Source organism: Danio rerio, chromosome 9 (genome assembly GCF_049306965.1).
Source record: "Danio rerio strain Tuebingen ecotype United States chromosome 9, GRCz12tu, whole genome shotgun sequence".
Lineage (NCBI taxonomy): Eukaryota > Metazoa > Chordata > Actinopteri > Cypriniformes > Danionidae > Danio > Danio rerio.
This window is the reverse complement of record NC_133184.1, coordinates 26,937,394-27,009,482: the sequence shown is the minus strand read 5'-3', so window position 1 is coordinate 27,009,482 and position 72,089 is coordinate 26,937,394. Positions and strand designations below refer to the sequence as shown.

Below are 72,089 nucleotides of genomic sequence, written 5' to 3'. Positions count from 1 at the left end.
CTATCCCCCAAAGGAGTCTAGTCTATGACTAGAGGATATCAGCATGTGAATTGTGGGCTGACCGAACAGAAAAGATGCGTCGGGGATGGTGGTTGACTGCTCTTCTGACGGCTGGCTTCAGACATGCTGGATGATTGTCCTGTACTTGCGGTTGGAACAAATGCAGACCGTGCATTTTGCGCCGAATCTGGGCTTTATCTGGAGCCAGCTGCGTTTATGTATGTGTGTGTATATATGAACTATTACCACGGGCCGTATTGACGAACGGATTATAAGCTGACGACAAAAGAAGTTGTCGTTTTCTCTTCTCGGAGAAGCAACTTTCCCGTTCGAGGAGCAAGCGAGACTCGTCCTCCGCACAGCGCTCGTGTCATTTCAGTATAAAAAAGGGCAACGTCCATGTAAAAAAACAAAAAAAGAGACACATATTTAATGTGTTCATATGAATGACTATTGTAATGCCAATAAGAAACAGCTTTTTGAATGTGTAGTGTGACGCTGCTGTACAGATATCAACAGAAAGGGTGACGATACAACCCAAATCAACACGTGTTTCCTCTGAAAGCTTTCAGAGTTTCTGTCAGATAACCACCAACCTCTCGACAAGGTATACCTCAGTTTCTCATCCTAATAATACGTTTTTTTTGTAACACTATATGATATAAACGAAAGAGGCTTTTCGATGACCTCCATTTGGCACGGAAGCTTTTTAAATACGGGGAAAACTTTTTTTATATGACAGATTATGCCAAGAAATGATGGCCATTCATAAACCAGTGTTCTGCCTTCTTTCTTTTAGTTGTTCTCTGTGTTGCCCTGCTGTTTAAAATGTGATTTTCTTTTTTCTTTTCTTTTTAGCATTGTGACGGTTTTGTTGAAACCATTTTTGACCTTTATCGAGACCTGTTGAGAAGAAAGCAAATCCCTGAAAATATGAATTTTGTGAAAATAATACAGAAGCACTTACCAATATAGGTTTGCGGTGTCCTCACAACATTGACGTATGTGCATGCCTTGTGTTTTCTTTTCCTTCGTTTTTTTTTTTTTTTACCTCCATCATGTGGAGCTTGTGCATGAGATCCCATTAGCAGTCATGGACAACCCCCTTCATTATTTGTTAAGCTGAAGTATTTCCTGTATTCGGGGCGTCACTCTTTTTGTTTCATTTCCATTTCCATTTGGAATCGCCCAATCCTGGTCTTCTGCATTCTCTCTCTCTGCTTTTATTGTGCTGCGGGTAGAAGACCGGCCTCATGCGCTGCATTCAAACCAGCCTCCTCATGAAGCCTGACCTCGCAAGAGACACGTCACACTGGTTTCAAATCAGCAGCAAGGCCACCTTCTACACACTTCTACAAGAACTGTATCTCAGTATGTCTCAGGAAGCGTTTCCCTTTGCTTTGAGCCCTACGGTGCCATTCTGGTGACCCTTGTTGTATTATGTATGCAAGGGCCCTTGATATAACACCTTATTAGTGTGGTCATATTATGTGCAATAACATCATTAGCAGGGACTGTTTCACAGCTCACTGGCCACTTCCAGTGTGGTAAAAATACAAGCGCCTAGCAAGTTGCTTAAACCGTAATGTACATCACAAACTGAAGTCGACGTCAGGCTTACGACATGCTATGCATATGTTTGACGCCCAGTTTTCTGAGAGTATTAAGCTAATAATATGCTGTAACGGGGACCGAACACATGCAGTAACTTTCAAATCAAGAGTTTTTTTTCTGCTGCTGCTCTTTGTTCACACTGTATTTCAATCCGGTGTGATCTGTTGTGTTTCTGTCTTTGGGATCCACTGTCATTTGGGGAGAGTTTGTTCAGACAGTAGGGAGTCAGTATGAGTCATTACAAATCAGATCATTTTTAAAATAGGTTTGAAATCTGATCTGAGCGTTCACACTGAATCTGTTTTTAATCTGAATTCAAACCACATATTGATGTGATTTTTGAATGGGTTTTGCATTTGTTTCTTACAAGTTGACTTGCAAACAACTAAACTGGTTTGAATCTGATGTGAAGTTGTATTCACCGCTGCCTGTCTGAATGAATCCTGAAATAAGATTCAGTGGTTCATTTCGCTTTCAGTATTAGAGTCATATTATCATCATTAATGAGATCTGAATTCACAAATCTGATTTCAAACCACTTGTGTATTTCTGGATTTGTAATTTGCTGAGACTTCAACTAAACTCATTTGGATCCTAAACTGAATCAGCTTCATCCTGCCTGTCTGAACAAATATGATTCGCTTACTCTTATTTCCACTTGTTTTGCTTTTGATATTACAATCATGCATCATCCTGAATGGTGGAAAAATAAACTGAGATCTAATCTGACCCTTCAGACTCAACAAATGTATGTTTTTATTCTTTTTAAATCTGATCACATTCAGATCTGCTTTGAATCTAATTCATAAATCTGTTTGTTTTTTCATCCATTCAGACTATGACCATCTTAAACTGCTTTGAGTTCGATACAATGTTGGATTTCTGTTGCCTGTCTGAACAAATCCTGATTCAGTGGCTCGCCTGGATTCACTTTGCTTTCATGATGCCGCATGTGATGCATTTGACAATGTTCAGGTTCATACAACTGTATGCAATCAAGCCCTTTCAATGAAAGTTCTCTCTCTCTCTTTCTCCCTCTGTCTACTGTAGCATCTCTCTCTTTCAGCCAGCTCTTTCAGATTGATTTCATCTGACTAACACAAGGGCCTGCTCCACCTCTGGACTCTGTAGATGCGTAATACAAGGTCAGTCGGTTATACGACCAAGTTGGCAGATTGAGTCTGAGTGCGTTTTCCCTTTTGTCTGTAAACACTACACTAAATTGACTGCTGCTGGCCTGTCGAGTGTTTCACCAGGTGCTGTCCTGTTCCCCTGTCTGGTTTTCTTTCTGTTTTGTTTTTTAGCTGGGGAATTTGGAAAAAAGGTTGAATGAGATAAAAAGCCAAACTTTAAAAACAAAATAATCCCCGTGTTTAGTAGGTTTGAAAATGCACCGTATGTACATATGAATGTTGTTTTAGATTGTGAAAAGAGCATGATTTTTTTTTTATGTCTCAGAAAAAAATCCTTTATTGATATTATTATTATTATAAAATATTTTAATGTTAATTTTGTACATCTGTATTTTAGTTTTATTAATTTATATCACGGCCCAACTGGCGTTTTATTCCTCTTCTGGATAAATGAGAAGTGACGCTTCTTCTCGGCGAGATGAAACACTACAAAACGAATCAATGTTTTACCTCAGACTTCCACTTACAGCGTTCAAAAAAGTGTAGCACGACTGACAACATGGTGCGGCGTTACAACTACTGCTCCTGGGAATCGACCAGCAGCTTTTCGCTCTTCATCTTTTCTCTCAGACACACTTTCGACAGCGATTCTTTTCAACTCTCCGCCATCGAGTGAATGTCTCCACTTTACCAAAACACTCCATTTTGAGGTGCGAGGCGAGCAGCTGTATTACTGTTGTGCTGGACATGCCATTTTTCTGTCCACTTTTCTCTTGAGTATTTAACGCATTCAGGGCCTGATCAGACGTAATTGTTACATAATGTACAGATGAAATTTTATGCTACTACTCCCCCTCAAATAAAGTATAGTGACTGCTCTCAAAATTGCGTGGTGTGTGTGTCAATTACTCAATGAATTCCCAATGTCTCTTTTTTAAATCAGTATTTTTTAAACAGATGGTTGTCTTTTATTTAAATAACAAAAAAACATGCCGTATTATCAGACATTATTTACATTCAATTTTTGAAGTGCTGGGCAAAGATTTTTTGCATCCAAAAATAATAGTTGTTTCGAAATAATATATGTGTGTGTGTTATATATATTTATTATATGTTATACACATACATAAACAAAACTATATATGCAATTTTGTTACACGGATATAAAAGTTTATACACTATAGTCCTGGTTGTACATTACATTTTTAGATTGAATTAAATTAACCCTATGTACTTCATTCAATTATTCATTTTCTTTTGGTCTTATTCCCTTTAATAATGAAATTATCAAGTTTTATGCAGTGTGCCCTTCCAGCTGCAACCCATCACTTGGAAACACCCATACAAACTTATTCGCAAACATACTAATATAGCCAATTTTGCTTACTCGCCTTTAGCTTAGGTCTAGCAGGAGCACCCTGAAGAAACCCACGCCAACACGCGGAGAACATGCAAAATCCAACCAGAAATGCCAACTGACCAGCTGAGACTTGAACCAGCGACCTTCTTGTGAGGTGACATCGCTACCCATTGCGTCACTCCCATTGAACTCATATTAAAATTAAGTTGTATAAATTGATATTATAAATTTAAGTTAGAACATGATCAACTTTGTTTTAATAGGTTACAATGACCTAAAACATGCTGTCAGAACTTATTATAGGCTAATTTGTATCATAAATTTATTTATATCTAAATATATAGAAAATATATTTTTTTAAATATATGCATGATTGTGTTTATTTATACATGCATAATAAATATGGTGCATATATTATGTCAAAACAAACTTTTATTTTAGATGCGATTAATCGCGATTTATTTTTGCACAGGCCTGATTTTTATTTAACACATACCAACGTTTTAACTTCAGGAGAGATCATAAATCTACCTGTGGTGAAATAACCCTCATTTCCGAACACAACTAGAAACTGAAAGGTTTAAACAGCTATATATTTTAGAAAAATTTGGAAGAAATAATATTAGACAAAAGCACACATTAATATTTTACTCAAACTAAAACTTGATAGCTCCATAAGAAACAGAATTGCCCAATTGTCTCTTTATTTTGCAGTATATTTTAAGTTTTTCTGTCAGGTTTAAGTACAAACACATCGATGTTCTGGATCTGAGAAGTGTAAACATGATAAGTACTCCAAATTGACAGGCGTTTGATGAATTGTTATGTTTGATCACACCACTAGGTGTCAGCATTTAGATATGCATATTTTATGTGAATTTATTTTCCTGGTGCTTTAAAGGCTTTGGTAATAATATTTGTTGTTAATATTTCTTTATTTTTTCTAATAAACTAGTGCTGTAATTTAGCAAAAACAGTAGAGATATTTTTAATACTTTATATTTACCAATGGACCCTGAAACGCTTAGTATTCAGACACAAAAAGCAGGTAGCACAATAACTTAAAAAAATAACTTTTAGATAACTTTTCAATGAATCACTGAATAATTAGCATTTTAATATTCATAAAATCAATATAAATATTTTATTTTTAATAATATTTAAGTGTTGAGTATTCAAAAAAGCTTATGACCCTAGTTTTTTAAACAAAATATACATTTATTACTAGAGCACCGCACCAGCTAATAAAATTGAATGATATTATCAAAATGTTTGTTTGCAATTCTCCATAATCTAAATGTCAATTATTTTATTAATAATCATTTATAATTTTTGTTACATATTTAGCGTTTTATTTGTAATTATGCATCCTGGTTAAGCTTTTGTCATGTGCTATTGACATTATAGCAGCAGTAGTAAGTGACTCTCTAATATCTCTACAACTGAATCTGAGAATGACACACTTCTGTTATTTTAGAATGATTTTTAAAGGGTTTTTTGTGCTTTTATTTGTTCAAGTTTTATTTTGGTAGTTTAATTTTCATTTTTAGATATTACACATTTGTATTCATTTGTGCTTTTTTTTATATTATCAAGGTATTTATCTTACTAAAAAGGTTTGCTATGACATTTTTTTTCTAACATTTAAACATTAAGTTTTTTTTAAATAAATAAATAAATGATGGTGGCTCAGTAGTTAGCACTGTCGCCTCACAGCAAAAAGGTCGCTGGTTTGAGTCCCGGCCAGTTGGTATTCCTGTGTGGAGTTTGCATGTTTGTTTGGGTTTCCTCCGTGTGCTGCATTTTCCCCCACAGTCCAAAGACATGCGATATAGGTGAATTAGATTAACTAGATTGTCCATAGTGTATGGGTGTTTCCCAATACTGGGTTTGCAGCTGGAGGGGCATTCGCTGCGTAAAACATATGCTGGAATAGTTGGCGGTTCATTCTGCTGTGGTGACCTCTGAACTAGAGAATAAGCCTAAAGAAAATGAATAAATGAATAAATAAATTGTAATAAAATACCCATGTTCCTCCTTCCATCACTACTAAAGTCCAATGAAGTTTCTTGTTCAGAAATGAAAAACTGTTTTGGTGTCTCAGAATCACACACAGCTGTTTGTTTGTTTGCTTGTGGTATGTTTGTATTTTGACTGATTTGGTTAGTAAACCTGCCAAAGCATCTCTGTGAGTGAGTGAGTCAAACTGCCCTGTGAGACTGAAGACTGGTAATAACCTGATGAGAGAGAGACTTTATCCCTGAGGGAGAAAATTAACATCTACACTGAGCTCCTCTTGGGAAAAGCATGCGTCTCCAGAATAATTTGGCAGCTCCCCAAACACAGAAGTCACAATGCCAAAGCAAATGCCTCTGTGCACATCTGCCACCTGCTTCTCAATCATCGCCAGAGCCTTTCATTTGTTAGAAACACACAGACGCTGCCACAGTTAAAAAAAATTAATTGGCAAAATAAAAAAAAAAAATTTTTTTTTTTACAAAAATTCGTTTTTAGATATTCTGAAAAGTACTTGATTAATATCTGAAAAACATTTAAAATGATTAAATTATTTTAATAAATATAATCCATTTACATAATTAGTTTTTTCTTGACCCTGAAAAACATTGTGAAATATATTTTGGAACATAAAGATCAAAATTAAATGTCAAAAATATTTTACTGAGCTTTACAATTTAGGTTACGCAATTCACCTATAGCACATGTCTTTGGACTGTGAGGGAAACCGGAGCACCCGGAGGAAACCCACAAGAAGAAAGTGCAAACTTTACACAGAAATGCCAACTGACAAAGCCGGAACTCAAACCAGTGACCTTCTTGCTGTGAGGTGACAGTGCTAACCACCGAGCCACCGTGTCGCCCACATAACTCCATATTAACTTTATTGTTATCCTCAGCAGCAAAGTTTTTTCATTTAAAACTCTCCATTCACACGTAAAACTGATTTATTAGTCTTGGGCAGAGCAGATAGCTGTCTGAAAAGCCACAACATACTGGGCCTTTTGCAACCCTTCTGTCCAAACCACATTTAGAGATCTGGAAATTTCTGTATTAATGTGCATCCAAGTAATGACAGCATAAATGCATAATATGATCACAAAAAATTTAATTTAACAGATGCTTTAGTTTGGTCCTCTTATCAAATGTGCATCTTGTTTTGGTATTTGACGTCTTTAAGTACTGATAATCAATAAACTACCATCAAATATTTTGTCTTTGATCAAAACGACAGTTTAAAGGACAACAATGATGAAAATCAACCTTTGTAAGGTGTTTGGACAGAGTTGTGTGTATGTATACTGTCCACAGTCATATTGGAGTGATATAAACACAACCAGTCTTTTTTTTTTTCCTGTTGTTGAAATAGTACCCTAATTCCAGTGATTTTGAGGCCCACCACAACGTGGTCCCGCCCACCGATTTGATTTACAGGCACCATGTCTCCATAATAACATCTATACACATGTCAACAGAACATTTTTTTTGTTAATAAACTGGGATTAAAATATCTGTCCCAACTCTCTGTGATTTTTATAAGTTTTGAAGTTTTTAAAACAGAGCATGTTTGTAATAAAGGGAGTAAAATCGCGATGTAATCCTTAACCGCTATAATCACCACGGCCGCATGGTGTCAGTAAACGCGCACATGTGTGTGGACGTGTACTGCAAACGGCATTAGTGTGAGACTCGTCATTTGAGAAAGGCTTGAATAAACTCCATCACAAACACATGAAATAAACTTACTTGATATTTTTGCTGTATTTCAGCTCCATCCATGTCTGTCACTGTGCTGTTTATCTGATGTAACCCGTGATGAGAAGCAGACGCGCAGGCTAATTTTTATTTAAAGCCACAGACTACACAAACAGCTACCCTGTACTCAAACAGCAAAATGAGAAGATTCTGGAGGTTACAATAAATTATCTAATGGGTATTTTGAGCTGAAACTTTACAGACACATTCTGGAGACAGCAAGGCTTATCTTACATCTTGTAAAAGGGGTAAAATAGGTGCCCTTTAATAAAATCAGTCCACCGTTAATAAAATCAGTCCACCGTTGAATATGTCAACAGTCTCCAGTTTTTATGATGGAAATGTTACATCTATTCCAAAAGGCAAATCCCAGTATTTGTTGGAATGGTAAAACTGTCTCGCCTCTACAGGAAAAAAGGAAAATTATAACCACACTCATAAAAAATTTCAGTAGAGATTAATAAATAAAAAAGACATAAAAGTCAATATCATGACTTAATCTTCTCCCTTTACATGTTCAGACTGAAACATGTCCAAGACTATACACTCACAAAGGAATTTTGCTGCTTTTTTCATAATACTTATTTAAAATGTTGAAACAACACAATTCTTAAGTTTTTTGGCACAACTTAATTGTTTATGTTCAGTCCACTTAAATTTGTAAAAATAATTAGGTTAACTTAATCAATTTGTGTTGAGAGAGCATGAAGGATTTGTGTGGAACCCAGTATTTTAATAAACTGATTCGTTTTTACAAATTTAGGTGGATTGAACAAACGCCATGTAACAATTAAGTTGTCCCAATTTTTCATTTTAAATAAGTAATTTAAACAAACAGCAAACGTCATTTCACTTAAAAACTGATACTTAAAAACTTTCCACACTGAAAGCACATTCACACTTGAGTTGAGATGACATTGGGTCTAGTAAAGCCTGTGGCTCACATGGGACCACGTCACACGGGCCCCTGGGCCAATGGTTCCCCTCAACTGGTGCATAAACCTCATCATACATAATTCAGGTGGCGTTTAGGTCGCTGGCACGCAATGAGCACTCGCCGAGTTGCTAAAAAAAACACCAACTGCTGCTTATACCCTGGGGAATCTGCAGACCCCCCGAAATAAAGAGGGGACTGACTGAGCCTGACTGTCAGCAGTATAAACTTCTACTCGTTCAACAATGAGGGACATGTGGACACACTCCTCCTGTCACCATTATTTGCAGATGTGGAACAGCACATTCAGAACTGACAAAACTTACAGCAGAGCAGGTCTTGGACTCGGTGTACCCAGAGAACAGGACCCTGAGGGGGCAAACTGAACTGTACATGCGGGACAGTAATGAGGAAGCACAGAAACTATGCAACAACAGTCAATGCCCAGATATATACAAAGAAATTTTACTTCTAGAGTAATCAGATTACTTTTTCAAGTAGCTAGTAATCCAGTGGACACCTTGATGTGGAAATAACATCAAAGAACGTTAAAAATGCTAATCGATTTGAGGTCAGTTCACTGATTTCTAACATTGGTCTCAAAAAACACTTCAACAATACAAGAAGATCCATTTTGACATGTTTATTTTGACACCAATGTGTTTATTGTCAATGCTGACGTCAATGTACAAAAGTTTACATGCATTATAAGAAAATCCAGTGTCAATTTGTCATTTGGAGTTGACGCTTTCAAATGAATAAAACATTTATATTCTAAGAAATGTGTACAGATGTCAAATGGATGTCAAGGTTTTGACATCGATATGTTTTTAAACACGATATTTAATGTGTTTTTGATGTCGTTTTTGGGAATAAATTTCCAAGAAAGTATCAAAGTTGCCTTCTTAAATGTTATGCCGCTACTTTGTTTACCCCTGTTGTTGACTGATGTCTTGTTTTGATAGAAATTAGGAGTAAGTGCTAATACATGTGTACAGTATGCAAGCAAGATACGTCAGAACTTCAGCTATACAAATTTAGCTGCCTGAGGTTTATTCAATTCACATTCCCCTTTTTGTAGTCTATACTTTTTTTGTTTTTAAATTGTACATTTTTCAAATGCATCCTTCTAATTTCTGCCAACAGCAATCGTTTATAGTTATTTGTAAATAGATGGCGATCTTTCATTTATCATGTTTGTGTCATGTTTATACCTCAGAATTTTACATTAAGGGAGCATATTTGACATCAATGCTGACTAATATAATTATTTTAAATCTGGATTCATTTCCAATTTATTATTTTGTTTTGTTTTTATATATTATTATATTATTTTAAGTATATTTTCTGTAACTTTAGCTGAGTTAAATTCACATATTATAAATAAAAATATTTAAGGAAAAATACAGTACTCAGCATGTCACAAATCTTTCTTTAAAATTCATAGTTTTAATAGGAAGCTATACAATATTATATTTTGTGCATATACATTACATTAGTCAGTACTGAAGCCAAATCTTACTATAATGGTCCAAAAACGAGTACTCCCAAATTATTTTTTTAAATAAAAAAATGTTAAATACAAATTTAAAAAAGAGGAAAAATTCAAAGAAGCAAAAAAATGCATAGATTTATTTGAAATTTTGTAGGTTGTCATTTATTTTTGCAATGTTTTGCTTGAATTTAATTGTATTATATTTTAATTTCTAAATATGTCTGGTGACAAAAACATTATTTTAAAAAATATATTTATTTTAAAAAAATCTGTTTTGTTTACATTGCATATATTTACTGAGAAATAGATAAAAATATTCATTTTTAAAATTGAGTGTACTCAATCATGCTGAGCTCTGTAAATGAATAATTGCTTTACCCATACATTTTTGACCAAGTGTGTAAAAACCTATATAATTATATAAAAATGTTGTAGGCATTGACCATTTTGAGAAATTGGCTTAACTGCTTCATGACAGTCAGATTTGCAAGTTTACAAGATATAATCAAATTAAAATGTGACCAGAATCCAATATTCATTTGAATTTTGTAGTCACAATAGTCAGTATTTTGCACATATATAAATTGGAATATTGAAGTTTTTGTCTGCTTCTTTCAGAAGAGGAAAGCCCAGAGAGCTTAAACCAATCAGTCACTTTCCCAGCAACAACTCCTGCCTCTCCTAACATATGATTATAACATGAGGAAAACTCTTTTCAGGAATGCCAGGCAACTGCTTTAAATATTTTTATTGTGTATATAGCAATATTTATTTGAATTTAGTTTAATTGTATTTCTTACGGTATTACTATTAATAATAATGATAATATTAAAGATACTATAGAAAACTATTTAATAATCCGATGCTGGAAAAAATAGGCTACATGAAGCATCAAAAGAACAAAATAATTTTCTAAAGTTCAAGTTGCTCTGATATAGTTAGTAAATAATGAAGTAAGTATAAGGGAATATTATTAGTTCACTTTTTCAATTTTTTTAATTGTTTTTTTTTTAATCAATCTCAAACATCCCAAAAGAAAACAACAAACAATGCTTATATTCACCAACATGACCAGATTTCTGACATGGAAACCTGTGATTCGACATTTTTTCTTACATACTATAGGCCTATAACCAATTTTAACCACTGAGCTATTGTCAGAACATAATCTATGGTTCGATGTAAAAAAGCGTTCTGAATGCAATTTTATTTTGATTCATATAGGCCAAAGATGCCCAAACTAGGGCCTTCAGGCCAAAGTTGGCCCTCAGTAACCTTTGATTTGAAAATGATGGGGAATTTTGAGGGATTGCCTTTAACAGAGATTTTCATTTCTAATTCAACCTAACTTTTGTTTCTTAACTGTTGAGCTACAAACAAAAAAATAAATAAAAAATGGAATTACATGTTTCAATTATATGTTGTGAATGAATCAGATTTAAAAAATAAAAAGAGTCACTTGATGGATAGCGGACATTATAGAAGCCATCAGCAAGGCAAAGTGTAATTTTAGTGTTATAAATGGGATTGTTCATGTTTTTTATTGTAAGATGTTTATTACAATGTACAAAAATGTATAATTATTAAAACAATCAAAGTATTTTAAATGTAATAATTTATAGTATTAATTAAATGATATAATAAATTATAAATTGAATTATTATTCTAAATTTAGAAATTACAATGACAACTTTACAGCTTAGTATATCTACTCTCAGTCAAGTTTAGTTTTTTGGCCCTTCATAAGAAAAAGTTATATATATATATATATATATATATATATATATATATATATATATATATATATATATATATATATATATATATATATATATATATATATCCCTGATATAGGCAAAATTATTTTAATAAATATAATTAGGATATTTATTTAATAAAAAAACACTATAAAAACACGCCACTCGTGCTTATTTAATTATTCACTGCTAATATTAAAAATTGTTTACATTTAAATGAGCCTCGTCATTCGGTCACTACAGCAACTAGAGTTGATTTTTAAAAATCTACACAACTTGCTCTAAATTGATCGTCTCGCTACAAACTCTTCACAACTTTCGAAAAGTTTTATCAGTTTCTCTACTTTGGAAAGTTGTTTTTGGATTATCTTGATGGCGCTGCGTCGCTCGAGAAGAAGCAGGACTCTCCCCGCACACCTGAGGGACTTCAAGCTGGAGGGCGTCTCTCGCCAGGAGCTCGCAGCGGCGGTGAGGTTAGATCACACCTACAGCTGCATCTCTGACCCAGCGCTGGAGAAGCGACACCTGGAGAACGCGGCGGTCCTTCCTGCCATCCCTGTCCTTCGTCCTGCAGCATCAGTGTCCTCCTCAGTGGACGAGAGTCAGCAGGAGGAGCAGGTCTCCATCCACGGCTGGAGCGTGCAAGACTACCAGCAGATCTACGGCTCCGTCATGGAGAGGCATCGTGGTTCCTACAGCGTCAAGCGGGGCCTACAGATCAAGCAGCGGCTGTGGGAGAAGCTCCACCGGCCTTTACTGCTGGAGACCGAGCTCCCAGATGGACGAGTCTTGATCTCGGAGAGCAGGTCCAGCGGAAGCAGCAGCGCTCCTCAAATCCACGTGGACATCAGTGGAGAGCCACTGCCTAAGGAGGAGCCCCGAAGAAAGAGGCCCAGGCACTGAGACATCATAGTGTCCAATGGACGATCAAGGGCACGTATGTACATACTGTAAATAGTTATAGAGTAAGTCTTTACATTAAGTTTCCTTTTCAATCTACGTTTTTATCACTCTGCTGGAAGTTTTGGTGGTTTTCAGTGTTGCTGATGGGGCTCTTGGGTTCTGGTTGCCAGGTTGTTTTGGGAGGTTTTCTGTGTTTTTGACATGCGTTTGGCAGGTTTTTCTGAGCGGTCTCTCTGTGTTGTTGGTCAGTTGCTGGACTCCTCTAGGTTGGTTATTCACTATTACGATAGAGTAGGTTAGGTTAGGTTAGGTTAGGTTAGGTTAGGGTCCCTCACATGGTTTGCAGCTTGACGTGCTGTGAGGGCTTGTGTGCATCAGTGATGCTGAGAGCTTCACCACTGGTACTTCACAAGTACTGGCAGGGTCACCCATAGTGGACAGGTCTCAGCTGAGATGCCAGACAAAGACAAACCACCTGATTCCGGACAGAAGATTGGCCTGATGTCTCTGAGAGTTACAGCACAATTGCCTGAATGAGTGAGGAAAAACATAAACAGCCCCCCACCCCCAGTAATCATAAAACATGATTACTAGCTCTTCTTAAAATAATTTTCATGTCCTGCAAAAGAGATTCATACAGATTTAAATGACACAAAGGTGCATTAATGATGAACTATGCTTTTTTGTTAAAGAAATATTTTAAATAAATTTTTAATTAATAATTTAAAATGAAGTAGTTTAATGAAATGATTAGAGATTATGAAATGATTTCTAAATTAAAAAAAAAAATCTAAAACTGTCAGTGCGTGGCAGTTATGTCTTATGAGTCGCTTTAATTAGCCTAAGACTGAAAACAACTGAAACATGCAACAACGAGGTAAACAGCTGTTTGGATCCTTCAAAACCAAAGACTGTAAAAAAAAAAATAAAAAAAGTTATTCAGAAAGCTGATGCACAACAGTTCTTTTGTGGCTTTAAAGGTGTTTACTTACATTTCTCTTTTCTCTCTAGGTCAACAGTCTTTTCTAAACTTAACTCAGATCCTGCGCTCAAGGCTACTCTTTTAGACCAGAGCATTTCACTATCAGAACAAATGTGCACATCTTGGTTCAATAGAAATTGAGGTACTGATGATAACATGAGATTGTGTAAAATATATATCCCAGCTGAAACAAGTAACATAATGCCTTACTTTACTAAGTACACATTTATTTTTTATAAGTAACACAAGGATGCCATAATACTACTTTTAAAAATAACTTTCCCCAACATTGCATATCATAGTTATTTCTGTTTATTTTTTCCTTTTAAATTTCATTGTCATTGCATTGTTTCAATCCGTAAATGCTAGGTTATGCAATTACAGTAATTAATCTATACTCTAAACATGCCGGTTTGTTTCAATTCAAATTTGGGTTAAAACATCAACAAACCCAATAATTTAGATTTAATTTAAAACTGAACCAAATGCAAGCATTGTCCATATTTTACTTACATTTTGGCTGAAATATCTCAGCAATTTCTTAGAAGATCACTTAATTACCAATAAACAAGTTTTTACTGTAGTAGACATTTTCCGTAGCACAAAACCTTTTACTGTGTATGTCAACGAAAGAAAGAAACTTAAACAGGTTTGGACTAAGTTGAGTGAAGATAGGTAAACGAGAACAGAAGATTCTTTTTTTGTGTGAACTATCCCTTTAACTGCTGTGTTTTCTTTGTGCAGCACATATTTGCATTCATTTAATACAATGGTATATGGCTTTGACTTTATTCACCTTGGGTAAACTGATGTTCACTGTTTATTTTTGGAAATGCAAGTGGCATTTGTATTCAATGCAAAATTATTCATGCATTGATCAAATTAGGAATCAAATTGAAAATCAAATAAAAATGAGTGCTTATAAGTTAGAATCAAATCAGGGCATCTAAATTGATAGCCAAGAGGCCATGCCACTCAATTATTTGAATTTTCCTTTTGAGCTTCAGAAAAGAAAACAAATGAACTGCTTGAAGTTTATATAGGACTTTAAAGACCACATTCAGACATGAAGGGATACTCAAAAAATAATGTTTGCTATTTGGTCAAACTGCAAAATAAAATTCATTATATAATTATAGTAAAAAATGCAACACAATTCTTGATTTTTTGAGGGAAATTTAATTGTGTCATGTTTAATCTACTTAAATCTGCAAAAACTAATAACTTAATTCCTTCATATTGTCCCAACACATATCGATTGTGTGGAACCCAGCATTTTCCACAGTGAAGTTAAAGCTATTCAAGGTATTCAAAATAATGAAAGAAGACCATGAGAACGTGGGACAGCCATTATTGAAGGTGTTTTGGCATTTGCCAGCTAGCTTTTATCCTTATCCCTGCAGCCCCTTTACACTAATTCCCACCTGTGATCTCAGGTCAACAACTCTAGCCATTAACCAGTCATATGGCGTCATTGTTTTGACCTGAAAAGCAGGGGACTCGTCACCGTCACCATCATCAATTTGAGGTGAAATGCCTTAAACATCAGAAAATTACATTCAGTTGGGGAGGGGGGGGGGGAGGGGGGGAGGTAACAGTTCATCTTGATGGTCTCTTTTAGACATTTGTACATCAACCAAAAGTCTTTGCTGTATAGCATTAATGCCTGTTTAATATCTGCTAACACTGATGATCCACCAACAGACTTACTTTACAAGTATTAGTTTGTATAATCTTACTATTCTCATAAGAATTAGTTGACTTTGGGTTGGAAAGTTATACAGAATGTCTAAAGGGGAGCATCAAGCGGGCAGCAATGTCAATTTTATCAAAACAGCTCCAATAGTATCTGGAGGCAGCCTTCATGATGCAAGCGGAGACTGCATATCTCAGTGATGCAATGTCAGATACATTGCACTCAATGGACGTTGCTACTAGTGACGTCACTGTGAGGGTTAGGGTTAGAAGTGTTGTTAGGTGAGCGCATTAAAAAGCATTGGATGCAGCTCAGATTGCACTGCACCAGGTCTGCATCCAGATCCCTCTACCATGTCTTACTCAATTTCAGTTTAGCATTGAACTAGAGGACCAAGAATAATCAGAGACTTTTTTAATGAATATACTTGAAAAAAATATAGGAAATTTAAATGTTGGGAAACTTTACCATTTAAAATATTTGTCTATATATGCAATTGAAGTCAGAATTATTAGTATATTATATATATGTGTGTGTGTGTGTGTATGTGTGTGTGTGTGTGTGTGTGCATTTGTTAAAGCTGATTTTACACAACTCCAGTCATATTCCCTCTGAAATAATCATATGCTTAACAAGCAAGCAACCATTATTATCATCAGCAATTTTTAAAAATGTATTTTTTTTATGTAGAAAAGTATATTTTTGGGATTTTAAAATAAAAGTTTAAACAACATTTTTTTGGTAATAGCACTTATGTAACTTTTAATAGCCAACTTAAATCATTCCTGCCTAATAGAGATAAACATTTTTCTTAAAGTCCATTACTACATTAATGAATTAATTCCTCTTACTGAGTCAATAACTAAATGAAACAATTAATTCATCTTACTGACCCCAAACCTTATGAAAAATATATTGTAGCCTACAACATTGAGGGGAAAAAAATCAAATCCCAAGCAGAAATGGAAACATTCTCCCCTGCAGACTCTCCACTTATCTATTGCACATTCGCCACCATTTTATAGGATTGCCTGTGCCTCTAAGTTCTGCTTGTTCCGCTCATTAAAAATGATTTGTGTCTTAGCAGGTAACTTTTCCAAGCACCTCCCTGTGCTACTTTCCTCCCTGCAGGCTGGCCATTCAGCTCACTTCTGCTGATAGAAGACTGCACATAGATCTCAGTTCAAAAATCAGAAATGGTGAAGGACGTACGTTATTGACACACGCTGTGATTTATGTTAGGGTAAATCACTGCTATAGTGACCACATCCTCAGAAACAAAGTTATAAACTAACATGCGTATACTGTAGGCTACTGTTTAAAATGTACATTTTTGTACTTTGAAGTACTCATGCGTACATTTCAAGTACCAATGTGTACTTTTAAGCCACCAATATGGAGTCACAACAAGGCCAAGTCTACGTCCGTTACACACAGTTAAAGATCTGCTGATTCTGATATATTGGTTGCCATATCACAACTTGGAAAATCAGCATTTTTTCATTTAGAATTGCATATTATGATTTCATGTCCTGTTTTTTGGTTCATTTATTCATTTATTTTCTTGTCGGCTCAGTCCCTTTATTAATCCGGGGTTGCCACAGTGGAATGAACTGCCAACTTATCCAGCAGATTTTTATGCAGCGGATGCCCTTCCAGCCACAACCCATCTCTGGGAAAGTTTTTTTGTTCATTTATTTCGTTATTGTTCTTTGGCCAAAGCTCCCCAGTTTGGATGTGGACTGAGTCTCATTTTATTCAGCAGTCTTGACCTGTTTGCTTCGTCTGGTTAAAATCATTTACACAATGATGGAATTTAACGGCTGTAAAACACAGTCCCTTCTGATCTGTAGACATGCCTATAGCGACAGACCATAGAATCTGCAGTCTTCTGCTATTAGTGCACCCTCCTAGTGATCCCACCCTCCCAATTTGCAAAATAGCAGGCCTAGCTAATAAATTTAAATGTTTACGTTTTCTTCAGTCTGCTTCTGTTTAGCCGTAGAATTCAGGGTGGACCTCATGTTTGCACGAATTAAATGCGTTGTATCTCTCCCAAAAAAATATAGGTTAATGGCGAGGGACTTTCAAATACATTTTTGTGGCCTTAAATCTTTGGTTGAACCCATGACGCCATATTTGTCTTCGTGGCACATGTAAAGATGCTTTCATCGCTAAAGTTGTTTAATGGAGGTCGATCCACTAATGTCTATGACAGGTCCGTAATGCACGCATGTGTTCCCTCGTGCCCGTGTGTCGTAATATCGTGTGCACGCATGTTGTATGGGGTGCGCGCGCAGCGGCACACGCGCGCTCCCGCTCACGCTCTTTGGCAGTGTCGCGCGGGCTGTCGGGATCATGTCCGCCATGTTTTCACACCAGCCGAGAAAAAAAAGCCCGTGAAAAAACACCACAACTCGCTCAGAGATGCCTTTAACCGTCGGATTTCGATCGGAGGGAAGTCAGTGAGCGCGGCCGCGGAGAAAACCGTCGGCTCGTGTGTGTATTTGTACCGAATGATCCGTGTTCTGTGTATTTGTGATCGCTGAAAACAATGAGTAAACTCTCGTTCCGCGCGCGAGCGCTAGACGCCGCCAAACCGCTGCCCATCTACCGCAATAAAGACCTCCCGGACCTCACCGACTGCGTCTCCATCAACCGAGCGGTCCCACAAATGCCAACCGGGATGGAAAAGGAAGAGGAGTCGGTATGGAAATGATTTTAAATTCATATTTTTTTATGAGGTTCAGGTGCATAGCTGGGTGTTGGTATTCACGTAGCCTTTACGCATGTTTACTACGTAAGTAAATTCTTTGCTCACGGAGGTTCGTGCGCAGCGTCCCGATGATCAGAGTTACGTATTAAATGTACGCTAGTTGCGTATTCGTGGGAAATGTTCTACACTAGTGGCGTGAGTAAGGTAATTTACGTAAGTGATTTGCTAGTGGTAAACGCGCATTGACGTCAGTCTTTTTGCGCAAATGCGTTCGTGAGTAGCGTATGTTACGACAGGAATACACGAGCTGAACAGCGTGCGTCTCTAGCTAGAATCAAGGTTCGATTCTTCAGAGTTTAGTTCGTGCAGCAGCGGGCCTTACGCATCAGTTTAACGCAAATGACAGATAGTGTAGTCTTTTAATATGCCACATTTTGTCTTTGACATTGAAATGTAAATTGCTGCGGTATCTGAAAACGGAAATGATTCGTACCATGCTGAACATCAAAACACTACTGTATTGCCATTTTATACTCTAGCACCACATAGTTTGTGTCATTGTGAAAGCATACAACAAATAAAGAAATCTAACTACAATTTGCATCATTGTTACTGTTGTTATTATTGTTATTGCTATTATTTAAGCCTGTCAGGATTTTTTGGTTTAACTGTCGTTTTTTAAACATAAAGCTTATGCCTTCTATAATCATAATATCCAAATCTAAAATAATATAGGATTAAAAGCCTTTAGTTGTCTTTGTGTACTTCACAACAATTTTATTATTTTAATTTCTAAGAAGATCATATCTAACAGAAACAAAATGAGCATCTCCTTATCTTTATACTGTGTGTGAAGCTCTAGAGACTAGCAATCTTTGGCAAGGCGAGTGAAATTTAAACTGCACAATTAACTCAAATAATTATTGTAAATAACTTACTACAAATATCTACTACAGTCAGACGATTTAAAGTCTATTCCTGTTGTTCTATTATTATTATTATTATTATTATTATTATTATTATTATTATTATTAGATGGTTGTATTAACATAAAAAGTGTTATTGTATGTAATGATAATAACACTAATACTGTGTGGTAGTAATTATTATTAATAATATCTGAGAAGAGTTTGTCTGGCCAGTCAGTGGTGTAACCAACTAGCATGAAGCTGCAGCTTTGGTTGTTTCATGTGTCCATAAAAAGCTTTATTGACCTTTTAAGATTGATTCATCATCATTAATTTGCTTTGAACAATTGAGTTTATTACAGTAGCTACAGAGCATCTTTTTTTGTGCTGCAGATTGCATTTTCTCTCCTCACCAAGCTGATAATGAACCGCTCACCTTTCTATTATTGAACTTGTCTGCTACAGTAACTGTCTAATGAATCCAAAAGTGATTGGAACAACTCGAGTTCATTTGTATGCTTGTGAGCTGTGAAAGCCATTGCAGCGGGTTTCATCACGTTGCTGTTCTCAGCTGCATTAGAAGTCGTACTCGCCCAATTCTTGCTTCCATCTCTGTGTGAGTTTTTAACTTTTTCGTATTCTTGCTGAGACCAGCTACGTCAACTAACTGTGGAATTTTTGGTGCTTGTATTGGGTGACAAATCTTTATTGTTCTGGCACAAATGGTGTAACCCTTTCACAAACTCCAGTTGGCCCAATTCGTCATTGAAAAATTAGCTTTGCTCACTCTCTTTTTTTTTTTATGGTTTGTTTTTTTTAGGAGCACCATCTCCAGAGGGCCATCTCTGCCCAGCAGGTGTTCAGGGAAAAGAAGGAGAGCATGGTCATCCCTGTGCCGGAGGCTGAGAGTAACATCACCTATTACGACCGTCTGTATAAAGGAGAATTTCGCATCCCCAAACAGCTCATCCACATCCAGCGTGAGTCATTCGCAACATTCACCTCAAGACAGTAGTGATGTCAAAAGTATTGATGCTGAAGGATTTGAAACAATATGATATTGCTTTTCTGAATATCGTCACTTCTGCATTTGCTCTCCATCAGTGAGTTCATACACACTGCAGTCTGACATGTCCACCTCCTCTGTCACTCACTCAGACACACTCTAATGCAGCCTGCTATAAGCGTTTTGTTTCGGTGTTATGGTCCACCATAGTCTAGTCTGTCCGGCAGTTTCACTTTTATTTATCCGGAGTTTACAGCAGCTCATTTCACATTTGATGCTAAGCATGGGAGACACTTCTATAATTGCACGCTGTTTGTGCATCTCTTTTTCTCTGTTAGCATGCAGATGCTGAGTTTTCTACATGAGAATGCCCTTCAGCACAGATAGACTAAATGTATGTTAAATATTTGAAAAGTACCCATCTTTAAAAAAACGAGGTGGTTGTCTATAAAGCGAAATGTTTTTTAAATCAACTTGATACCGCTGTTAACTATGATCAATAAATAAATCATAATTAGACCTAATTTAAGCACTATTATTTAGTTCAATAATTCAATTGTATTTATGTTGTTAATGATTGTGATTTGCTTATTTGTATATTCATAACTGTTTATTTCTTACAATATTTTCAGTCTATAATATTTAGGCTAGTAGTTTCTAAAATTTAAAATGAGTAATTCAGAAATTTTATAGAGTTCTATATTGCATAATTTTACATAGTTTAGAACAGGGGTGTCAAACTCAATTCCTGGAGGGCCGAAGCCCTGCACAGTTTAGTTCCAACCCTGCTCCAACACACTTACCTGTAGGTTATAAACAAGCCTGAAGGACTCAATTAGTTTGATCAGGTGTGTTTAATTAGGGTTGGAACTAAACTGTGCAGAGCTGCGGCCCTACAGGAACTGAGTTTGACACCTGTGGTTTAGAACAACGAAAACATGAAATATTTTTATTTGACTTGTTTTTATTTTTTTCTTTGTTAGTTTTGTTTGTGTAGCTGGACCAGTAAAAATGTTGGCTTGGCTAGTGAAAGTCAGAACTGCTGCCTTTATGACCTGTTTTCACTGAGTGGTGCGTTTCAGTATTCTCTTATGGCAGTTTCCACTGTCAAAAGTTACCAAAAAGTGAAGTGTACCGTACCACTTTTTGGGTATCCTTTCAAAAGGGTACCTAGCATGACAAAAGGGTACCAAAAGGCGGAGCTAGATGCATAGCTGAACGCTATTGGTGTACAGCCAAAGCCAGGGGAATGAAAACAAAGGTAGTGCAATTTTTAAATACACAACCGTGACATTACATTGTAATACCATATACATATAATAACGAACCATGATCGACCCAAGCTTAAACAAACCTTGTCGTCGTCTTGATCAACAAACACAAAGCCAAGGATAACAAAATCTGCCATGTCCTGTTTTTGTGTTACAAAGTTGTCTAAAATCACGTGCGGTTTCAATTTCTCCATAGAGCTTGCGTGCACTTGCCCCATATCTATATTTGAAATAAAGAATTTCGAGCTGATGATAATAATGTGCGCATGACTATTGAAGTGTTTCTGACATCGAACGTGAGAGTGACATGCGGAAAAAACAAAGGAGAAGCTGGAAAAAACAAAGGAGCAAATCATTCTTTCAGCAACCTAAAACATGAACAAACGGCCATGATTAATTGTTATCATCATCTTTTGGACTATTATGAACTCTGAATGACAAAATTACTTTCTTACAAGAAGTTAAATGTGCTGGTGAAGATTAAATATATATATAAGAGGTTTGCACTGTGGGCTATATGTTTTTACTTATAAATGTATGTTGTGTGTAGTTTTTTTTCTGTAATCTGTAACATTTCAGAGACTGTAAGGGTCTGAATATGTTTATATATGTGGCATTTATTAATTTATTTATGGAATTACAGACAAACATAATCAAATTATGTTCATAGAAAGGTTAGTAATGAACATTAATACACAAGTATTCGTGTGTATAAAGTCTCTTTTGTGAGAAGTGCTTCTCATATGATACTTGAACGACTCGTACAGCCTTACCTTGATATTTCCTCGAGCGAGAATGACGTTGACTGAAACTTTCTGTCATACACCAAACCCACCATTGGTACCCTTTTGGCAGTAGAAATCAGTGGTTTATCAAGCCTAATAAAGGTGTCAGCAATTGGTGAGAGAGTCTTTTGATTGGCTGTTCAGCTGCGAATCAGCAAATAAAAACAAAAACCACAGAGACAAAACTAGCGATTCAAGTCAAGAGGGAACACAAAGCCAGCTGTCATTCTCTCATTTGCGAACTCTATGAATCATTAGTCATATTTGTACTGAGTGAATCCCTCTGGTGAGTGAGAAGTACTGGGAAATTCTGCCTTGATTATGGTTTGTATATGTGCAGCACTAGTTCTGGTTTCCATTTTTGAAGGATGACAATACAGATACTGCCACTTAAGTCTTTGGAAAGATACATTCTCTCATAGGCGCAGATATTTATATTCTCATTTCAGGTCGCTGTTGTCTGTTTGGTGTGTTCATGAGCAGCTTTTTGGTGTAGACTAGAAGGTATCAGACACAGCCCACCAGAGGCAACAACACAGTTGTTGTTGTTTTTTGTCACTGCTAGTTTTTAACGTCAGCTTGGTGTGTCCTGAGCTTTACACTAAACCATGCTTGATATTTTAACACTGGCCATTGCAAAGAATATATATGTACATGCATTTCAAAAGTTAGTTAAAGCTCTTGTAATATTTCTGTGTGGTGTCAAAAATGGTAGTGTAAATATTTTCAAGGTATCGTATTGAATAGGGATGTAACGGTATTGTAAATACCGTCATACCGCAATATTAATTTTTTTCGATATTACCGTAGTCGCATGACTCGGTAAAACTATAGGTCTTCTGAGAAAATTTGCTCAGGCGAATGAAGCGAACGGGAGGTAGCGAAAACTACAATTCCCATCAGCCCATGCTTGACCATCATCCCTTGCGGTCTGTTGTCGCTACAGATCCAGTAATGCGGAAATGGAGTGTGCTGCTAGAAGCGAGGATGAAAAGAGCTGGAAAACTCTAAAGCGGGTGTTGTCGCCGCGCGCTTACGGAATAGCGGTGTTGTCGCGCGAGTTCTTATCAGCTGTGTTGTCGCGCGCATACTGAATAGCGGTGTTGTCAGCACACTGTTCAGATTGATGCAGACATGAGACCTCTATCTTACTCATGGTTTGTCCTCTCAAGTGGGGGAAAGACAATGCACAACGTTACCCCACTGCTGTCAACCTGGGCTAAGTCATATCTCTCTTGTCCCAGAAACCTCAGTCCCAAATGAGAGGGTTTTTTCTATTGCAGGGGACATTGTAAATACCCAGAGATACCAGCTTTTACCATAATATATTTATATGATAAATTTCCTTTAAACCCATCTCTATCTAAGTGAGTGAGTGATTAAATGTTGAATGTGATGAGTTTTCAACAATACTAAATTGAAACTTTATTTTTTTACATGGTTCAATATTTTTTTGTTATTAAAATTGAAGTTCCTGTTTCAAAGCTTATATAGATGGCTAATTTATATGTCATTGACACTTTTGGCCCTTTTTTGGAGTATTTTCATAAGTTTTGTTTTTTCCTGTAAATGATTCAATAAATACCGTACCGTGACATTCATACCGAGGTATTACCGTACCGTGAAATTCTGATACCGTTACATCCCTAGTATTGAAGTAAGAATTATCTGTATTGTGACACTACAAGAGAGTCTTGCTGGATTATTTAATTCCTAGATTTAAATTTAATTGTGATTTCAATATGAATCTCAATTCATCCTGTCTCTGTTCTCTGCACCAGCTCTTGGTTTGGATAACGAGCTACCCGACTATGACATGGACTCAGAGGACGAGACTTTACTAAACAGACTCAACCGTAAGATGGAGCTAAAACCTGTGCAGTTTGAGACCATGATGGACCGGTTGGAGAAAGCCAGTACCAACCAGGTAACAGCAACTGCATTGAAGACCCAAGTTGTGTTCTTGAGTTGTGCAAAGTTAATGTAATATCATAAAAGCATCAAAATAAATATTACTGTACACTGTCATTTAAAAATTTGGGTTTTTAAAGATGTCTTAATTTTGTCTTTAAGATGTCTTAAAGTGTTGTGATGATCAAATTTAATTAATTAATTTATTAATACCAATACCAGTGTTTTATTTTAATATATTTAATTTCTATGATCGCATGACTGATTTGTTTACATTGCATTTGAGTTATTACAATATTATTTTTTAATTTTGACAATTTGAATTTAATATATTAATTAAAAAAAATTTAGCTCTGGATTTATTTATTAATTTTTAAATGTTCATGGCTTGCCAGTTGGTACTCTAATCTCATCAATTCACTCTACCCATTGTATTGTGCTTTAATGTTTAGATACGCACAGACTTTTTGTTGCTATTTTACAATTACATATATTAACATTAAAATAAGAAAACAACAATAATGTGTGGTTATAAATTTAGTAATTGATTGATAAAATGTGTGGGGAAATAAATTGAAAATGATTTACTCAAGGAATTGTGGGACAAGCAAATACTTGCACTTATAAAAATAATAATATTAATAATAATAATAATGCTAATAAAAATAATAATGGTTATATTAAAAGAACGTAATTTATATTAAATATAATGTAACAATACATACATGTGCATTTTTTTTAACAAGTGTTTGGCGTTTATCTTAAAACACAATATGGTTAAAATTGAATAATTTTTCCTAATGCAAATAATAGTATATTTTGTCCTAGTTGGACATGGGGAAAAAGTAAAATACTTTTATATTTTTTTAATTAAAAATATAGATATATTTTTATTGAAAAAGATAAGCCTTTATAGTTAGTTATTCAAACTATGTGAAATTATGTAGCTTAGCTATTTTTGTTATTATTATGTTTTTTTCCCACCTAACCATATTATACAAGTCCCCTTTTTGGTGTGAAAAACATTTACAAACAATGTAAAATGCACCTTCTAGCATGTAACTTTTTTCTCTCACCTTTCTCTGTATCTCTCAATAATTGTTTTGTAGTTGGTCACTCTTCAAGAGGCCAAGCTGCTGCTAAATGAAGATGACTACCTGTTGAAGTCTGTGTATGACTACTGGGTGAGGAAGAGGAAGAACTGCCGGGGGCCGTCTCTTATCCCACAAATCAAGCAGGAGAAGAGGGATGGTTCCACCAACAGTGATGCTTACGTGGCCTTCAGGCGTCGCACAGAGAAGATGCAGACTAGAAAGGTATGCATGTGCACTGTAGTGTAATGACATCAAACGCAGGGCTTCTTGTACAGTGTGAGACCCACTTTATATTATGTATTAATTAGGCAGTGTAGATGTTTAAAGAAAACAGACCTCAAACACGCTGATTTTGTAACTGCATGCATTTCACTGGAAGCGTTTGACTCAGGTTACTGCAAAATGAAAAGTCCTTATGCATACTTCTGTATACCCTATAATAACGGATATTCAGATATTCTGTTTTATGCTCCTATTATTCCAGAGAGTATAGTTAAGTAAATGCTTATAATTGGTATATAAACACTGATACCCGTGGTAGTGATCAAAATGATATTTCCTAATTAACTATTCAAATGATGATTGTATTGTATTGGTGGGCCAATAGGTGGCAACATGTAACCATTAAATGAATAAAAAAACCTTTCTCGATGACATTCATTGAAGTGACTTAACATGCAGATTTATACACAATTGAACTTTGAAAAAATTATGAAAGAATTTTGGCTCAAACGTTTTAACAAATGTTAATAAAATCTTTTAAACAGATATTTAGGGATGTTATTTATTGGATTTTTATTAAACAGCTACTAGAACCCTACTAGAATTTGGTCTCTGATCTGTAACCTCTCTCTCTATAGAATCGCAAGAATGACGAGGCATCTTATGAGAAGATGCTGAAGCTGAGGAGAGAGTTCAGCCGAACCATAAGCATCCTGGAAATGATCAAGAAAAGAGAAAAGAGCAAACGAGAGCTGCTGCATCTGACGCTGGAAGTCTTTGAAAAAAGGTGTGTGAACATTTCTATTTTTAAAGTTTCTTTTAAAAGAGTTTGTTGTTAAATAATTCATAAAATCAGTACTCAAAGTATAAATGTTTTTAGATCATGTTGATATTCTTGAGATAAACAATTGATTCATGCTAGTTAAAAAATGTATTGATTATCTTAATGGCATTCCTTCTGTGAAATCAGCATTTTATTCATTAATAAACGTAATCTCAGCTGTAACAGGAAGACAGGTCGAGACATAGAGCAGCCTTTTATAGATAGCAAATACACACATTCCCTGTACATTGACTAAGAATGTGTGTGCACTGTGCAATGTATTTTTCACATCTGGGCTTCCCGTAGAGTGGTGCTGAGCACAGCATATTTTAAAATGAATAGGGAATTCATATCAGCATAGCTTGGTTAAAATTTATCATTTTCTAAAATTGCAAGTATTTAGGCAAACCCTTGGGATTAAAAACACCTATTGACTGGAACAAATGACTAATTTTATTATGCAGCAAGTGTCTTGAAGGGCAGGATGTATCAAAAACTAGAGCACATTTTATTGGTCAAGGTTTGATGAGAAAGGTGACTTAAAAAAAAAAGAAAAGAAAAAGTTAATTGATTTCGTCAGAAGTAACAAACCTGAAGATTTGATTGGTTATATCTTCTACATGTTAAATTTGTCACTGTTTTTTTCACATGAATTTTGGATAACTCTAAATGATGGATTACATTAAGACTAACATACTGATATTAACACCTAAAAACTATTTTTGATTTCACTGGGACTTTAAGCACTTTTCTCCAATCGTCAATTTGCTGTAAGTGCGATGACGATGTGTGATTGTGATACGAAACAAATAAATAAATCTATGTTGCAGTTCATTTGGAAATGTCACAAAGCTTGATGAATCACTTGATGAATAAAAAAGTTTGATCATGAAGCCAGAAACTTTTTAAATGACTCTCCTCTTATCACTGCTCTAACATTTTGTTTCTCAAATGTTTTGTGTATTTTAGATATCAGATTGGAGACTTCTCTGGTGAGATTCTCAATGAAGTCACTGTACCTCTGGCTGAGAAAACCGTTTACCCTGCTCCCATATCCCTACCCATCAGCAGTCGGCACAAGACAGAGAACAAAATTAAGGTAAAATCTAACAGTAGGAGAGAAGAAGAAACTAAAACCTTAGTCTTTGAGAAATATGAATGTGCTCAGTCATCATTATAAAAAAACATATCCTGCTGTTTTTTTTCTCCAGTCACACAAAATTGGGCCCAAACACCTGCACCCCTTTCCCGTTAAGTCTGAGCCTCATTTTGACTTTGTGCGTTCTCATAAGAAGTACAACAAGAGGCCCAAACTTGATACGTTTCGCCAGACTGGTTGGCCAGAGCGAATACAGACCATTAACAAGGCAGACATTAAACAGTACGACTTCCACAGCTCTGGAGAAGAGGATTATCCACTGGTTAGTGTTCGGCTGAACATGCTCGTGTACATGTGTTTTATTAAGCCATTAGCATAGATAGCTTATCAATTATGTATTTTTTCTCTTCTGAAGTCTCCAGCATCAGAGCCAGATGAAGAGAACGATCCTGACGGAGTCTTTGCCTTCAGACGGAAAGCTGGCTGCAGTTACCATGCTGTGAGTTTCCTATTCAATATCAGCGCTGGCTATAGATCATGAAGAAATAAGCAACTGTGCACATCAAAGCTGGTTGATGTAGGAGAAAGGTTATGTTTTAATATTTAAGCTGCTATGAAATGACTTTAAGCATTTGTTCTCAAGGTTTTTGATTTACACACAAAGACTCAAAGATCTTCAAGTCCTAATTTATCTTCACTTTTGCTATAGTTAAAAGATACTGCAGTGTAGAGCTGCACGATATTGAAAAAAATCTTACATTGCCATATTTTGTTTTTTTGGATATATATATATATATATATATATATATATTGAATAGTTCTACTTGGTAAGAAATGTTTTGATTGCGATAATTTTCTGTGTCGTATAAATCATGTATAAAAAATAAATAACCCAATTGACACCAAAATAATAACAATAGAGCAGGGATCACCAAGCCTGTTCCTAGAGGGCCGGTGTCCTGCAGATTTTAGCTGCAACCCTAATCAAACACCTGAACAAGCTAATCAAGGTCTTACTGGGTATACTTGAAACACCCAGGCAGGTGTGTTGAGGTAAGTTGGAACTAAACGCTGAAGGGCACTGGACCTCCAGGAATAAGATTGGTGACCCCTGCAATAGAGCAATGAAAAAAGTCTAATAAACAGTGCTTTATGGTTTTCTGGAGAAACAAACAGTATTTATGTACAGAAACCGTATAGTTCTCATCGTGTTAAGTTAGTAAAATTATTCTTCATTAAAGTTACAAATGCACTTTTTTTGTGGCCAAAGGCTTTAAACTCTTTTGAAATTACTTTAGAATGCATGCAAATGACATATTTTACTCTGTTATGGTTATACTTTGCAATGACTCCACAAAACTCATGTATTCTCAACTGTTGTGCTGATCAACTATAATTCCAACTCAATACTGCATATCCTGCCATTGGACTATTGCAGACACACACGTTGCGATATCGATGCTGAAACAATATATTGTGCAGTGTGCAATGATTTAGAATTAATTGAACTAAAAATAGATTTCACACAGTCCTTATTTGAAGAAAGTATTGTTTTAATATTTGTTTCGCATTTAAAAATTGTTATTACAGTTTTTTTTATCATGTTTCCCATTTTCAAGAGTCTTTTCAGCTATGTTGTTTTCAAATGCATAATTTATTACATTGAAGTTGTAATAAAAATTTTAATAAAGAATATTATTTTAGTTATTTTTATTTTATATTTTAAAAAGTAAATGTATTTAATTATTTATTAAGCAAAATATTAAATGAGCAGAAAGCATGTCATGTATGTGGGTATGAATAAGTAGGCCCACAATGAATCAGTGTGTGCAGAAATCTGTAGATTTTTAGCCCATCATTTGTGTAAATTTATTTTAATTCAGTTTTCATAATAATTTCAGTAATACTATTTACTAATATGGAAATGTTTGTATGATTTCTTTAGAATACAGTTTTAGTTATAATACTGCCAAAATTATTCTGCATTAATCTGCATTTTTTTTTTTTTTTTTTTTTTACAAAAATCTCTGCAGAAATAATAAAAAATGTCAGCAAAAATTGTTCTGGCCCTACTCATAAGACAGGAAGTTTGATAATCGCATACTTACATTTTCCTCATTCCTCCCCTATCCTATGCTAATCTACCCTACTCTACATTCTACCTTACCTACTTTCACTTCTTTACCCTACAATGTTCTACCCCAGTGGTTTCCAGCTCCAGTTTTTAGGACCCCTCCCATGCTGGAAATTTTTTATGTCTTATATGTCCTGAGGAACGGAATTGGGAATCACTGCTCTACCCTTCGCTATTCTTCACCACTCTACTCCACTCTACCCACCCTTACTCTACTCTAGTTTTCTTGTATGTTGCACATGGCTAATAATGCTGCACGTGAGACGTGCGTCACTTGAGACCAAACCATAGTTTTTTGTTCTCATTTCCTATAGATTGTGCCATACTTCAGTATTAAGTTAACTCGGTGGTGTTGACTCAGTGGTGCTTTTAAAATTTTGTTTGTGATTGTTAAATGTGTGTTATGTGTCCTCAGCCGGTGGTGGATCAGAGCTGTTCTCCTCATTGGCAGCAGACGGGTCAGGATCAGCTGTGGCAGCGGAACTGTCTCACTGCCCTCTCTGTGCCTAGACGGTGCATCGCAGTGGCTTGTAGGAGAGTGGGCAGAGGTGGCAGGTATGGCCCTGTTTACACTTTTTGCATATGGCTTTTTAGCTTTTTCTTGCTGAGTTGTTCTGAGTTTATTTGTTTTTTATTATTTGTAATTCACAGTATTTCTTGCGATTTTAAGATTTTTTTTCTGAAACATTGAAACGTTTTTCTGAAACGTTGCGTAAACATCTCATGGCTTTTATCCTCTGAAAATTGTGACTTGCAATGACAAGTTTATTTGCTTTCCAACCTAAAAAATATACATATGTTTAAATGTATTTAATAGTCTTTAAACAAATTTCTCAAAATGATTTCTCTCTGAATTGAGTTAACATTTAGTTGATTTCCTGCAAAAAAGTTTTTCTCCCAATTCAAAATTAAGATCTCACTGTTCTGTCGTTCTCAGAGTTGCAATCTTTATAAAAACAAAGTCAGTTGTGAGAGGGAAAAAAAAGGTAGAATTAAAAATTTTAACACACAATTGCTAGTTTGTTGCAAAAATGCATACAATGCTGCAGTTGCCTTGTTTGTTTTTTGTTTAAAGGTTTATAGTTTCCTCTGCTGAATTTTGTTTCACTTTAGACTCGACATGGTGCAAAATATGCTTTTGTTTCTCTAGATAAAAACAGAATCCCTTATGATCAATTCTAAAGGTCACAGGTTTTGCCATATATCTGAAAGCACTGTTGTTCACCTCCAGGGTTGTTTTGGATCGCACCTCATCAGATCTGGATCATTCCCTCGGGCACCTGGACCCTGATATGCTTTATCCCTCCTCCGGCTCATGTGTGCCTGACCTCCCCGTCCACACAAATACAAACTCTCACGTCTCGCAACGCTCTCTGACTCAGCTTCTCGGTGACATCCAGGCCTGCAGGTGGAAGTTTTTTCGGCCTCGGCCGCTGCAGGACAACTCTAGGGCTGAGGACAAGAAAGGGACCCCGCCGGTGGAAAAAGGTGGAGGGACGACACTCTCTAACAGCGTGTCAGGTGAGGCATCTGAGCTCAAGGGCACTCACAAGGTCAATTAAAAGAATTCTGCTGAAAACAACTCTTTACCACTGTACTCCTCTATCTTTGTTTAGTTCAGGGTTTTTCAACAAATCCATCCTTTCATTTATTTTTATGTGGCCTGCCAGTTGTTTTGAAGAAATAAACTCTAGCGCTGTGTACATGATACTGACAAGAGTTCAGAAATTCTCAGTGGTTGTCAGTTTATGGATTGCATTCTATATGCTGAACACAATGCTTTGTTGTTGTTGATAATTTAGCTACATTGCTTTGATACATTTGAACAGGCTTCTTTTAGGTGCACACATTAAATTGTGCTCTATCCTGTCAGATGTATGCGTACCTGACTCCTAAGTTTTCAGAGAAAGACATGAGCTGTAGCAATTTAGCAGCTTGTGCACAATACCATTATGGCTCATTATTGTTTTTGGGTTATAATTCTTGCTTAAAGTAAAAGTATTGGATTGTAGTAATACATCTGGTGGAAAAAAAAGATACTGAGTTGTGAAAGCCTGGTTTGTTCACTTTTTTTTTTATGTGGCTTTAGACTTTTTTCTTGGTTGCTGCATGGAGAGCACTATATCGACCAGCGTCCTCCAGTAGGATGCTTTGAACTTCCTTTTACAGCGTTTCTCAGCTGATAATTCAAGATCTGAAAATGTTTCCCAGTACGGTTTTGAGTGGGTTACGGAGTGTTTTTGTGTTGCACAACTTTTATTTTGAAAGATGTGTGCTAAAGCCGTTATGCCTCTGTCAGATGCTGTTCAAGCGAGAGTGAAGGACACTCTCCTAATTCAGTGTCTGCCTTCAGATTAGATGCTGAAATACAGCGTCAGTGTTCCCAACCTGTCAGCTGTTATACTGTACTCGTGTGTTAAACGTTTTAGTGAATAACATTTGTTTGGGTTGGTCGTATATTTAAAAAAATGTGTAAAAAATCACTTTAGCAATGATGATGCTCTATTTAAATGGCACACATGCTGTATGACGATGAAGGTTGTTGCAGTATTAGTTCAAAGCCGTTAAAAGCAAGTAAAATAGATAAACTATCATTTCAAAGCTCTCCAAATGTGACTCTTTATATGCATCAAGCTGCCGACCGGAAGTTCGAAGCATCCTCCTTAGGCATATACGCAAAGCATAATAGGTCATTTTGCATTCTATGAAGTAGGTCTATATTAATTTCTTTTTATAAATGTTAAAGACATTCATGCCGTTTAATTTGGTTTGTGAAACCCATATTTTTTGTCAGGGTTCTAATTAGCTTTAAAAAAACACAAAAATAAAAATTTACACAAAAAATACATTAAAAAACAAATTGAAACGGAAATATTATATTAACAATTTGCGTTTTATCAGCTTATTCTCTTTTTACAATGTTAATATTTACAAAAAACATACAAACTACCCAAAATGAATTCTCTTGTTTAATTTCCTGAGTAAATGGCTTTATTGCCACCTAGTGGTGAAAATTAAAATGAGTTCCTTCTCATCCACAGAATATAACATTTCTCCCCATATCCTTGTCCATCCAGGTGGATTCACAGAAGAGCAGTTTCAGTCCCATCAGCAGCAGCTGGTTCACATGCACAAACAGTTACAGCAGCAAGAACTGCAGCAGAACTCCACAGCAGCAGAAGCTCACTTACACCTGCATGTGAGTACAGCCACATCAACACTAAAATACACCTCAGGCCTGACTGCTTATTACATCTTATGTCACAGGTTCTGGATCCAACAATTAGTGCTAACATCCACTCACATTGTGTGCATGATGTTTACATTGATAGCCAAATTGTAATTCATCTTCTATGGTTAAATGGTTAAAATATTGGTTTGTGAAAGGCTGCAAGCTGCAGCAATGAACATCATTATTTTGTGAAAGATTTACTTTAATGTTTGATATGTCTAAACAATGGTCATAACTGCTTTCGAGGCCTTTTTTTAGTTCAAATGAGTAGAGGTTTGGACATAGAAACAGATTTTATACACCACAATTTAAGAAATGGATTCTGTTCTCAAATTTTCTGTTTTGTTATTTTAAAACAAGAATATACAGTTGAAGTAAAAATTATTACCATTTTTATTCACTTTATTCACTTTTACTTACTTATTATTATTTAAAAAATATATGTATTTATATATAGAAAGTGATGTTTAATGGATGTATGTTTAATGCACTGTATTTCCTATATTTTGTCTTCTAGAGAAAGTCATTTTTAAATTTGGCTTAAATAGAACCACTTTTTATTAAGATCATTCTGTCTTATTCACTAATAATGGAGTACGTTTTTCCTATTATACACACATTTGTTAGTATAGTTTGATGAAACATCATAAATTAGCTTGTACACGATTAGTGATTATATTGTTAACCCACACTGTTGTACACTGACTTGCCTAATTAACATAACTTGTCTAGTTAACTTTATACCCTACTTAAGTCATTAAACCACTTTAAGCTCAGTTCTATTGTCTCACAAAATCAATAGAAAAAGTATCTACTGAAAACAATGTAGTTAATTGAAGTCTTTTATTAAAACTATTGTTTAAAAATGTATTGAAAAAGATAGATTTAAATCAAATTTGTGTGTACATACTGTGCATAAAACTGGTAGCTAAAAACATCAATAATAGGAAAAAAAATGTCTATTATTAATACAAAGTCAAAAGCTACTAGTTTCCACGATTCTTCAAAATATCTTTTTTGTATTCATCAGAAATAAAAAAACTCCATCAGTTTTAGAAATAGTGGAGGGCGAGTGGATGATGCCAGATTTTTTGTTTTGTTTTTTACTCTGACTTTAAGGAGAATTATGAATTGTGATCATGATCTCCCCTGTGTGTTTGTCTTAGACTCTGGACTCGGCTGGTGCTCATTTTGCTGCCTCTGCTGTGATCAACACTCCCAACAATGAAAACAGACCCCAGATTGCTAGTGTCAATGGCGTCCTTCCCAATTCAGGCAAGTGCAGCTCCAGAATTGTGAGACGATAGTGTAAAAACTGTGAAATATAAAGCATTCTCTACATAAAAGTGTCTGATTCAATAGTTCTTTGTGATCTTTTGTTCCAAATATTATATAACTATAAACGGCTTTATGAAACTTTTTTTAACAGAATGGTGAGCAGATTTGATTTGGACCTTTTATATAACAATATCAGGCTCTTTGTGGAGTGTTTAACAGAAAGAACGGCAAGCATGATTGATTGTTGAATTATGTCTGGTTTTTTTCTCCTTCAGGAAGCTTCAGACAAGTCAAAGTGAACCGTTCAGCTCCGAGTGGAGGTGGTGGTGCTGGTGGTGAATTAGGCTCTTTAGTGCGGAGTCCACAGCTGGCCGTCCCTCAGTCTCTGCCCCACGGACACGGGCACCTGAGCACTGTGAGCGCTGTGTCTCCTGCCCACACGCACCACACGGCTCGCCTCTGTGCCCCTTCACCCTCAGCCTTAAAACTGGCCAGTGTCGCCAGCAGTCTGGACCGGGTACCCAAAGTCACCCCCACTAGTGCCATCGACATTGCCAGGTCTGAATCTTTACTTAGTTCTTTCTTTCTTTCTTTCTTTCTTTCTTTCTTTCTTTCTTTCTTTCTTTCTTTCTTTCTTTCTTCTTACTATTCTTTACTTTCCTTTTTTCTTTTTTACTATTCTTTCTTTCCATTTCTTTTTTCTTACTATTCTTTACTTTCCTTTTTTTCTTACTAATCTTTTTCTTTTTTTCTTTTTCATTTTTCTTACAATTTTTTACTTTCCTTTCTTCTTTTTTACTTATCTTTCTTTTTTCTTTTCTTTTCTTTCCTTTATTTTTTTCTTTTTCTTTTTTTCTTACTATTCTTTCCTTTCTTCTTTCTTACTAATCTCTTTCTTTCTTTCTTTTTTCTTACAATGTTTTACTTTCCTTTTTCTTTTTTTACTAATCTGTCTTTCTTTTTTCTTTCCTTTTCTTTATTTTTCTTTTTTTTCTTACTGTTCTTTTTCTTTCTTTTTTTCTTTCCATACTTTTCTTTCCTACTTTTCTTTTTTTTTTCTTTTTTACCTTTTTTTTCTTACTTCAGATAGTGGGAAAAATCTGATAATTTTCAGAATAAAAAATGAAGTTATACACCATGTCCCAAAATTGGCATTTATTCACATTTAGTTTGTTTTTGTTACATTTATTTTGCTCTCCAATCCTTCATTAAAAAATTCAATAAAAAGAGATATAACTATGAAACATAATTATTGTGTTTAACATTAAGTAGAATTATAGATTTTTTTTCCCCGTTTTTGATAGATTTTCTAGAGTTATTGTTTGTTTTAAGTATTATATGATATATCAGGAATGATTTTATTTTATAATTATTATTATTAATGTTAAAAATGGTTGGGGTACGTAATTTTTTGCAAACTATGATGCTCATCTCTGATAAATAAAAAATTAGATCAATAGTTTACCTGATTACAAGCCCTGCTGGTTTAAAAAACTTGCTTTGAGGAAAACACAACAGAAAAAACAAAGGAAAATGAATTTTATTCACGTATATTACATTTCATGTTTTAATTTAGACATAATGTATAACAGGTGAACCTAGAATAGGTCGCCCTAAAAATCATTTAGAGATAACATTGTCTTTTTTTTCTGCACCAATCCAAATGTGTGGAGGCTTTGTTTATAGGAAGCTAATTTTATTACACAATGCACATTGAAATGTAATTTTCACCATCAATGTGCTTCTGAGTGACATTTTCTGTTTTTAACACAGACCGTTTAATGATGCTCAGAGGTGGCACAATTACATTTACATGCAAATGACAACTGTATACTTTCATACTGGGGCTGAAGTGGCTCATAGCAGATGTAACGTGGTTTGGTATTGGATGTTTAGTAACTTACCTGTGTTTGCAACTCTCCAAACTTGTTTTGGAATATAAACCACAGGACATTTCAATATTTATATTCAGAAAAAGTTGCAATTGTTTTGAGAATAAAATATAATATGATAACTGAAATGAGGTTTTTAGCATGATATCTGACATTTGTGCATTTGTCCTTATCGCAGGGAGAATCACGAACCAGAGAGGCTGGCTCTCAATGGATTATCAGAGACAACAGTGGCCATGGAGGTCACATAGCCCATCCAAAACCACACGGACTCGAGAGCTCAGAGCTGTGCGCTTCTACACGGACTTATACCCAATAGCAGCATATCAAAATATTAAGAGAAATTTGTCAATATTATAAGTGTACATTTTGTAAAATTGGGAATTATCACTACCTTGTAAAATAGTATATTTGTATCATTAGTCTGTCATTTCTGTTACTTGAATCCTAGATTGTTATTTTTTTCATCATGCTTTTGCACTTGAAAATGCAAGCAAGACAAGTGCATCAGTTCATGTTGGGATCATGAGCATGAATATAGGTCCTGCGTCACTTGTTTTAACTATTTATTTTGCAATGTTTACATTTTTGTATCTCGTACAAATAAATCCAATTTTGTGACCACAAAATGCAGACATAGCTAGTACACCATGCTTTTGTGCTTTTTTCCTCTATAGAAAAGAAAACATGGCTTCACGGATTCAGAAATGTGTCAGTTCAGGAGTCATCTCCCTTATCTCATGCCCATTTGCTTTTTTTTCTGTCTTTGTCTCACCAAGAATAGTATGTTAATTCTAGAGATTGATGGTCTCTATCGGAATTTATTGGATATTGGATATCTATTCGTCTATTCTAATGCATACATCTACCTATTGGAGAATTAGGGGGGCCCAACCAATGCCAAGAAGGCTGTATTAATCATATAGCTCTCTTATACATTTACTATCAGAAGTTGTAATATCTGTCTATAACTAGTAAGATTGTAATGTTATTACTTCTTTTCAAAACCTGGGGCCCTCATGAATAGTGGAACGTTCCTTTCCTACTGCAGATAAACATTTTAGAAACTAACCACAAATATGGCTAATTAACTTTACTTTGTTTGTGAACTTTAGTTATTTGTTAATGCATTGTATTAAATTTATAGATACCATTTAAAATATATATTTTTTAACATTTTTGCGTTTTATTTGCAAAAAAAAAAAAAAAAAAAAAAAACAATCTACAAAGTAAATATCTATAAAGAAAGAGAATGTTTTGGTTTTCAATGCTTGGGCCCCATATCTGTTTAGGGCCCCCAAATCACCAAATCCCCCCCTTAAGTTCACACCTGCAAATACTTTAGCTGCTTGTGATCCACCAAAGCCATTTCTGTAGCTTTTACTGCAAAAGTACTTACCTTAGTTTGGGTTGTCACAATGTGTGTGATAAAACAAAAATAGTTGCATTAATATTTCGTAAGATTTTGATTTATTTATTTATTTTACCTTTTCTTTTTTTGTTGTGGTACTTGCATTTAGATCTGTCGTGTATAAATGACGCAAACCACCAGTAGGTGTCAGTAAGTCATATAAAGCTTGATTCCCTTAATTTATTTAGAAACAAAACGGTTCACCATTGTTTCAGTGTGGTTTTCTGACGAAATTTGTCTGTTTACACTTGACATTTGATTATTTGCCTTATTGGCAGGCACTGCGCCACCGTGCTGCTCCATTTAACTTCATGAAAAAAAAAAAAAAAAACATTTAAATAAATAAATGAAGCTGGTCCAGGGGTGTTTGGGTTGGTACCAAAATTTGCAGGACACCAACCCTCCAGGACCGATTTTAGACACCCTTGTTATAAACCTTTAAACGCTATACATGAACAACAAATGTTTTGTTAAATTTTAGTTTTATTAGATTTAAGGAGCTTGTATCTGAAAACAGAAAAACTGAAGATGTGTAAAATGGAGGATCTTACAGACAGTTTATTAAATACAAATCAGCCAAGAACTAAAGGAGATTTCACTTGTAATATTTGTGTAAAATTGAGCATTTCTAATTTGCAGATTCACAGCTGAGAGACAGTGATGACGATGCTTCTTCACTCTGTATTCTAATTTCAAATAGTAAAAAAACTAAAACAGCAGTCACTATTCATTAAGCAAATTAATTGATCCATTTCAGCAGCTCATGGGAATAAATGAATTATTAAATCACTTTCTAAACGCTGATCTGATTTGTAGTTAAGCCAAAAGTAGTTATTGCTAATCCCTTTTTGTTCTTGTGCACAAAATAACTCTTTCGTTAATCTGAAATTCACACAAATAGCTTAAGAAAAAAACAAACATATACAAACACAAAACATAATACACCTGTATCTAGAAAACATTCACATTTCAGATAAGAATAAACAAACTCCACACAGAAGAAGAAAGCTTGAAAATAAACAGCTACAGAAGGAAAGCGTTCGACTGCGTTAATTTGGTGTTGTAGATCTGCTGTTGTTGTCAGAGATGCTCATGTGCTCTTCATGGCTCGCAGATCAAAGTCTCCACAACAAACTTGTTTTCAAAATGGCGGATCTTGTGGCAGTTCAGAGCCTCGCGCTTCTGCATACCTGTAGAGAAAAACATGCAGTGGAAGTGGTTTATGGTGGGCTGACATAGTTCAGATGTACATGTTTATATGGTGAACATACCCAGCAAGCATTCTTTGTTTGTAAAAAAAAAAAGTCTAACAGATGTCTAAACATAGTCATCTTGGCTAAAACAAGGCTAAATTTGAGCTGTCAGTGAAAATCTAATAGACGTCTAAGAATAGGCCAATCATTAAATAAACAGAAATGAATGGCTTCACATATAAAGTCTGTCTAATCTGTCTATTTTACTGACAGCCTAAGTTTAGCCTTGTTTAAGCCAAGCTGTCTACATTTAGATGTCTATTAGACGTCTATTAAACACAACATTTTTTGCTGTGTAATGAGAGAAAATACTGTTGCTTGAGCTCATATGGTGTCCTCCAATAATGTTGGCTCTGATGGTAAATATGAGCAAAGTTTTTTGTAGAAACTTTTCTGAAGGCCCCTGTATACTTTAAATGAAATGGAAAAATGAACTTAAATGATATGATTTCGAACAAACTCTGGCTGAAAGGAAGTTCTTTTTGAGTTTATCTTGGCTGTTTTAAAACAGTTTGTTTTGGTTCTTAAACACCTTTGAGCTTCCATTGGGCCGTGATGATTACACATTGAGTCTGTTCTGGAGCATCGCTTTTTTGATGTGCGATTCTGTTTCTCATTCCATGTGGGTCAGACAGGAAAACAACATCCTAAACAACAACACTAGCCACATGAACACATTATCCAAACCTTTACTTTACCTTTATTTATCTTTACTATGAGGGTGTACTCACATTAGGTACAGTAGGCTTGAACCGTGTCAAAGCGCGATTGTCCCCCTTCCCCTCTCCCCCTCGGCCTGCACTAGGCATGGGACGATAACAGTTTTTAAGGTATACCGCGGTTTGGAAAAGTCAAGGTTTTAAAACCGCCAAAATTATCTGTGATCCCGTTTCTAAGGTATGAGTAAGATTTTTTTTCTTCTTCTTTTTTTTAGTTTTTTAGAACAGTATCTCCAGAAAGAAAAATCTCCAAAGATGCCATTTTAAATTGTAAATTTTTGTAACTAATGAAGACAGCAGAAATCAATGATTCATTTGAATTATATAGCCTGACGTTTTTAATGATCCAAAATATTATAAATCTTTCAAAATATAAAATATATAGTTTTCAAAGGGTAAAAAAGTTTTTGTTTTATGCCCTGAGTGAGCACAATACCGTGATACTGTGAAACCGTGATATTTATCCAAGATTATAATAACATCAATATCTTATACTGGCCCATGCCTAGCCTAACCTCACTTTGCATTATTTACCAACCGGACCTGAGCATGCTTACGTCATCGATGATGGGACTGTTCAGTTTAACAGAGAGAAGCGCTCTCACTCGGCACAGATGAGATTGCTTTAGTTATATTGTTTTGTGTTACTTTTAGTGGTTTGGGATGCAGTGACACACAGACAACTATTTTGCTGAACAGATCAGCCACTTTTGACGCTCATAAATGATCACAATGTCCTTGTGCAGCAGGTATTAGGAGGTTTCCTGATGGTGCAGCTGTCATGCAGATAGGGGTTTGCATCTTTAATCAACTAAGACAGTTTTGCGTTCATTGAAAATTAAGAATGATTAATAAATCCATATGAAACAGTCCCTTAAAAGTGACATTGTGTTCTCAGGTTCGGGCTCAGGCACGCTTTGCACTCACACTACAAGCGTACCATGCCAAAGCCCAACTGAACCGTGCTCTGGCATACCTCTTCCAACCAAACAAGGACCCGCCAACTGAACCTCACCTGAGCCTGATTCAGAGCAATCACAATTCTCAAACAAAGCGGGACAGGGCCCTGAGTTTAGTGTCTGTCCACAGCAAAGAGAACATAATGTAAAGATATGGTACGCAGAAGGCTGTTTGACAGATATTTATGAAACTCTTTGTCTCTCTTAAATGCCATTGTTGTGTTTAGGTGTACCTGCGAGCAGCATGACACCTTTACAACCACACCTACAGCAGCACAGGGGCTTCAAAGTGTTTGAAAACAGTACACGTCACATGAGCTGCACTAATGTTTTTATCCTAACAAAACTTCAGACACCTAAAAATAACTAAATTATCTGGCTCAGGTGTTCTAATTGGGGTTAAAACTAAACATTGCAGGACACCAGCCCTCAAGGACTGAGTTTGGACACCCCTGATTTAGGGCAACAGATTTAGGGACCACTTCCCAAAAAGAAATGATTAATTATTAATAATTATATATAAGTTATACGGCATCTGCGCTTAGGTTTGTCTTTTTTATTATTCCCGGGGTTTCCATAATCCTGGACCAGGCCGTATCCTGAGCAGCTGCTGTGGTGGTTATGGAGGAGTGGAGAGCATGAGACTGATCCCCGTAAGACCCCAGTGACCAACAAGTCTTCGCATTGATCCTGAAGAGACAGCCTGTACACCAGCCGGTGACCACTCCCACCTGCAGCTTCTCTACGTTGGACGGCCAGCACTCTCTAGTCACCGGCGCCTAGATTGCAGCTCTGCAAAAGACGTTTGACCATAGGAGAAATGGCTGTGATCAACCTGCCGGGTTTCTCTCTAGGCTTTCTAATTTTCGCCAATTGGTGACGTTTTTTTCCTCGCCGCTGTGGCCACTGGCTTGCATGGTTCAGCAATTGTGGAGCTGAGCATCGATGGATTTACTCTTTAGTGTTTGAACTCTCAGCAGTGAATATTAAACCACGCTGAACTTCAACACTGAAAATTGGACTGACATTGTCTTAATTTACTATAATCTTCTATGTGAAGCTGCTTTGACAGAATCTACATTGTAAAGAACTATAAAAATAAAGATTAATTGAATTGAATAGATTTTTTGTTCCCAAGACTAATCTCAGATTTATTTTTGTCCACTAAACCATCCTCTTCCTAGAAGTTTTGATGAATCATCCTAGTTATCGCACTGCTATTTTTCTAAAGAGGTGACCAGATGTCCATTTTCCACAAGTTGAAATGATCCTTAATGAAAAGTCTGTGACATACTTTGGGTAAAATTTCTCAATGGAAGTGTAAAACAACAACAACAAGATGTTTTATCTTGGCAAAAACAGCTCAGATTACAGCAACGTTTGCTGCGTGTCTCTCCTAATGATGAGTTACTCATGAACGTGTTTGCCATGAATGAGAGTTTGGCCTGTGGATTTCCTTGGCTGTATTCCAGTCCAATGTTTTATGCCCTTCACTTGCTAACTTGTACGTCATTGATTACGTTACACAACTGTCTACTACTGGCAGGACATCAGAATGGGTTAAATTGGAATGCCCTCTAAACCCTTGAGCACTTGGGAACTACATTGTTGTGATGTCACAATTGCAATGCATTCTGGGACATATAGGGGCTGGAGTAGACATAAGACACAACAATTACAATTTACATAATTCAAAACATGACTCAAGTCTCACTTATTTAAGGTGGCTTTTAATACTTAATTGTATCTAAACTATTGTTAATGCTCTTAATTTTTTGTATGGTGTCAGAGTTGCCAAAAAGGCACCTTTTAAAAAAATGTATTATTATTATTATTTTACATTTTTTACAAGGTATTCATAATCCTGTAACAGGCTGCATCCTGAGCTAATGGTGTGGCGGTCATTGAGTGTTATCCAGCCTCCAGCCCCTAGACTGCAGCTCTGCACAGGAAGTTTGGCCAGAGGAGAAATAGTTGTGCCCAACTGAGCTTGGTTTCTCTCAGGGTTTTTTCCTTCACTTTCATCAATTGGTGAAGTTTCATTCCTGGCCACTGGCTTGCTTGGTTTGGCACTTGTGGATCTGCGCATCAATGGATTTGCTCTTCAGTGTCTGGACTTTCAGCAGTGGAAATTAAACCACACCAACTGAACTAAACTAAACTTCAACGCTGAAAACTGGACTGACAGTTTTAATTTACTAGAACTTCTGTGTTAAGCTGCTTTGACACAATCTACATTGTAAAAGCTCTATAGAAAAAAGATTAATTTAATTGAAGCAGAATCACTTCCTCTGTCAAGAGGATCAAGGGTATGTCCATGTAAGCTCCCCTCGTTCACTTGATAAAGTGATAAGTACTTTAAAATGGCCGCGAGGATTCAACCAAAGGGGAAGTTTGTGAAGTGCATGTCTAAAAGTGGAGTGAACCGCAGCCCTTATGTTTACATCACTCTGTAAAAGAGGAAGTTATGTGGAACAATTTTCTTTTCAAAAGTCTTCCAGGGGGAAATACACTTTGCTCACTTGAATTAACACATATATTTAACACATATATTATTTTCAAACTGTATTGTGTGTGCAAATGCTCAATGAAAGCATTTTCTTTGTTAATATGACAGTTGAACTAAAATAAGAGATTCTCCCTGGCTGATATTCATCAAGCCAATATTAGTGGAGGACTGTGTTTATGGAAAAACATACACACTGTTTGTTGTATACAGTCTAATTAAGTGTTGGTTTGTAGTCTCTCACCCAGAATGGTGTCTCTGCGCTGCAGTCTGTACGTGTCTTTGTCTTTGCACAGGTTATTGATGTAATAGCCCAGATCACTGGTGTCGTCCAGCTTCTCTGTCACCATCATCTCCTCATGGATCAGGTATGTCTGAGGAAGATACATTCCTTCCTGCAAAAACACACACACACACAAAATTCATTTAGTGTGAAAAAAGACACGAGAATCCCTCACTGACTTTTATTCTGGATGCTTACCTTGATGTTGACCAGGAACTCCTGAAAGTCTCTTGGTGGCATTACAACTGAGGTGTTGAGAGTGATGATGTAGCATTTGTCCAGATTCAGGTCGAGATAAGCAGTCAGTTTCTGAAATTCACACACAACTTCTTCAGGCATCATTTTACATATATAATTACAGACACTACTAAATATTAATTAAATGATTCAAATTATTTATATAACTGATTGTAGACTAAAAAATAGAAGCATTTCGTTGGATTTTTCTCATTTAAAACAAACTTTTGATGATATTTGTATCTTTTTTGCTGTGAAACTCCAATGTAATCATTGTGTTTGTATAAATAGTATTTGTCATATTTAGACAAATGTTAAAAATGTGATTACTGTTTTCTGTTTGAATATCATTTTTAAATGTAATTTATTCCAAACCTACATTTAAGGCCGTACTCACACTAGGTACAGTTGCCTCGAACCGGGCCAAAGCACGCTTGTATCCCCTACCGTCTTCCCCGACGGCCCGCACTCACACCACAAACGGACCTCGGCACGCTTACGTCATATGACGCTGCTGCGCTGTTTAGTGAGAAGCGCTCTCTCACTCAGCAGCACAGTGGAGATTTGTCTAGTATATTGTTTCAGTCGTTTGATATGCGGTGACACGCAGTCAGATATTTCGCCGAACAGATCCGCCAATTTTGGCGCTCATAAACAATCATAAAGCCCTCGTGCTGCAGGAATGAGGTCTGCTGAAGCCGCGCAGCTGTCGTGCTGTGAGGAGTTCTCGTCTTTAATAAACTACTGCAGTTTGCGTTTACTGAACGGTAAGAATGATTAATAAATCCATATGAAACAGCCCCTAAAAGTCACGTATCGCTTTCAGTTTCGGGCTTTGGCACGTTTTGCACTCACACACAAGCGTACCGCGCCAAAGCACAAGTGAACCGCGCTCAGGCACACCTCTTCCAACCGGGCCAGGGCCGGCCAAGTGAACCGTGCTTGAGCCCGATTTAGCACACTCGCACTTCTCAAACGATCCGGGAAACAGGCCTGGGCACGGCACGGATGGTATAGTGTGAGTAGGCCCTAACCCTAAAAGTTTTCTGTGATCTGGGAAGTACATAATATACTAATTCCATTATTTATTCTAATTTTACTAATGAGCTAATATTTTAGCAATTGCTTTAACACAAAACATTCAAATGTTTTTCACAGAAACAAAACATTTTAGAAAAGCAGTTAATGTCTGCTCAGTTTACGGTGGATACAGCTGATGTTTGGGCTGATGGATTATTCATTTTGATTAGCTAATGTTATCTGTCATGTTATTTGTCAAGGGCCACAAAGAATTAATTTGCATAGCCTAAAGCCGCGGTCACACTAGAGTTTGAGGATGTGAAATTCTGTTGTACGGTGTTGCAAAAAGGTCGGGATTAATCAAGATGGTTAAACATTGTAAAAAGCGAGCGATTGATTCATTGGTTTAAATTTCTGTCCAAAGAGGTCATGTTTTGATCTTCGATTAGTTTCACACAGTCACATAATGCGATTTCGCATGTCAGAGTTCACCAAGCTTGAACTTTGCAATGCAGCGAACTGCTAAACTTCTCGCACAAGCTTGCATTTCCAGACGCAATCGAATGCGCATAAATGGACGTCTATGGGGCGGATAGTTCAGGGAGACTGTGGCTAAACACTATGTGTGTTTGTGTATGGGTGTGCATGTGTGTATGCTCTACTTTAAGTTATGTTGTAAAGACAATGTCCCAACAAGGTAAATAACTATTAAATATACTAAATAATTGTAAATCGAACCCCTTGTTCACACTAGCAGTGATGTTATAGCTGCCTGTTGCTCTGGGAGGCGACCTTCTGCAAATGCAGGTCTGTGTAGGTCTACAGCACGAATACAACCAGCCTCTGAGCTTGCTGAGAGAGGGTCACGTGAGCTCTAATGGTGGCTCTTATTGGCTGCTGCTCAAGTAAGCCGATCTTCATTTCTATAAAGTTAAAGGTTTCTCAACTTTGTTGCGTCGCTTGGCATGCCCACCTGGTCACCAACTGTCGCTCAGGTTGACAGAAGTCGCCGGAAGTCACTAACTCTCCGTTGAAATGAAAGGTTGCTTGCAGTGTTGCCAGATTGGGCAGTTTTGAATTTGATTGTGCGGGTTAAAATGGCTTAGGTGGGTTGACAAAATTTGGGCAATTTGGAAACATAAATTTTAAATAACCTTTTTTTTTTTTTTTTTAAAAAAAACATATCTGTGTGCTCTTACTCCATTCAGTTAGTAGTGACCAAAGCGTAGTGTAAACTGTTAGCCCACCGACAAGCAGTTGAAGAAAAGTTTAAGAATCAAATTCTGACTCCCCTTCACATGCACACATAAACATCTGACTCCCTTCGGATGCATGAGGTTTACGCAGAAACACAGCTGTACATCATAAACTTTTATTGATCAGTTTTTCCTGGAATTGACAGCAAGAGCGAACATAGAAGCGTTGTCTGATTGACAAGCAGCAATTGAATGTGTTCAAAAGAATGTAAAACATCATAATGCAGCTACATAAATCTATACTAGGAATCCAAAGTGAAAGCTGGAGCTTCTGTGTCCTGCTTCTGTTATGTCAAACAAGTCATAGTTTTATGAGTTGCCAAATGAATTATTTTTAGGCTCACCAGATTTACTAAAGACACATTAGAGCAAACTAGCTAATTGATATTATTAAAACTAACAGACTAAAACTTATATCTAAAATAATTTATTTTCTATAATATATTTAATGCAAACAGTTTCTAAACTTTTTAAATATCATATTTAAACAAATAAATCTACAATATATAGGTGAATAGGTAGTGTAATCTACTGAACAATAAGTGCCGTGTTGGGATGTGATCCAGTTATGTTGTAATTGTACAATTGTGGTTCTGTGACTGCTGGTGTTGGTTGCTGTATGGATAAAAAATTATGATAATTAAAGTAACTAGGCTAATTTCTGATTTAAATAAATTAAAATTAAATAAAATATTAATCTAATATTTTGGGTGTTTTTGTGTGTTTGGGCAGGTTTTGGACAGCTTTTGGGCTGGAAAAAGTGAGCTATATCTGACAACACTGGACGCTTGCCACTCGTAGTGTGACTGAGGCTTTAATGTCTGCTCAGTTTGCGGTGGATTAAGCAAAACAACTTTTTGTTTGGGCTGATGATTAATTAATTTTGATTAGCTAATGTCATAATGTCTTTCCAGAAATAAACCAAAACTTCAAGGTGCCACAAACAATAAATTTCCATAGGCTAACACTATGTGTGTGTATGCTCTACTTAAAATTATGGTGTAAGGACAATGTCTTAACAACATAAATAAAGTGTTAAATAAATAGAAAAATTGTAAATCTAAAAATGCAGAACAATTTCTATGAGGGTTAATTTTTGCTCTAGTTTAAAGAATAAAAAACACTTTTTGCTATATATAAAAACAATCGAAGTCCCAAAAAAGATTAGCTGTACAAATATATGTGTGTGTAACTTTGTATATTTGGTATACCATGGTGAAGTCGTGCAGGATGCCAGCTGGATCGCTGTCTTTGAACTCTGGCACTGGTACACTGATGAGCTCCACCTCATCATCTTCAAAAAAGCTGACATTCTCCTCAATCAGCCTCAGCGGTGCTCCAATTTCTGGGTCCACCTCTTCATTCAGCTCATAGTCTTCCTCGTAGTACTTCAGCCCACAGATAAACACCTGGTCCCTCTGTTCAGTTTTGTGGATTGTACACAAAAAAGAAAAAAGTAGCTATAATGTATCTAACAATTTTGATTTATTTTCATATCTCCTAATAAATCTCTGATAGAAAACAAACATCAAGTATCATCCTACTAATTTCATCCAGATAATGGGCTTTCTCACTATATACTGTTGAAATATTTAGGATTACACTTAACAGAAGAAACTTTGACACTGGCAGATGCAAATTTGAACCCTTTTTAATGAGAATTAATGATGATATGCACAATATTATGATTTTTATTTTGGGTTAAGGAATTAATGTTAAAGGGGGCGAAACGGTGGCTCAGTGGTTAGCACTGTCGCCTTACAGCAAGAATGTCACTTGTTCGAGTCCTAACTGGGTCAGTTGGCATTTCTGTGTGCATGTTCTTCCCGTGTTCACGTGGGTTTCCTAAAGAATGCTCCGATTTCTCCCACAGTCCAAAGACATGAGGTGTAGGGAATATGAATAAACTGGCTGTAGTGTGTAAAAGAGTGTGTATGGATGTTTCCCAGTACTGGGTTGCAGCTTTAAGGACATCCACTGTGTAAAACATATGCTGGATAAGTTGGCGGTTCATTTCGCTGTGGCCACCCCTGATAAATAAAGGGACTAAGCTGAAGGAAAAGGAATCAATGAATTCATGTTAAATTACCTTTCTATGTTGATTTAAGTCAAGTGGCAGACATGCACCATTCATTTATTCATTTTCCTTTGGCTTAGTTTCGATTTCAGAAGTCACCACAGCATAATGAACTGCCAACTATTCCAGCATATGTTTTAGACAACAGATGCCCATCCAGCCACAAGCCAGTATTGGAAAACACCCAAGACTCATACACTACAGCCAGTTTAGTTTATTCAATTCACCTACAGTATACTCCATGTCTTTGAAATATGGGGGAAAACCCAGCCAGAACTCGAATCAGCAACCTTTTAACCACTAAGTCATCGTAGTGACCCTAAACATGCACCATTTGCAGTTATTATATGGTTAGCTGTATTTGCATTTTAAAACAGATCTGTGACATGTATCTGGGTCACAACCCACTAGTTGTGAATCACTCTTTCATGACAGGTTTAACTCAATGTCCTCTACTAATATTGGCTAATATAAGCAAAGAAGGCTGTGTGGAAATGTTTAACTTTTTGCTCGAAATATTAACAAAGCAAACTCTGCACTCACTGAGAACAAACAATTGCAAACACAGCAGAGTTTTATCAAAAAACAATATCTTTGTTAAATATATGGGTCCCACAGTTATTGGTTTGAATTCATTTTAGCAAAAACATTTTTGAAGTATTACTTAGTACACCTAGTGACTTAGGAATGTAAAAGTGTTCAACTGTGATGTTCTGTTTCACCGGCCTTTACATATAAAATAATACACAAGCCAGACTCATTCAATTATACAGAGGAAGTTTGGTCTTGAGGTCAGAAAAACTAGAATACAACGTCACCTACATAACCATGACTTGGTTGCAAGGGTTTAAAAAAACTAAAAGCCAACTCAGGCATCTTCAGTTTTTTTTCTCAATAATTTGAGCAGATTTTCAGAATTTGATGAAATATTTAAGAATATACAGTTGAAGTCAGAATTATTAGCCCCCCTGTTTATTTTCCCCCAATTACTGTTTAATAAAGAAAAGATTTATTCAACACATTTCTAAACATAATAGTTTTAATAACCATTTCTAATAACTGATTTATTTTATCTTTGCCATGATGACAGCAAATAATATTATACTAAATATTTTTTCAAGACACTTCTATAGAGCTTAAAGTGACATTTAAAGGCTTAACTAGGTTAATTAGGTTAACTAGGCAGGTTAGGGTAATTAGGCAAGTCATTGTATAATGATGGTTTGTTCTGTAGACTATCGGGGAAAAAATATAGGGCTAATTATTTTGTCCTTAAAATTGTTTAAAAAAAATAAAAACTGTTTTTATTCTAGCTAAAATAAAACAAATAAGACTTTCTCCAGAAGAAAAATAAATTATCAGACATACTGTGAAACTTTTCTTGCTTTGTTAAACATAATTTGGGAAATATTTTAAAAAAGAAAAAAGATTTAAAGGGGGTAATAATTCTGACTTCAACTGTACTTAATAAAAGATACTTCAACACTAGTAGATGCAAATCTGAACTTACTTTTATTGAGAATTGATAATGATATTCAGATGTGGAAGGCCGCCTTAGTAACTCAATTGACTCATTAAAGATGAAGATTCTACCACGATATCTATATCTATTACTTATACTATTATACTACCTGTAGAAATTCTGCTTAAAAATGTTACATTTATTTGGCAAGAGAAAAAATAAACAGTATTAAATTCAAAACATTACATCTAACAAATGAAAGAAAGAGGTATGGCATCACCTTATGTTATTGACTATTTTTATTGACTATGCAACCCAGACTAAATATTACATCCCAATCTAGGTGGAAAAATGTCAAAATCTCTATCATAAATGATCCCCCGATTCAAGCATTACTGGTACATAACATTTTTGGTAAGTTTAAAAAGCAGAAGCAATCCCCATGAATTAAAATCCAGCAAAAAATCTGTTATAGACCAAAAACTTGTCATAGAACCGAGTTTGGACATCCCTGTTACAGATTATAAAAAAATGCATAGTGTAAATTACAAAAAAGTAATTGGTGCATATGACCAAGAATTTAAGCCAATTAGTATGGATTGTAGATTCAGTAGGTCTCAACATGAATCCTTTTGAGATGCAATTCTATTACCTCATGAGAAAAGTCAAGTTTGAAGAAAGAATACTGCCTTAAAAATTCAGATTCTGATTTTTGCGCAAAAGATCCAAAGGTTAAACAATTAACCCATTTTTTCCAGCCTTCTTTGCTCATATTTACTAAGGGTGTCAACAATAGTGGTGGACACTCTATAGAAATGAATGAAAGTAAAATTAAACATCAATGCAAAATGAAACATGGTATATATTACGTTTTGTTTGTGATATTACCATGGTTACATTGACTATCTCACCTCTAACACATAGTACCTATACAGATAGGCTCCTGCCACCACAACGCCAGAAAGCACAAGAGTCAATCCCAGACAGAAGCACCAGCACCACACCCGAGACTGATGACGCACCAGCACCACTGCCTCTGGGTCCTGCAGGACAAATCACACTCAAATCATGACTGCAATTATATACACACTCTTTCAAAAGATTAAAAAAAAAAAAAAAACTATGATGTTTATACAAAAATTATAAATTCAGACAATTCTAAATGACAGTGAAGACATTTATAAAGCTTCAAATACTTTTATTTAGACATTTATAGTCAATTATAGCAACAGTGTTTGTAGCACAGTTTTTACAAAAATATCTAAAACTGTTTTGAAAATTAATTAGAGTAATAAAAATGCTGTTTGAGCACCAAATCAGTACATTAAATTTCAAAAGAACAAGTGACATTTAAGACTGAGGTACAGAGGCTGAAGAGACCGCTTGAAAATATCCATTTCCTCTGAATTTATTGGATTATGTTTAAGTGTTAATATTTGTTATACATTATATATAGTCATTTCAATCTTTTTTTTCTGGCAATTGGACATTATAAGAAAAAAAAAAATTTGTTGTTGTTTATCCACCAGTTGAGTTATTCCACCAAATATGTATGCTTTTATATAATTTAATACCAAAAATATTTTATTTTTTAATACCAAAAATGAAAAGTGTTTTTTTTATATATATATGTGTGTGTGTGTGTGTGTGTGTGTGTGTGTGCGCGTGTGTGTGTGTGTCTGTGTGATAGTTGTTAAATAAAAATGGTTCTATTTTTAGGAAGCATATAAATAATAAACAAGGAAGCCTCCTTGAATAAAAGCTCAATGTGTTTATGTTGAGTTATTTTAATTTATTTTGAAAGGAAACAATATGATTATCATCTGTTTTCCCTGTTAAATTCAAATCCCGCATTTCTAGGAACTGTTTTGACCTTCTACAAGCCTGACCTGAACAGCCTGAACCTTCAGTTCTCTAGCTGTATACATTCACAGCAGACAAACAGGAGATATCAGCCTACAATCCAGCTCTGATAAACCCATAGTTTGTTTGTAGTCTATCTACACATATATTATGAGAAATTGAACTGTTGAGAAAAACAGAAGAAGAAAAAAAAGAAGTGAGATTCTCTCTGTATCTTCAACCAAGAGGTGTCATCATAAAGCTGTTTGGTGTTTGTCAGTAACTTCTGCAAAACTCAGCAAAAAGGAACATTCATTTTCATCTACCAAATGCTTCCTGACTCAAACAATAACTGCACACATAAGCTTATGCATCAATTGAAAGAAAAAGTTCATGAAGCTGTAAAGAGAGACACAGACAACCACTGTAGACCTCCTTATTACATATATAGATACATGTTTAACATTATTTTCACCATGTTATTTCATTGAAGTCACTACACAGGCCTTATTTTAAATACATGGAGGCGGGTGTTGGATGGCCTTGACCAGGAATTGCAGATGGGAGTTTTATAATGCTTAATCTAGAAACCTTGCCTTCAGCAATTTCCTGATTCCACAGTTAAATTAAATACACATTTTCTGTATTACCAAACTCTACAAAATGCTTATATTTTCTGCTTTGTTTTATTTTTATTTTTTGTATTCTTGGCTTTCATTTTTGAATCCTTTTGCAATGCATTCATTATCTTGAAAATTGCTTAGATCATGAACATGTTTAAAAGTGCCCACGTTAAACATGCCTCAACGTGTCTGTTTTTCACAACTTATGGAAACCTCTCACAGATATAAAAGTAAAGTGTCCTTTTAGTCAGCCAGAAAATATACTTATTTGCTATCTCTCTGTAATTGCAAATACGGCGTTTCAGATCTGAGAGTGATAAATGTTTGTTACGATGATAAATATAAAAATGTACGTTTGTTACATTAGTTATCAGTTTTTATCTATTATTTTAATTTTATCTATCATTTAATTACAATTGTGATAGTGGCGTTTTAGGTGTCTCATCTTGTACGCTTCAGACCTCAGAACAACTGCGTACAAACCACATTTGAGACGACTTAATCTTAATAACAGTGCTACAGTCTCAACTTTTTTGTTTTTGTTCTATTGAAATGTATTTTGAAAAAATAAAAAACTCTCCTTCTCCAATTCAGTTGTGGTGTTCAGTCTTCCTCTTACAATACCCTCTTACTGGAACACTTTATGTACAGTTCTCTGAGAATTTCTGATCAAACTGAAAGCATCTGCTGTTTACTCATATCCATTCCCGTTTATAAATGGCTTTTTATCCTTTGTTTCTTTCAGTTTAACACCCTGGCACCCAGAGGCCTTGACAAACTGGCCACTGTAGTCTTTCTTTGACTTCTTCATTATTTACTGTGGATTGTATACTTTCTTTTAAAGTCTATTTATACTTTAATTATACTGTATTTCTTTCCTTTAAAGAGGTATTTATCAGATATTGTCCTTTAAAGTACACAGACATAAAACATTATAGGTGCACCTATATTTTTAGTTGTCTCTACCTTATTTTTGTGTGAGGGTCAGTGTTACACTTTAATTATGTAGTTAATAATTTTAAAATATACAATTAATAAATAAGTCTCTTTTTCGGCATACGGATAAGCAAAAGTCAGAGGCCAACACAAACAAACACAGTCTGTTCAGGCAGGTCTCTCACACCCTACAAATACCAGGAAACTATGTTTGATAACATGCATACCTATACATTCTTACATTAGCATGATTTCTTTCAAAATACCATAGTAAAGAACTATTACATCAACACAGCTATGTGAAAATTAGTCAGTATTTAAGAAGGAAAACTTTACAGTAATTTCCAAGTTTAAAAAAGGGATTATAAAATAAATGGACTACACCATAACACTTTTAAAAAAGTAAACAAATGGTAAACTTATACGTTTGACCATGCTTTTACTTGTATTAAAATATCTCTTTCAATAAAGGAGTTGTCAGTATACTTTATGAATTTAATGAAGTAATAACTTTTTGCCAGGATATAAATTTGAAAGTGTTAAGCGGTCTTTGACAAACTTTGGGCTGTCAGCCATTTTATAACTCATTTCACTGATCAAAGTCTGACGCGCAAACATGAACAAAGAAAAACACTTCTGTATTTGAGAGATCTACTTCGCTAAAGGTAATAAGTAAATTTATAACCGAACTAAAATATACATTGTATAAATAATATTCCTCAAACGCGGTTACGAAACAGAAGTACTGTCAATATGCAGCAAGATTTGTTAATAACTACGTAACTACATTACCTGTTCTTCGTTAATGAGAGTTTCCTTTTTTGGATCCTTTAGGGCGAAAGCCTTGTTAAAAGAAACTTTTACCATTCTGAAAAGTAAGTTGTTTTTTTTCCGTGAGAAGTGCGACAGAGAGCAGAGAGTTCGCAAAATGAAAGTGTTCAGTTTCCTGATCAGCAGCAATGTTTGTGTGTGTGCGTGACGCACATGACAGATCTGCTCGCGCTGCCTCTAGTGACAACCAAAACCACAACACCTGCACCCCTACAGTATTTAGACGAGCACTTCTAACATACTGTATGCACTTTCCAACTTAAAATTACTTTAAATAGTAGGAGTAAGTTTAGTTACTATAGATATGGAAATTAACTCAAATAAGATGTCTTATAAAGCCATCATTTAAGGGTCTAACGCTTACAAGAAGACTCACAATTCCAGGGGTCTTAAGGATTAATTTGAAAACACTTGTAAAAAACAAGTTGAGGAATTTTTTTTAAATACACTCGAGATTAAACAAGCTTTGGAATAAACGATACATATTAAATTCTGATTGAATCATTCAACAATTGTAGTTATGATGTTGTCTGTAACTGTAGCTACTAAAAAAATCATACTTAAGTAAAAGTACCATATTTGCCCAAAAATGTTGTGCAAGTCGACTAAAAGTATCTGTTGTAAATATTACTCAAAGTATGAGTAAAAAGTTGCTTTTTTAAAAGTACTCAGGAGTAGTGACTGTGAAAGTCTGATGCGTTCAATGGTATCTGGATGCAGACGTGGATTTGCAAGCTGAGACTGCATATTTCAGAGATGTAAGAAGGTGGCTGGTTTGAGCCCTGGCTGGGTAAGTTGGTGTTTCTGTGTGGAGTTTGCATGTTCTCCCCGTGTTTGTGTGGGTTTCCTCCGGGTGCTTTAGTTTCCCCCACAAGTCCAAAGACATGGTATAGGTGAATTGGGTAAGGTAAATTGGCTGTAGTGTATGTGTGTGAATGAGTGTGTATGGATGTTTCCCAGTGATGGGTTGCAGCTATAAGGGCAACTGCTGCGTAAGACATTTGCTGGATAAGTTGCCGGTTCATTCCGCTGTGGCGATCCCAGATAAAAACCTAAGCCAAAAAGAAAACGGATTAATGAATGTGAAAACGTAATATTTATCCAGCACGTTTTTACACAGTGAATGCCCTTCCAGCCCCAACCTACCTCTGGGAAACATTCACACACTCATTAACTACGGACAATTTAGCCTACCAAATTCACCTGTCTTTGGACTGTGGGGGAAACCGGAGCACCTGTAGGAAACCCACACAAACGCAGGGAGAACATGCAGACTCAACACAGAAATGCCAACTGACCCAGCTGAGGTTTGAACCAACAACCGTCTTGGTGTGAGGTGACAGCACTACCTACTGCACCACTGCATCACCCTAGTAATTTACAATTGCTGAAAAAACTACTCAATTACAGTAATTGGAGTATTTATAATTTGTTACTTTACACCACTGTTCATTAGATAAAACCAGACACATTTTTATCAGGTTGGCATGGCTTAGAGTTAATAACACTAATATTAACTTTTATGTTTCTGACTGAAAATGTGACATTTTGTGTTTAGAGCAAATTGAGAAAATAGCCACACTTATGTTTTGAGGTCAAATTAAATGATTAGGAAACTAAATTCAAGGCTTATAACGGAAACATACAAGTCTACCCCAAAACAAAATCTCACTAAAGGCTCTTTTTTTAAGTTTATTCCTCTGATTTATTTTAGTACAGAATATTTTTAGCGCAGCGTTCACTAGGCTGTAGTTCATCATCCACTATTTTAAATTTGGACACTTTTTTCTCCAATAATGTGCCTATTTTTTTAAGTGACCAGTCTTAAGCTGGAAATGTGTTAATGAATAGGCTAATAAATAGTTTGCTGTCAACTTCTTGGACTCACTCGTAAAAAAAAATAAAGTACTAAATTAAAAGATTGTAGACATAAAACAGTCTTTTTAAAAATATATAATGATTTTTGAATCGGCGATGCTGTCTCTCAGTGGGTAGTGCTGTCACCTACAGCAAGAAGGTCGCAGGTTCCAGTCTTGGCTGGGCCAGTTGGCATTTCTGTGTGGGGGTTGCATGTTCTTCTCGTGTCCTTGTGGGTTTACTCCGGGTGCTCCGGTTTTCCCCCACAGTCCAAAGACATGCACTATAGGAGAATTGAATATACTGAAGTGTATGTGCTGAAAGGGCATTTGCTGTGTAAAACATATGCTGGATAAGTTGGCAGTTCATTCCACGGTGATGACCCCTGATGAATGAAGGGACTAAGCCAAAGGAAAAGAAATGAATGAATGATTCTTAAATCAAACAAATCAATGTCTATAGATCAGCAGGTGCTATAAACATGAAACAAAAAAAATGATTGTAACAGTAATAGCACATCCATAGGCTATATCTGAACAATATAATAACAGTTACACAGCCACCATACTTACAAACAGATGTTCCAGGAGTTTTTTTTTTGTGTGTGTTCCTCAACATTGACTGTGTTTATGCGTTGCGGTCCTTCTGCCAGCAGTCGTCGCTGTGTGACTCAAAAGCATCTAACGCTTTTCATTTCCCACGCATGCGCACAGAAAGAGAAACAATCATGGCGGCGGCGGCGGCAGATAAATCTACGAAAGAAAGGCTTTTATCCACTCTGGATGATTTAGAAGTTTTATCCAGGTTTGTCCTTACATGCTCTAAAAATTTAGACAAAAAATTACTATGACGTTGTTTGTGTGTGTGTGTTTAGCTGTTACAAGGCAGAATGATCATGTCCATTCATGGTATTTCCCCAGTGATGTATGAGTTGATGAGTTAACGTTAGTTAACAATTGAACAAATAGAGTAATTCTATCTTTTACACTAAAGTCTTCTCCGAGTAATACAGTAATTTTACAGTACTGGTTATCTGTAGCGTCTCGTTTTTCGTCGTGTTGTTTTAGAGAGCTGATCGAGATGCTGGCGCTGTCCAGGTCACAGAAACTGCCCCCGCCTGGCGAGGACACACTGGTGAGAGTCAATGCTGTTTACACACATACACATACACATCCCATGCCCTATGCCCTCAGCCTCACAAATCCATCTTTGGAAAGCTGAGACATTTAAAATTGAGGCTAAAAGATTTCTGTCCTCCCAATATTCATAAAGAGAGATCAACAGCGTTGTTTAGATTACTTGAATTTGTAGTCCCTAAGTGATTATAAGTTAGAAAATAATAATTGAAGTCAGTAATGTAATCTTGATGACCTTTTTGATTTTTAGTGATTTTGACCAATTGTCTTTGTATGCTTTAAATGTCGACATTTTCACTGTGAACGCAGAATAAATGTCATGATCAGTTTGCAGAACAAAAAACACCCAAAATCTTTTATTCAAACACATGACTATAAATTAATTGTACATTAAAAAGGTCACACTTTACAATAAGGTTTCATTAGTTAATAATGTATTTACTAACCTGAACTTATCATGAACAATACTTAAACAGTATTTATTAATCATAATTTAACATTTACTAATGCATTATTTACATCCAAATTCATGTTTATTAACATTAGTTCATGCACTGACTTGCGTTCATATGAACTAACAATGAACTGTATTTTCGTCAATTAACATGAACAAATACTGTAATAAATGTACTGTTCATTGTTTGTCCGTGCATTAACTAACACAACATTATTGTACAGTATAACCATTAAAAGAAACTAAGAATTTCCACTTTGGATCTTATTTTTTTCCCCTCAAATATGGTACACACTACACTGTAAAACTGTTTAGAACAGAAGCATGTTAAAAAAAGAATTAGGGAGAATCAGTAAATTATTTACTCGAATAGTGCAATGTGTTTGTAATCAAGCAATCTGATTAGAGGCATTTATACAAATTTATATTATAGGGCTGCACAATGTATCGTTTCATCATCGATATTGCAATGTGTGTATCTACAATAGTCACATCACAGGATCTGCAATGTTATTATAGTTGAACAGGAGCCGAAGTTCAAAACATAGATGATTTGTGGAGTCATTTTTAATTTTAACCAAAAATATAACATTTAATTTAGAATTTGCATGTGTTTTTAAGGCCTGTGACTGTGTTAACATTTCAAGGCCCTTTAAAAAATTTAGGCACAAGAAATTATGTTTACTTTACTTTAGGAAAGATTAGATTTATGTGCAAATACAATGAAGATTCAATTTGACTATCCAGTTTGTGCCTGAATACTGCAGACTTACAAAAATCATTTTTTTTTCATTTATATCTTTGCTCCATTGTATTTATCAATGCTTGTGATTGGTTTATTATAATTTATGCATATGCAATGCCCTATAAAACATCCAAAGTATACAAAACAACAAATTTATTTTATAACTTTTTAAAATCTATTAAAGTATACTCAACATTGCAATATGTATCGCAGTAAAACGAGATATTACAATGTCAGTTTTTTTTTATAATATTGTGCACCCACATTATATAATCTCATTACTAAAACTGGAAACTTGCTGTGGGTTGTGTGAGCAGATTCTGGAGCTGTTAATACAGAGAGATAAAGAGTTCCAGGAGCTAATGCAGACGGCGTTGGAGCAGGGCAGAGTTCACCAGGAGATGCAATCACTGGAGAAAGAAGTTGAGAAGAGAGACAGTGATATCCAGCAGCTCCAGAAACAGCTCAAAGAGGCAGAGCATATACTGGTGAGTATCATTTTCTTCTTCCAGCACTGTGCAAAGCAAAATACCATTTCACTTTAGGGGGTATTGGAAAAAACTGACATTGCAATATTTTCATTTACTGCGACATAAATGCAATTTCGCCAGATGACTTGAATAGCTTGTAAAGATTAGGGTGATTGTTTAGGGGAGTGTATCTGCATAAAATATCGTTTTAAAATGACAAGCATAGTTAAATACAACAAACAAAAGATGCAAATAATTACTCTATAATAATAATAATAATAATAATAACAACAACACTATATAATTTTGAGTACAAATTTGCAAACGTTTGCTTGAAATTTAATATAGTCAGGCCTTAAAAACACATGCAAATATTAAACTTTCACTGGAAGGTTTGTAAAAATTGAAATTACTCCTATGTTGTTTATTGTAATGTCTGGTCAACTTTAATCCTGACTACAAATCAGATCCTTGCGATGTGACAGTTGCTGACTTGGAAATTGCGGTATCAGTGCTGAAATTATATATTTGTGCAGCCATACCTCACTTCATTACAATTTTGTGCTGCTAAACATTTTAAATGGTTACATTCAAATTCAGGTATTTTGTTTACTTGAAATAATTTTGCAACTACATTTAATAATTAATGGAGGAATAGTGGACTGTCAGGTCAGGGTTAGTAGAATAATGAACCTGAAAAGCTACTTGTAGAATAACCAGTAAAATATATGTTGAGGGCCTATCAACATAAATGTTATAATAAGCTCAGCTGACAATCTGTGCTTTTCACAGGGTTTGATGGGCTGTAGTTGCAAAGTTATGACAAAATGCCTGAAGGGAGTGTTACAGTTTTTTTTTTTTTTTTTAACTAAAGTGAGGAGCCAGCTGCAGAGTTTCTTATCTTTGTTGCAAGTATTCTCAACAGAGCAGAGACATCTCCCCCTAGAATTCAAGGACATGTTAGTTTAAACAATCTCTCATCTGGTGTTTTATTATTATTACTTAGAAGTTTGTTTGCAGTGTCTGTGAGAGAGAAATGAACTTTTCTGATGCGTATGTTTCACTTACTCTTGTGTGCATGCAAAGGATGTCATTTTTGCTATATTGAGACTTAGACTTGGGTGTATAATTTAATATAAAAAGAGACTATCAAAATAGTGTCACTAGTTTTACTGTTACTTTAAATTAATGATATCGCTGTCCATTTTGATAGTGTTGTAAAAAATGTATTTATTAATTCTGGTTTGTGGCCCTTTTTTTAATAGCTAGCAAAAACAGCTTTTTACAGATCTGATTTTTACAAAATACATGTTAAAAACTATTTAGATCTCACAATATTTATTACTTTAAAGTGTCTGTTTTAGATATTATATGTACTTAGTATAGAACAGTAAACCATTAACTACAATAATAATGAATACACATTAACTAAACTTGCTAATATGTAATGAAACAATGAAATTAATATTAGTAGTAAGTAACTAGGGCTGCAGAATATATTGTTTCAGCATCAATATTGAAATGTGCTCATCTGCAATAGTCACATCTCAATATACACAATGTTGAGTCTGAACTATAAATAAACAGGAGCTACAGAACACATTTTTAGTCACTGCTAAGTTTAACCAGAATACAGTGAGGGTTTATAATTTGCCTGTGCCACATTTCGGCACAAAAATAAGATGTTTGGCAGTTAATTTTAATTTTTGTATTTAATAATTTCTATGATTAAAAAAAAAGTTTTTCTTACTTAGAATTTTTATCTAGTTTCTACTCTAAATATCTACATTTCAAAGTGAAAACAAGGTTATTTTACTCACCCCATTGGCAGATAGTTGTGCTTGTTTTAAGGAAATTCATTTTGCCTTGTATCTACTGAAGGTGACAACAAAAAATATTTTTACCTGTTCCAAGACTTTTTGAGAAACGATAGAAAGCAAAGAAAATTATTATTTGCATGGTGGTTACTTGATTTCAGTACATGAATATTGTTAGACCCCCTCAGAAAACTGTCAAACAGAGCTATTTAAACCATCTTGTGAAATTGTATTCATGTTGCAACATTTATTGCAGAAAAATTAAACGTTAGATTTTTATAATATCGTGCAGCGCCAGTAGTAACTAATAATATCAGTACATGCTCTACATTTACACCACAACAAAGACACCTTATAGGGAAAATTCACCCAAAAATGAAAATTCTGTCATCATTCACCACTTGTTTAATACAAACCTCTTCCATATCTTTTATCTATAGAACACACACACAGAAAAACATGATATTTTGAAAAACGCTGGTTGCTGGCACCCATATTCTCCACACTAATTTATTTCTTTCCTCTATGGAAGTCAATGAGTGCCAGCAATCAGCATTTTTATAAATATCTTCTGTTCATGTACAACAGAAGAAAGAAGTTCATAAATGTTTAAAACTTGAGGGAGAATAAATGATGAGGTAATTTCCATTTTGGGGCAAACTATCACTTTAAAATCAACAGTAACCCACCCCCCTTGTCAACATAAACTACCACTTCTAGATCAGTTTTGCAAATAAATCAATTTTTCTCTTTTCACCAGGCCACTGCTGTTTATCAAGCTAAAGAGAAGCTGAAGTCTATTGACAAAGCCAGAAAAGGTATTCTTGTACTTTTAAAGTGTTTACTGTATGTATATGCTGGATAAGTTAAATAAAGAGACTAAGCCAAAGAAAAATTAATGAATGTATTCTGTAAAAAGCCATAGGATGTCTTAATTGCATTGTTAAAAGAGCAGTTTTATTGGTGTGTATTTTGTATTTTGTTATTACATTAAGTAAATGTAAACTAGTAAAAAAAAACTACACATTTTACAAACTAAGAAGTATAATCATTTAGTTAATCTGACTTTTAAATGTAATTACATTTAGAGCAGAACAGTAATAGAAATTAAAAAATATAAAAGAAACTTGATTTGTAATGGCATGTTTTATAAACAACATTTATTCTAAGCACCCAAGCACCCAAACAGCCAAACTGAAAATGTTTTTAAAACATGTTACAAAAATACTTTTTTATTTTAAAAAAAAAAATCACTTTTGGAAATAAATTGTAGTATAAAGATGTTTAAATATATTACATGTATTGCAGAAAATATTGGAGTTAGCATTTAGCCATTAAGACTCACTGCACAGTCAAAAGCCAACAAACTAGTGTGTTGGAAAATGTGATAGTTTTTCTTACCCCTGTCAGTGACTGAACATGTTTGTTCTTTGTTAATGGGGTACAGTATATGCACACATACTTTTAATTTCAGTACATACTTTTAAAAATCACTGCGTTTAAGTTCTGATTTCTTTAAACAACAGTGATCTTGACTGACTTAATGAGATACGATATAAAGTAGGTATCAGACCCAACAAGAAGCACTGCATTAAATTCAATTTTTTGTGCCATGTGTTTAAAATAGAGAAATTAATTTTACCCCAGTATTTTCAATGGAGTTTCTGCACTAGCATGCAGCTAATGACGGCTCCTGTGTTTAAATGAGTTTTCATCTCTTTCTACACTTGAACAACCAAATAGATGCTTAAGTCTATTTAACTAATTTTATTTCATTTGCATTACAACGTTAATGCTGTAAAGGGAAGCTTGTGAAATTGAAAATAGTCTCATAAACCTTTCACTGGAATTTGAAAAACACTAGGCGAAAGGTTTATGTCTGTAACAACATAAAATACAGCCCAGTGGATCGTTGAACATCAGATTCCTAAAAAAAGAAAGGCAACAAACTGATTTAATCTGACCAGAGACCAGCTTCATGAAAGCGTCTTTTTAGCCCTGAGAAGGATCATTCAATTAAAGATTTAATTATTGTACATGGCAATTGTTGGGCTATTCTTCATTTTAACATATTAAATTTGTTTGTTGCTGTTGTCTCTGCGGTGTGTATTGGTCTTAAGACTGAAATGCAAATAATTGTATTTTACTTACTTTAGTATTAAGGAAATAAAATACAACCGTGTCAAAATAAAACCACTGTAGTAAAAACTAATCCTGTCTCTTTCTTTTTTTCCACCAGGCAGCATCTCTTCAGAGGAGATCATCAAGTATGCTCACAGAATCAGTGCCAGTAATGCAGTATGTGCTCCTCTAAACTGGGTTCCAGGTATACAAACATTACTGTGCTTCTTTTATTTACTTTGTTTACATGTTGACACCTGTTAAATAGATGTGTTTTTATCAAGATGATATCAAATAGTTGGACATTTGAACATGTTAAAACCAGATGAAAATGGTAATATGCTGTGTCTTGGCTGACCACTTTTTAGCACATTTTAGCTCTTAAGTGGCTATTTAAAATACTCTGAATGTTTAATATTTTGTAACAGACATACAGTGTCATGCTGCAACTGTTTTGCGGCATATGAAATGTCGCAAACACTATTTTTAGCTGTTCAAAATGGGCAAAAAAACTTTTTTTACTCTCTGATAGTGAAAACATGTTTTAAAAATATGTATTAATGCTTTAAAAACAGTCAGAAAAAAGTATTTTATGTAAATTCCACAAGTCCACATATATGGACATAATTTTTCTCTAAAAGTACATCATATCAAAATATGATACTTAGATTTTTGTTCTAATTAGGTTCCAATAAGCCCAAATAGTAAATAGAAATAAAAAATGCATGTAAAAAACACCTTGGGCCTTAAGAGGTTAATACCAGGTTGAAATAGGGCCTAAGAAACATGTTCCACTTATAAGTCCCGTTGAGTTTTCAAGATCTTTTTGTGTGTTTTCATGTGTGTAGGTGACCCTCGCAGGCCGTACCCTACTGATCTGGAGATGCGCAGTGGAATGCTGGGTAACATGAGCAACATGTCCACCAATGGCGTTAACGGACACCTGCCTGGGGACGCATTGGCTGCTGGGAGATTACCAGGCATGTCTACTTTTCTGTTCAAAATGTCCATGCTTCTGTTTTCTTCATTGTGTTGTTTATTTTTTAGCTGAATTATAAAAATGTTTTCTTGGTGTTTTGTTTGTTTGTTTTGCGCTAACATCCATTTCGCTGTTGTCCCACCTTCCTCTTTTAGATGTACTGACCCCACAGTATCCTTGGCAGTCCACTGATGTTTCCATGGGGATTTTGCCTCCTCACCATGGCAACGATTTTGGCCTGGAGCCGCCCGGTCATAACAAGGAAAATGAAGATGATGTGGAGGCCATGTCAACAGATTCCTCCAGCAGCAGCAGTGACTCAGATTAAGTGTGTATGTTTTGTGTGTGTGTGTGTGTGTGTGTGTGTTTGTTTGTTTGTTTGTTTGTGTGTGGGTTCAGAGTTTGTCCATCTGTAAAGAAAGTATGTTGTCGCAGCAATTTCTGGCTTGTGAATTTGGAGATGGAGATGGCAGCATAAAATGCCCTGAGGAGGACCAAACATGCACAGGTTCACTCTTAAGCAAACCCTCATTGGGGCTGGTTGTTTTAACAGTTTGCTTGTTATTTCCTTCTCTGAATGCCCACAGTCATCATTTGTGTGAACAATTTTATCTCACTGGCCTCAAATGTCACCAAGTCATTGTTTTCATTGTGTGAAGCGTGACGGGCTCGTTTGCATTTATTTGCAAAAGCGCTAACATTTCTGGCATACAGTTGGAATATAAATAGCAATGTAAATACCTCTGAACTTTCAGACTCTGTAAATAAAACTTTCTTTTTTTTAAATTAAAATAGTTTTTTGTTCTTATCAACTGTAAAAGAAAGACTGTACTGTTTAAAGGGCACCTATTGGACCCCCGTTACAAGATGTAAGGTAAGCCTTGCTGTCTCCAGAGTGTGTCTGTAAAGTTTCAGCTCAAAATTCCCATTAGATAGTTTATTACAACCTTCAGAATCTGCTCTTTTTGCTGTTTGAGTACAGGGTAGCTGTTTTTGTAGCCTGTGGCTTTAAATAAAAATGGGCTGCTTCTCCCTGCCCACCGTTCCTACATGCGTGCAAGATAAACAGCACAGTGACAGACGTGGATGAAGTCTCAGTACAGCTCATTAGTCAAAAATACCAAGTAAGTTTATTTCATGTATTTGTGGTGGAGTCTATTCAAGCCGTTCTGAAATGAGTCTAACACAAATGCTTTTTGCAGTATATACACATATGTGCACGTTTACTGACACCTTGTGGCCGTGGTGATTGTATCAGTTAAGAATTACAACGCGATTTTAGTCTATTACAAATATGAGAGTTGTGATGCATTTTAATTCCAGTTTATTAGCAAAATTTGGGTCCTATTTCAACATCAGGAAATAAAAAAATAGATTATTGTGCTTCTATCACACAATACCTATAGTGGACACACTATACCTACACACAGTTCTGCTGAAACAGCTTACAAAGCTTGATTTTCATCAGGTACCCTTTAAAATGATTGTTTCCTCTCTGGAGCTAAGATAAATTATGTGTCTGATTTAAGTTACTTTCAGGTTCAGTGTTCATATATTCATATACAGTATACATGCATTCATACAGTGCACTTATTTTTTTTTTTTACCTAAATACTTATTTAAAATGAGTTGGGAGACTGTAATTGCTTTATGTTCAATTTGTAAAAACAATTAGATTCACTTATTTAATTTGTTATGGGACAACATGAAGGAATTATGTGAAAGTTGAACCCAGCATTTTTTTTTTACAGTGTGGCTTTACAGTGTACTTTCTAAAAGATGCTAAATAAGATATGTCTGTGTATACATTAGATTAGAAAAAAAAAAAAATTAAGATCACAGTGAATTTTTTTAATTGTAAATTTCAGTAAAGAGTAGTTAGCAGTAGTAATTTGCAAGACCTCATTTGAACTCAATGTATTAAGACAAGAATGGGTGTTCAATAGTTTTAGAAGAACTTTGACAGAAGGTTTTGGTTCACATAGTATTTTGACTGCTACTGATATACACTGACCTCTAAAAACACTGGTAGACCTACAGATGCTGCTCTTGAGATGATTGCTCAGATTGTTGGCTTAAATTGATTAAAGTTCCAACAAGGAAAAATATTCCTCTAAACTTCTGTTTGGGGTGTCTTCAAAACACACATCACATTTTTAATTCACCTTAACCATTAACTTACTATAGTCTTTAGGTGACTATGTCTTAATCTAAAGTTTATATGCTGATTTTGCTACTGAAGACTCTTAGAAGACTTTTATTTTTGGTAACTTTCTAGGCTTTGAATGAGTTGGAAACATTTCTGTCTATGGCAGGTGAGGGACTCTGCTTTCACCTAAAATATCCAAATTTCTGTTTCGTAGAAGAAAAAAAGCTCCGAGAGGTTTGTAACATGAGGGTGAGTAATTACCGGCATCAGTTTTATTTTGGGGTGAACTAACTCTTTAACAAAACAAGAGGCAGTACATGACAATCGAATAGTTTTGGATTTAACATGTCTCAAATTCTATTAAGTTCTAGAAAGTTTTTACACACAAAGCATGTGTGTACTCTGTCTATCATTAAAAAAAACGAAGCTCTAAACATTGATTTTCCAATAGCAGTCCTTGAGCATATGTGGAATTTCAGGTAGTGTAACATTAAACACCAGATGGCGTATCAACCCAACTGAGCAGCAAAGCATCTTTATACGTATAGGATAAGGAGACTCGAATTAATAATGGCTGTTGATTGTATTATGTGTGTTGTGGTCTTACATGTGTAACAATTTCAGAAACGTAGTTTTAGTGTTTTTATTATAACTGAACAGTTTATCCATTAGGCCTACTACAAGATATTAATCTCATTTGATGCAAGTCACATTTTAAACAGCATACTTGGGACTCGTATATTAAATAAAATATATTCAATAATTGGTCATTTAATAAATGGTTGGATAAAATGGGTAATACCTTCTATTTTGGAAAATAGTGATTTGTAGATTTAAGATAAAGATTTGAAATGACATGTAGCATTTTTATTACATTGAGGCATGTCATTTGTTTTTTTATCATTAATTTGTACAGAATGTTAAGTATATTTGTAATTCACTTGTTTAAAAAAAAAACAATAATATGATGAGACTACATGGAATTTAATTTTAGTCATGTCATGTGCAACATAGGCTCATTAAGAAAATATGCCATGGTGTACATTTTTGAGAACCAAGAAATATGTGCTTGTGGGTACATATAGCTGCATTTTGTGTGTAAAAAGAATGTTAGGAGGGCGGTACAATCCCCTTGACTGGTTTGATCGGTAGCTCACAGCGAACACCATCATAATTTAGAGATGACTCAGACCAGGGTAAAGATTTTCCAAAACTATGGGTACAATGTGGTTATGTGGATGCTAAAACCGGAGTTTTATGCTGTGTTCACACCACACGCAGAGCAGGCAAATAAATCGCAATATTCGTGCATAATTAGACGCGTGAACATTTTAAGGTATTCGCCAGGTGACTGTAGCTTCGTTGCTAAATGGCTAACATGGATGAAGAGAGAATAGCTGTTTATGTGATTTAGGAAGGCTAAGAAACAGCGTCAAATCATTTGGAGCATTGTCTGAGTCCACTAGATCCATTCAGAGGTGCACCCAGAGTTCATCAACTCCAAACTGTTTCTGGATAATGGTAGCTTTCAGTGGTGCTTCCGACTGAGCCAAGTCCAGTTTGATGAACTGTTGTCTGGTGTCGGCAAGAGGACTCTGTACTCATGTTTGCCTTGACTTAAATGCAATTTACTCGCAAAATATACAAAATTTCCTGTTTGTTGTGAACTCAGTATAAAAGTGTCATTATCGCCACTTGTTGGTGCGGGATGCCCATAATATGCATGACATTTTTGTGTTTTCATGTGGACAGATTGTGGGAAAAACCATGTTTAGAAAAATACAAGATTATTAGACATTAAAAAAAGTAAACGATTGCTCAATGTTTTAAATTTCTGTCCAGAGAGGTCATGTTTTAATCCTTGATTGGTCTCACGCAGTCAAGTGATGCGATTTCGCAGGTCAGAGTTCACCAAGCTTGAACTTTGCACCGAAGCGACCTGCAAAACTTAACGCATGACCCTGGTCTGACGCATTCGCGTGGGTATGAATGGAAGTCTATGGAGAGAAAACTGAAGTGTAACTGCAGCTTTACTAAACCAGTGGGAGGTGGGAATTCTCAGATCAGTCCAAGTTCTCAGATTGCTGGGAGTTCCCAAATTGGTGGGAGTTACCAGAGAAGTGGAGGTTGTTCCCAGATCGGTGGGAGCTTCCTGATCATTGAGAGCAACCAGATTAGTGGGAGTTTGCAGATCTGTGGGAGTCACTAGATTGATGGGAGTTTGCAGATTGGTGGGAATAACCAGATCAATGGAAGTAACTAAATCAGTGGGAGTTCCCAGATCAGTGAGAGTAACCAGTTGAGTTAATAGATTAGTGGGATATACTACATCATTGGGAGTTACCAGGTTGGGAGTTTGCAGATCAGTAGGAGTTCCCAAATTGGTGGGTGTTTCCAGATCAGTGGAAGTTACCAGATTGGTAGGTAATACCAGATCTGTGGGTGAGAAGGGTGTTTATCAACTCATCACCTGACAATGTAGGGTTTTATCTATATTAGTATCATTAATTCTGTGATCAATGCCATGGATAGTTTACTTAATTCTAGTTTTGTGCACGAGCCCTCTGGTGAGTCAATGCATGACTATTTGAAACACTATGCTAATGTGTTTTAATGGTAAGTTTACCAATAGGTGAGCTTATGTGTCAGGAGATTTTAGAGCTGTCCCTGCTTGTAATTAAGATCGAATTTGCTGGTCGTGAATCAGACGCTCATTCATTACTTTCCTTCTATGCCTAATTTACCCACACAAAGGGAAGAGAACAAACCCTTCCCAACTGTGCATCTATGTTCAATGCTTCTGTCACTCACTTCATTTCCTCTTTCAGCTCTTTTATTTGAGTCGGTGCTCTCAGCAAGCTGTCGGGTGAATAGGGATGGACGAAAGAAGAGCCGGAGGTGAGAATGATTAAGGCTCTCAGAGGTGAACTTTAACACAGGCACTTCAGCTTTTTGTCTGGATTGCTTCGGCTCATAGATTTTACAAACACAGAGCGCTGCTGCTGCCATGTGTCTATAAACTTTGCTCAGATGCAAGGCTATAAAAATGTTTTCCACATGAATCAAATGTAGAAAAGAAAACCTCAAACCAATGCTGACTATTTTCACATCACACTCACATGTAACATTTACAAGCTTTAAAATACAACTCACACTTACATCAGGCAGAGGCGCTGCTTTTATGTGTTTCTTTCATTCTCTGGTTGTTTTTCATCCTCTACTTGGTTTGATGTTCAGCGCATGGTCAATATCATGTAGGCAGACATTTACCGAATGCATATGAAAATCTTTAATATGTGTTAAGAGTCAACAATTATGAAAGACGTGATTGCAACACTTGGTCGATGGGTCAGAGGCTTCTTCCCATATTTCTAATGAGACACTGAATGATTAATCACTTGGTATCACAACCTTGTTCATCAAGAGGAAAAACAGCTGATTTAAATTCAGTCGTATGTGAACTGTTTGTGCTGCTTCTGTGGTCAGGAACAATTTTCAGGAAACGTTTACACTACTGTAGTGTTTAATCAAGAGATACAGCCCATTGTTGCTATATGTAATAGTTTATTAAATCAATCTTTATTCATTCATTTTCTTTTCGGCTTAGTCCCTTTATTAATCAGGGGTCACCACAGCGGAATAAATCACCAACTTATCCAGCATATGTTTTACATAGCAGATGCCCTTCCAGCTGCAACCCAGTACTGGGTAACACCCATACACTCTCATTCACACACATACACTACGGACATTTAGTTCACCCAGTTCACCTATAGCACTTATCTTTGGACTTGTGGGGGAAACCAGAGCACCCGAAGGAAACTCACACAAACACGGGGAGAACATGCAAACTCCACACAAAAACGCCAACTGACCCAGCCGGGGCTTCAACCAGCGACCTTCTTGCTGTGAGGCGACAGTGCTAACCACTCAATCTTTCATTTCATTAATCTATTATTTGTTTAATGCTGTATCTGTTTCTCCCTTTTATAAAATTTTATATTATGAATAATACTAATGTTTTACAAGGGACTTAACCAATAAGCGAGGTAAACAACTGCTTAGGGTTCGGGAAAATAGAGGGCCCCGACCAATCCCAATTTTATTATTATTATTAATATTTTATTATTAATTATTATTGTCATATGTTGTAAATTCTGTCTATAACAATATGAATTAAATATTATTACTTATTTTCTAAAGCCGGGTGCCCCATGAATAGTGGAAAGTTCCTTCCGTACTGCACAAGCAAATATTAAAATCTACTCACAAATCACAAGTATCGCTTTTAGGTTGTGAATATTCATTCATTCATTTTCTTGTCGGCTTAGTCCCTTTATTAATCAGGCGTCGCCACAGCGGAATGAACCGCCAACCTATCCAGTGCGTTTTTATGCAGCGGATGCCCTTCCAGCCGCAACCCATCACCGGGAAACATCCACACACACACACACACATACACTACAGACAATTTAGCCTACCCAATTCACCTGTACCGCATGTCTTTGGACTGAGGGGTAAACCGGAGCACCCGGAGGAAACCCACGCGAACACAGGGAGAACATGCAAACTCCACCCAGAAATACCAACTTAGCCGTGGGTTGAATCAGCGACCCAGCGAACTTCTTGTTGTGAGGCGACTGCACTACCTTCTGTAAATGTAAAAAAAAAAACTTAATTAAGAAAGAAAACAGATATCTGTAAAGAAAAAGAATGTTTTGAGTTTCAATGGACACCACTACTGGAACTGCTTAGGGCCCTCACATCATTAAGTCCACCCCTGACAATGAACATGAGAATGACCTTCAGACTGGAATCACTGCAAGTAGTTCCTCACACGAAAGAGCTTTTAAAATACTATGTTTTTTTATTATTATTATTTGTATCCATGCAATAGGTCTCAATATTAAGCATAGCTATCATAACCATTTGATTTCCTATTACACACAGCTATTAAAAAATTAAAGGTACAGTTCAATTAAAAAGGACAATTTACTCAACGTCAAGTAGTTCCAAAACATGTGTTTCTTTTTTTTTTTGGAACACAAAAGAAAATATTTTGAAGAATGTTGGAAGCGGTAGCTGAAGTCATTCATTCATTCATTTTACTTCTGCTTAGTCCCTTTATTCATCTGGGGTCGCCACAGCGGAATTAACAGCCAACTTATCCAGCAATAATTTCACACAGCAGGTGCCCTTCCAATTTCACATGAAATGTTGTCATTTAAACTGTTTAATCAAAAAAAAAAAAAAAAAAAAAAAAGAATATCATGTAGCTAGTCAGAGTATCATGTAGCTTTTCCAGTTCATTTGTATAATTAGCACTTCTTGTGTGCTATGGACAAAAGGTCAAGGTGATATAATCATTACAATTTATAAACATGATACCTATTTATTTTATGCAAAAAAAAAAAAAAAAATCTAAATATTTTTTATTTGAAATCTGTAAGAAATGTCCCATCATTTACAAAATAAAATAGTGGTCTCCTCTTTTATTTCCCCAAAGTTTTATATCTAAATTACTATATATTTTTTTCTTAACAGAATTCATAATAACACAAATCAAACAACCACCTAGTCTCTATCACTAGCTTTCAGCACCTAGGCATGTACATCACAAACACACAAACACCTTGTGGGCACATAATGGCTCAGTAAATCACAAAAGGGTGGCCAGCGTCTCTATGGCAATCTCTGACTCATTCGACAACATCAATGTCTTCGGTCCACCAACACGTTCCCATAATGCAGCAGGAGTGTAAATGAAGTGACGGACCTACAGCTTCGGTACTGAATAGTGTAGCCTATGAGAAACTTGTGTATATATGTCTGGGGTGAGGTATTTGCACTGCATATTCCTAATGTTCTCAATTACAACACATTATTTGCTTATTTGCAGAATGAAAAGTGTTTTTTTTTTTTGCTGTCTAATTTGAAATTAATTCAAAAAAATTCAAATTCAAATAATTCAAAAAAAATTCAAAAAAATTCAAATTCAAAAATATCCTTTTAAGTTATTCTTTTGTTGCCCTTTTTTAATGTGTTTGCAGATTTCAGCTCATATTTAGAAAAGCAATTTGAGTTTTTCTCCAGCCATAAATTCTCCACTTTATTCATATTTGTATTCTGAAGGCCTTTACAGAGAAATATGTTCATAAAATTTACCAGAATATATACAACAATTTATTCAACAAAAAATATGCACAGGTATATTTTTGACAATGGCAAAAAAATAATAATAATAAAAATTAAATGGATCAAAATTATAGATTTTTTAATGCAAAAAAAAAAAAAAAACTTTCAAAGTAATGATATTGTTCCATGAAGATGTTCAGTACATTTCCTTTCTTAAATATATGAACACAAGGTACCTTTAAACACAATTTTGAACCCTCAAATTCCTCATTACAAATATTTATATTTCAGCAAAATGTTGATTCAAACTAACAAGGTATAAATCAATGGAAAGCTTATTTGATTCAACTTTCATATAACGTTCATATAAATCTGATTTTGTGGTACAGGGTTACAGTTGTGAAAAATAAATATTCACTGTAAAAAATCCTGGTTGCCTTAAATTTTTAAACTGAGTCAAATTAACCTAATGAGTCCATTGAACTTATATTATGTTAAACTTGCTTAAAACAGCTTGCGTAACTTATAAAATTAAGTTAGAACTTATTTAACTTAGTTTAATAAGTTACAATGAACTAAAAACATATGTTGTTGTGACTAATTGATCATATGTATTTACAGTGTAGATATTGTGATAAAAAGATTCCCAAAATCTCGATTTCTCCACCTACCACAGCCGAGGCAAAGATTGAGGCACACTCTGATAAGGCACATGGGAACTGTGGGTGGGGAGAACTAGCATAGGCATAGGCACAGGCACAGGCAACAAAACAGCTATATTGTGTTCAGAGCAGA

The 72,089-nt window shown here is 35.4% G+C and overlaps 4 protein-coding genes across 7 annotated transcripts in view; 3 read left to right on the top strand and 1 right to left on the bottom strand.

Moving 5' to 3' along the window:
• Positions 1-3,632, top strand: part of acvr2aa (activin A receptor type 2Aa) — a 63,429-nt gene extending 59,797 nt beyond the window's left edge. For 3 of the 4 annotated variants that reach the window (XM_021478662.3, XM_005167561.6, XM_021478661.3), the window contains one exon: positions 1-3,632. This exon is cut by the window's left edge and continues 167 nt beyond it. In XM_021478662.3, the coding sequence (XP_021334337.1) occupies positions 1-28 (28 nt within the window). In that variant the 3' untranslated portion in view covers positions 29-3,632. The other variant, NM_001110278.2, reaches the window with a different exon arrangement.
• Positions 3,633-18,000: 14,368 nt separating this feature from the next.
• On the top strand, positions 18,001-36,649 carry epc2 (enhancer of polycomb homolog 2 (Drosophila)). The gene is given in 14 exon segments (NM_201075.1): positions 18,001-18,352; positions 20,090-20,249; positions 24,113-24,258; positions 25,352-25,558; positions 26,197-26,345; positions 27,351-27,480; positions 27,593-27,802; positions 27,896-27,979; positions 30,030-30,169; positions 30,846-31,135; positions 32,692-32,813; positions 34,013-34,121; positions 34,400-34,682; positions 36,195-36,649. Coding segments are annotated over 14 exon segments (2,256 nt in total). The 5' UTR covers positions 18,001-18,199; the 3' UTR covers positions 36,268-36,649.
• Positions 36,650-37,892: 1,243 nt separating this feature from the next.
• Positions 37,893-53,544, bottom strand: itm2bb (integral membrane protein 2Bb). Its single transcript, NM_212976.1, is given in 6 exon segments — positions 37,893-38,617; positions 43,109-43,259; positions 43,346-43,456; positions 46,872-47,078; positions 50,111-50,242; positions 53,393-53,544. Coding segments are annotated over 6 exon segments (765 nt in total). The 5' UTR covers positions 53,468-53,544; the 3' UTR covers positions 37,893-38,528.
• A 2,455-nt stretch (positions 53,545-55,999) lies between these two features.
• med4 (mediator complex subunit 4) lies at positions 56,000-63,796 on the top strand. The gene is given in 7 exon segments (NM_001017883.1): positions 56,000-56,092; positions 56,356-56,422; positions 57,941-58,111; positions 60,671-60,728; positions 62,150-62,236; positions 62,880-63,011; positions 63,166-63,796. Coding segments are annotated over 7 exon segments (765 nt in total). The 5' UTR covers positions 56,000-56,015; the 3' UTR covers positions 63,339-63,796.
• The last annotated feature ends 8,293 nt before the right edge of the window (positions 63,797-72,089 follow it).